The sequence below is a fragment of the Castor canadensis genome, chromosome 6, assembly GCF_047511655.1.
Source record: "Castor canadensis chromosome 6, mCasCan1.hap1v2, whole genome shotgun sequence".
NCBI lineage: Eukaryota > Metazoa > Chordata > Mammalia > Rodentia > Castoridae > Castor > Castor canadensis.
In genome coordinates, this window is record NC_133391.1 from 5,166,737 (window position 1) to 5,238,825 (window position 72,089).

Genomic DNA, 72,089 nt, shown 5'->3' on the forward strand with positions numbered 1-72,089 from the left:
CCATGGGCTACTGAGAAGAATGTATATTGTGTAGAAGTTGGATGACATTTTCTGTAGACATCAATTAGGTCCATTTGATCTATTGTATTTTTTAGATCTTGGATTTCTTTATTGATTTTTTGTTTGGATGACCTGTCTATTGATGATAATGGGGTGTTAAAGTCTCCCACAACCACTGTGTTGGCATTAATATATGCTCTTAGGTGTTTCATGGTATGTTTGATGAAATTGGATGCATTGACATTGGATGCATACAGGTTGATGATTGTTATTTCCTTTTGGTCTATTTCCCCTTTTTATTAGTATGGAATGTCCTTCTTTATCTCATTTGATCAATGTAGGTTTGAAGTCTACTTTGTCAGAGATAAGTATTGCTACTCCTGCCTGTTTTCGGGGGCCATTGGCTTGGTAAATCTTCTTCCAGCCTTACATCCTAAGCCTATGCTTATTCGGTGAGATGGGTCTCCTGTAAGCAACCCATTGTTGGATCTTCCTTTTTATTCCATTTCTTCAAATGGTGCCTTTTGATGGGTGAATTAAGTCCATTAACATTAAGAGTTAGTACTGATAGGTATGTGGTGATTCCTGTCATTTAGTTGTTTTAGTTTTTTGAAGGCTTGATTGTGTGTACCTAAGTTGAGGTTATTCTCTACTTTCTTGCTTTTTCTTTTCCTGTGGTTTGGTGCTGCCTGTCTTTTCATGGTTAAGTTGGGTTTCATTTTCTGTGTGCAGAATCCCTTGAAGAATCTTTTGTAGTGGTGGCTTTGTGGTCACATATTGTTTTAGTTTCTGCTTATCATGGAAGACTTTTATTGCTCCATCTATTTTGAATGATAGTTTTGCTTGGTAGAGTATCCTGGGGTTGAAGTTATTTTCATTCAGTGCCCGGAAGGTCTCACCCCACGCTCTTCTTGCTTTTAATGTTTCTGTTGAGAAGTCTGCTGTGATTTTGTTGGGTTTACCTTTGTCTGTCATTTGTTTTTTCTCTCTTACAGCCTTCAATATTCTTTCCTTAGTTTCTGAACTTGTTGTTTTAATGATGATATGTCGTGGAGTAGTTCTATTTTGATCTGGTCTGTTTGGTGTCCTGGAGGCCTCTTGCATCTGTATGGGAATATCTTTCTCTAGATTTGGGAAATTTTCCATTATTATTTTGTTGAATAGATTACGCATTCCCTTTGCTTGCACCTCTTCTCCTTCTTTGATGCCCATGATTCTCAAGTCTGGTCTTTTGATGGAGCCGGTGAGTTCTTGCATTTTCTTTTCACAGGTCTTGAGTTGTTTAATTAATAGTTCTTTGGTTTTTCTTTTAATTACCCTTTCATCTTCGAGTTCTGAGATTGTGTCTTCTGTTGTTGTATTCTGCTGGATTGGCCTTCCATTTTGTTTTGCAGTTCAGTTTTGTTGTTTTTTTTCTGAGGTTTTCCATATCCTGGCTGGTTTCCTCTTTATTTTTGTCTATTTCTGTCCTGAATTCATTTATCTCTTTATTAATCATGTTCTCTGTTTCACTTTGGTGTTTATACAGTGCTTCTATGGTTTCCTTTATTTCTTCTTTTGCTTTTTCAAATTCTCTATTTTTGTTGTCTTGGAATTTCTTGAGTGTCTCCTGTACATTTTGGTTGACTATATCCAGTATCATCTCTATAAAATTCTCATTGAGTACTTGTAGTATGTCTTCTTTTTTTTCATAGAAATGTTCAGTTTTACTTAAAAATAGTCTCCTAAGTCATGTGTAGTTTTCCCGTCTCTAACGCAAATGTGTGCACAGTGCACATTGGCTCTTTTTAAAATTGTTTTATTATTCATATGTGCATACAAGGCTTGGGTCATTCCTCCCTGTATGTCTTCCTTTAAATTATTCTTGTGTGCTTCATTGGGTTCTCTGGCATAGTTTATCTTCATTTTGTTGGAGTCTGGATCTGAGTACTTGTTTTCTTCATTCCCCTCTGGTTCCTTTACTAATTTTTTTGCTGTGGGGAAACTGGTTTCCCTGTTTTTTCTGTCTTCCTGTCATTGTCCTTGGTGTTTTCACTGTCCATGCACTGTGTGCAATTAAGTATTTTCTAGTTGTAATAATACCAATGGTAGTATTTAGAATGGAAGTGTAAGAGGAGATGGAAAACAAGAAGTTAAAGAAAAGGGAAAAACAAATAAACAGACAAGTAGAAAAAAACAAAACAAGGAATTGAACAAAAGCATTTCAAAGGTATAAACAGGTAGCGGTAGTGTACTAATTGACAGTAAGCTGAACAGGCACTAGAGAGAGAGAGGGGATTGAAAATAAAAAATAAAAGAATAAAGATAAGAATAAAATTAAAAAATAAGTAAATGAATGATATATATATAGTTATATATATATATATATATAACTATATATATATAGTTGTTTCATCAAAGGGGATGCATAAAGTAGAACAAAACTGCACACACAGAAAAAAAACTCCACACAGTGTCCCAAGTTAAAATGCAATACAGTTTCAGCAAGTTTTTCAGCATGCAGGTGTAGTTTGGTTGTTTTCTTATCAAAGGTAGGGAGAGAGAAAAAAAAAAAGAGTCTGGAGACAGTTCTGTGAATGGTATCTGTGGCTGTGGCTTGCCTGCCCGCTGCTGTCAGCCTGCTGTTGCTGGAGGTGTTATTTATGCAGATCTCAGGGGTGAGCTTAACACTCACCTGGCCCCGCAGGCTTTGTTTACTAAGAGTTCTCCTGTGCAGGAGCCACTGCTACAAGCTTTCCCCTTTCCAAGCACACTGGGGAGGTGACACTGCACCCATTTTCTGAGGCCCAGGTGTTTGTTTACAGCTCATGTGGGAAGTGGGTCTTCCCCCCTCTCCTGTGGAGTTTTCCTCCCACCACCACTTTTACAGTTTTTCCGCTCCTGATTACTGGGTGGTGCTGCTGCTCCTGCCAGCCACCGTGTTTGTTTACAGCTCACGTTGGAGGTGGGTCTTCTTCCCTCTCCTGTGGAGTTTTCCTCCCTCTGCCATTCTCACAAGCTTTCCCACTCCTGCCTGCTGGGCATATGCTCCCACTTCCTCCAGAGCCTCTCCAGCCTGGCCCAGATTGTTAATTTACAGTTCCAGGAAGGATTCTCCTCCCCCCATACTTCAGTGCTCAGTGCACCTCACCCTCTTTCCCACGTGCCTTTATTGTTCTTATTGCTTATTACTCAGTTTCTCTTATTTCCCTGGGTGGAAAATAATTTTGTTTTTCTCACTATTACTTCTCTTATCCTCATCCAATATACCTTTCCACTCTTTCCTATCTGTGTCTTCTACATTTTTCCCCCATTCTCTGCTGCTTTTAAAAATTGCTTAATTATTTACACTTTTAATAATAATTTAAAATCTTTAGTGTATCCTATATGTACCTTAGCTCCTTTCTTTTATGTCCTTACTTAGGGGGCATACTTGCTTTTTCCAAGTATATTTTCCAATTCTGAAATATTTGATTTATTTTTGAGTTGTTACTGTGGGCTGCATGCTCTTCTCTGAGTGATAATGTGGAGTGAGAACTCAAAAGAAGACTATTCACTAAAAAGACCCTATGAAAGCTGGGAGAGATACCCATTCTCAAAAGATGCACAAATTGTAATGCAGAAACACAAGATATGAAAAAGCAAGTCACGTGATTCCTCCAAAAGTTCCTAGCTCTTCAATATCCAAATGCAAAGTCAGCAAAATGGCTGAAATACCAGACAAAGAATTCAAAAGCCTACAAATGATCACAAAGAGGAGAAAAATACAGAAGTGAATGAATAAAGGGTCAGGTCAAGACTTGGCTGAAAATATTGTCCAATAAGTAAAGATTCTGAAAAAAGTTCTTGAAATGAAAAGCACAATAAATGAAATAAAAACCCAGTTGAAAGGACCACCAGTAGACTAGGCAAAACAGAAGTAGAATCAGGGATTAAAGATGAGATTGAGAAATTGTTACATTCATTTGGTAATAAAGAAAAAGACATCAGAAGTAGACAACTCTCAGAATAGCTAGGGAAATCCCGAGCAAAAAGAGAAATTCTGGATGTACCACACCTATTTCCAAACTATACCACAAAACCATAGTAACAAAAATGTGCCTGCACAAAAACAAACATGTAAACCATTGGAGAAGAATAGAAATCCCACAAATAAGCCCAAGTGTCTACAGCCATCTGATTCTCAACAAAGTGATCAAAATTATATGTATGAAAAATGGCAGCCTCTTTAACAATAGTTAAAACTGGATCTCCAATGTAGATAACTATCTTTCTCCCTGTGAAAAATTAAGTAAAAATGGATTGAAGACCTTAATGAAACACCTGAAACATTGAAACCAGTAGAGGAAAACAAAGGGGAAACACTTCAAGATTTAGGCATAAGTATTGACTTTCTGGCTAGGACTCCAGTAGCTCAGAATGTCATAGGAGAATAGACAAATGCCTTTGCCTCAAAGAGCTTCTGCACAGTTTGACTAGCATAAGAACCATTAGTGTTAGTTATTTCTGAAGTTTTTCTTCAAGAGGATCAAATCCAACCTGTCCTTGGTTTTCTTTATTGGTGAATATTTTATTAGTACTTCAATCTCATTGATTGCTATTGATCTAGTTAGGTTAATTATATCCTCTTGATCAATATTATTATATCATGTGTCTGTCTAGACATTTCTCTATTTCTTCTAGATTTTTCAATTTTTGCAAATGATTTTTCAAAACTGTCCCTAGCGATACTCTGGATTTTAGTAATATTTGTTGTAATATCCCCTCTTGTCAACTCTAGTTTTATTTGTTGGGTCTTCTCTCTCTTTTTTCAGTTTGGCTAAGCAATTGTCAGTCTTGTTTCTTCCTTCCTTCCTTTCTTTCTTTTTTAAGCACAGATCCTTTGTATTGTTCTTTTACTTTAAACTCTGTTTCATAATTTCTGCTATGACCTTTAGCATTTCTCTCCTTCTTTTGATTTGGGGTTGGTTTTTATTTTTCTATTACCTTGAGATGCCTCTTATGTTTTTTTTTCTTTTATTATTCATATGTGCATACAAGGCTTGGATCATTTCTCCCCCCGCCCCCACCCCCTCCCTTACCACCCACTCTGCCCCCTCCCTCTTCCCCCCCACCCCCTCAATACCCAGCAGAAACTATTTTGCCCTTATCTCTAATTTTGTTGTAGAGAGAGTATAAGCAATAATAGGAAGGAACAAGGGTTTTTGCTGGGTGAGACAAGGCTAGCTATACAGGGCATTGACTCACATTGATTTCCTGTGTGTGTGTTACTTTCTAGGTTAATTCTTTTTGATCTAACCTTTTCTCTAGCTCCTGATCCCCTTTTTCTATTGGCCTCAGTTGCTTTTAAGGTATCTGCTTTACTTTCTCTGCGTTAGGGGCAACAAATGCTAGCTAGTTTTTTAGGTGTCTTACCTATCCTTACCCCTCCCTTGTGTGCTCTCGCTTTTATCATGTGCTCAAAGTCCAATCCCATTGTTGTGTTTGCCCTTGATCTAATGTCCACATATGAGGGAGAACATATGATTGTTGGTCTTTTGGGCCAGGCTAAACTCACTTAGAATGACGTTCTCCAATTCCATCCATTTACCAGCGAATGATAACATTTCATTCTTCTTCATGGCTGCATAAAATTCCATTGTGTATAGATACCACATTTTCTTAATCCATTCGTCAGTGGTGGGGCATCTTGGCTGTTTCCATAACTTGGCTATTGTGAATAGTGCTGCAATAAACATGGGTGTGCAGGTGCCTCTAGAGTAACCTGTGTCACAGTCTTTTGGGTATATCCCCAAGAGTGGTATTGCTGGATCAAATGGTAGATCGATGTCCAGGTTTTTAAGTAGCCTCCAAATTTTTTTCCAGAGTGGTTGTACTAGTCTACATTCCCACCAACAGTGTAAGAGGGTTCCTTTTTCCCCGCATCCTCGCCAACACCTGTTGTTGTTGGTGTTGCTGATGATGGCTATTCTGACAGGGGTGAGGTGGAATCTTAGCGTGGTTTTAATTTGCATTTCCTTTATTGCTAGAGATGGTGAGCATTTTTTCATGTGTTTTTTGGCCATTTGAATTTCTTCTTTTGAGAAAGTTCTGTTTAGTTCACTTGCCCATTTCTTTATTGGTTCATTAGTTTTGGGAGAATTTAGTTTTTTAAGTTCCCTATATATTCTGGTTATCAGTCCTTTGATGTATAGTTGGCAAATATTTTCTCCCACTCTGTGGGTGTTCTCTTCAGTTTAGAGACCATTTCTTTTGATGAACAGAAGCTTTTTAGTTTTATGAGGTCCCATTTATCTATGCTATCTCTTAGTTGCTGTGCTGCTGCAGTTTCCTTGAGAAAGTTCTTACCTATACCTACTAATTCCAGAGTATTTCCTACTCTTTCCTGTATCAACTTTAGAGTTTGTGGTCTGATATTAAGATCCTTGATCCATTTTGAGTTAATCTTGGTATACAGTGATATACATGGATCTAGTTTCAGTTTTTTGCAGACTGTTAACCAGTTTTCCCAGCAGTTTTTGTTGAAGAGGCTGCTATTTCTCCATTGTATATTTTTAGCACCTTTGTCAAAGACAAGTTGCTTATAGTTGTGTGGCTTCATATCTGGGTCCTCTATTCTGTTCCACTGGTCTTCATGTCTGTTTTTGTGCCAGTACCATGCTGTTTTTATTGCTACTGCTTTGTAATATAGTTTGAAGTCAGGTATTGTGATACCTCCTGCATTGTTCTTTTGACTGAGTATTGCCTTGGCTATTTGTGGCTTCCTGTGTTTCCATATAAATTTCACGGTAGATTTTTTGATCTCTTTAATGAATGTCATTGGAATTTTGATGGGAATTGCATTAAACATGTAGATTACTTTTGGGAGTATCGACATTTTCACTATGTTGATTCTACCAATCCATGAGCATGGGAGATCTCTCCACTTTCTATAGTCTTCCTCAATCTCTTTCTTCAGAAGTGTATAGTTTTCCTTGTAGAGGTCTTTCACATCTTTTGTTAGGTTTACACCTACGTATTTGATTTTTTTGAGGCTATTGTAAATGGAATTATTTTCATGTATTCTTTTTCAGTTTGCTCATTATTAGTGTATAGAAATGCTAATGATTTTTCTATGTTGATTTTATATCCTGCTACCTTGCTGTAGCTATTGATGATGTCTAGAAGCTTCTGGGTAGAGTTTTTTGGGTCTTTCAGGTATAGGATCATGTCATCTGCAAATGGGGATATTTTTACAGTTTCTTTACCTATTTGTATTCCTTTTCTTCCTTCTTTTTGTCTAATTGCTCTGGCTAGGAATTCCAGTACTATGTTGAATAGGAGTGGAGATAGTGGGCATCCTTGTGTGGTTCCTGATTTTAGAGGGAATGGTTTCAGTTTTTCTCCATTAAGTATAATGCTGGCTGTAGGTTTGTCATATATAGCTTTTATAATGTTGAGGTACTTTCCTTCTATTCGTAGTTTTCTTAGAGCTTTTATCATGAAATGGTGTTGGAGCCTCTTATGTTTTATGTTTGTTGTCTCTCTGATTTTTTTACTGTAGGCATCCATATCTATAAATACTGTCCTTAGTAGTACTTTCACTGTATCTGGTATTGCTTTTTTGTATCTGGTATGTTGTGTTCATTATTTCATTTGATGCTAGGAATATTTTAGATCAATTTCTTCAGTGAACTATTGTTTATTCAAAAGTATAGTGTTCAATATTTATGCGTTTATATCGTTTGTGTATTTTCTGTTTTTGTTGATCTCTAATTTCATTCCATTTTAAACTGACAGGATACAATAAATTGTTTCATATATTTGTTATAACTTGCTTTGCGGTCTCTAATGTGATCTATTTTGGAAAAAGTTCCACTTAAATGGTTAAATTAAAATACTAAAATATTTTAAAAAGATGATATGCCATGACTAAGTTTTATTTAATCCTGGAACTCAAGGGTGGTTAGCTCAGAAAAATAAACTTTCCATGTATCAGGTTCTTGGGTTGAAAGAGACTCACCTTCTTAGTGGTCTACACCTCACTTCTTGGGTTTCCACCCTGAAATGCTGTGTGATAAAAGACTTGTTATTAAACTTCATTCAGAGAAGTTTAGTTAAATATTAAATGAGATGTTATACCACCTACCACCCTGTAGGCAGTTGTCTGGTATGGAATATGTTCTTTGAACACTCTATTTGAAAATTATAATCTGTTTCAGACTTTAGTAGCAATAAGATATTGGATATTATTCCTCAAAATTAAGAAAATTATAAAAGGAGAAAGAATTTAAAAAATATATAAATATCACTTATGTCGCTGATAGATCAAAGGCATAACTCATATTCTCAATAGCTTTATAGAAGACATTTTATAGTATTTGACTCTTTTTTATAATATAAAAATCTTGAAATGCAAATGACAGGGAATTTCCTTTATCATATAAAATTATCTACCAGAAACTTGAAGAAAACATCATTCTAGTACAATAAAAGCATTATCATCTTATACTACTTTAATATTTTACCATTGGTGCATATGACATGTATAAAGGTGAAAAAAATATATAAAGAAACTTGTATCAACTAACCTATTTCTTTCATTAATGACGCCCATTGTGTGTGTGTGTGTGTGTCTGTGTGTGTGTGTTTTCAGGAATCCAGTTTGTGGATTAAACAAAAGGGTAGTCTGAAAATCCATCAAAAGGCTATTTTTTTTTTACCTTATGAGGCTTCATGAACTGAACTTATCTCAAGGCTTGTAAAGCACTGGGGAAATAGGATGGCCCTGGGTTCATTCACCCTAGCTCCCGTCTGTACACAAGCTGGAGTTTTTGATCATTAATTAGAGCAAGAGCTTCTGTGATAATCAGATGGAAGTGATAAATCATCTTCCCGAAAATAAACAAGCACCCACCCCTTTTGCATGCAGTTGAAAGGGCTCCTGATGGAGGCTTGTCACTATGGAGCCTGCCAACTACAGTTTGTGCAAGGGTTCTGCCCAGCCTAGGTTAGTACACTCCTGGCCTTTTCCTGATTGATCATGTTATCCCCAAAGCCTTAGAGCCTTCCCTACCAGTCAGAATTGGGTCTTCTGTTGGGTCCTGTGATACTGCCATGGGGACAGAACAGTAAGGCACAGTGGGTACAAGAGTATGACAAAGGGACCCATATCTAGAAACAATCATGGGGACTTCACTGCAAGCAGATGCCTACAGAGGTACCAGAATTTTAGGGAAGGCAGCGATAAGACAATCCGGGCTGAAGCATAAGGACAGTAGAGAAAGAGAAGGCATTTCCCAACAGTGAGAGCAGCCTGTGTATACCACCATCATTGCCTTGGTTTGTTTGGTGCTATGTTAACAGTACTTGAGACTGGGAACATACAGAGTTTTAACATGTACAGTTCTGAGAAGTAGGTTGAAGGGTATGACTCTGATGAGGGTCTTCTTGCTACATCAGTTCATGGCATAAAGCAGTCAAACACATTTTCACAAATTAGGAACCCACTTCTGTAATAACACACCATCACAATAGAGGGATTAAATAGTTCATGGTGGTAGAACATTTCAGGAATCACCTCTCAAATGTCCAACCTCCCAATCTTATTGCATGGAGGATTAAGTTTCTAGTACAGGAAGTTTGGGAGATACATTCAAACCATAGAGAGTTTCATTGTTGAATGTGTATGACATTTCCATGTTACAAGTTATAGTGTACACAGTTTAGTTTTAGTTTCTGAAAATCCGGAATTAAACTGGTTCAACTCCAGGCTATGGCTTTCTTGCTTCTGTGGCAAAGGCTCAACCATTTACTAGTAAGCAGAGACTTGAGAATGGGCAAAGCCTCTAGATAAATCACTGGGTTTTCTAATCAGCATAGGAGATGTCTTATATTTGTATAGTGCTAAAACTTGGATGGGGTTGGCACTCCAAGTGTTCACATGTTGCAAGATTAGTGCTTGGTTTGGAAATGTTAAGAAGGGGTGGGAACTTCTGGAGATTTAGTTTAGTGGAAAATGCTTATTACCTTGTCAGTTTCTGGTATCCCGCCTCTCCCTATCATAGCTCCCTCTTGCAAGAACTCCCCTCATGATATCAACTATCATGAGGGAATGTAGTGGCCAAGACAACTGCTATGTTGTTTGGGCTTTCAGTGTTTATAATTCTGAGTTAAGTATCTACCTTCCAGCCTCATGTACTTCATTATAATAGTGAAGAATAGACTAATAGAGAAATTGGTGGGATGAGTGCAATCACTATACCTGAAAATATTGTAGTGATGTTGGAATGGGGTTCTGGGAAGAGGTCTGGAGGAGCATATGGAAAATGCCCATACTGATGACACAATAATAACCAATAAACAGAATCAGCCTAGATGCCCATCAACTGATGAATGGATAATGAGAGTGTGATATATGTACACAGTTGAGAATTATTTAACTCTAAAGAAAGATGAAGTCCTGTCAGTTGTGGATTTGGAGATCCACTCTCAGAAAGACAAATATCACATATTTTTCTGTCATATGCAGACTCTAGGGCTAAAACACACACACACACACACACACACACACACACACACACACACACTACATAAATGTAAATGGGAAACAGTTTTGGGAGTCCAGTAGGAAGAGAAAGGGAGAAAGAAGAAGAAGATGGGGTGAATATGATCCAAGTATATTATATGTATGTGTGAAAATATAATAAGACCCATTAAAATTGTGAAAAATGAAAGAGGAAGGGGAAAAGAGAGTAATAGTGTGAATATGATCAAAGTACATGTGTGCATGGTAATGCCACAATAAAACACAGTGTGAGTGATATAGGTTAATAAAAACAGTTTTTAAAAGAAAATGCCTATAATGCTATAAGTATAGAAGTATGGGTAATTATGATGATGGCTTAGGAAACCAGGAGACTAGAGACTATGCTCAGGTGGAAATGAGGCTCTTCTTGGGAATTAAGAGACAGGTCATCCATGCTACACCTTAGCCATGGACTTGACTGCACTCTGTCCATGTCACATGGCTTTATGGAAGGTCAAAATTAAAAGTGGTGGACTAGTTTATTTGAAAGAGCTGAGCATTGAAGCTGCAGCATAGGTATTACCATGAAACTGAGAGTTGATTGGGATCACCTGGGCAGTTCTTGCTTGGGGTCTCCTATGGGTGCAAACAGGCTAGGGCTGGTATCACCCTAATGGCTGTCTTCACATGGTTCACCCGGAAAGACAGATGATTTATAGGTTATATATGAATAAGTGGGTGGATGGATAGATGTAAAATAGATGACACACAGGTGCTAGATAGATACATACATAGGTATGTAAATGCACAGGCAGATACACAGATAATGAATAGAAACATATAACTACCTTAATATATAATACAGTTCCACAATTTGAAGATTTTGCATCATCACACCAGATTCTGTGAAGTGAACAATTGTTTTTGGTGCTGGGATGGAACCCAGGGCCTTGAGCATACTAGGCAAGCAGTCTGCCACTGAGCTCCATCCCAGCCCACAAAGAAGACAAGTTTTGGCCTAAGAAGTGAGTATGGAACTTGAGACAACTGAGGGTCTTCCAGGCCCATCCACAATGACCCAGAAAAAAGTATCCACAGAAGGTGTCAGCCTACCTGCCACAGGACAGGAAGTGTCCTTGAACTAATGTGCACTTGACCTTGTCCTGGTCCTGCCTGGGTATCTTTGACTTAACAAAGGGATAGGCTGACCTCCGCCTAGCATTTCATGTATCCTGAACACAACACAGCCTGGACACACAGGAAAGACTTTCCATAACTCCAGAAGCAGAAAAGAAAGTTCTCAGGGAGAACAGGAGAGAGCCCAGGTTAACTCAGGTGGAAAGTTTTCCTCCAGACCCTTCACAAATCCTCCAAGTTTTTCCTCCACATAGCTATGATCACAAATGAACTCACTGAGTATAAACATTCATATCGCCCTTTGGGAAAACATCAAAAAGCATCAATGTGACACCAGTGATTTCATATTTAAAACCCCATGAAGAGTTTCTGAAATTTTACTTTCTAAATTTTTTTGGCAGTATTGGGGCTTGAACTCAGGGCCTTCTGCTTGCTAGACAAGTACTGTTCCACTTGAGCCATGTTCTCAACCCTTTTTGCTTTGCTTTATTTTTTAGATACACACTCTCTTTTTGCCTTGGATCATGATCCTCCCCCCTATGCCTTTCATGTAGCTGGGATTACAGATGTGAGCCACAGGCTCAGTAAGAGTAGAGTATTTCTAAGTCTCAATGTCTCTGATGTCTCTTCATGGTTTTGTTCAGAGTTCCCTCACTGACAGGAATATTACAGAAGAGATCCTGTGTTCTTTTGACTTTGTCCTGTGAACAGTTATCCCACTTTTGAGGATATTTTTTCTGCTTCTTGATTCATGGGAGTGTCTGCCAGCTGTGTCCACTATACAGTTACTCTTTGCCCTTTTATAATTAACTCTTATTCTGACAGATGTAACACCAAAACTGTGTAAGTATATTTATCAAGATTAAAGTTTATTTATTTATTTACACACTCGCATATGCTCATGTCTTACTGTTTAATTCAATGGGCTATAATCTTTTATTTCATACATTGTGTGTCATTACGTCAGTGAAGGCCACTTGGTTTCACCTTATTGTCCTTTCTATGTGTTTCTGTCTTTTTTGAGCATTTTAGTGCTTTGGGGCACAACAAAGTATTCCAGGCTCATTTTGGACTTTCCCTGCCCCGGCCCTGGAATCAGTCATTTCTCTAAATATCCTGCTTCTTAGACTAGAGAAATTATTCACAATCCAAGATCTGAGAAATCAGTGTGCACATTGCTGTTAGGATGGCATTATTGCCTAGCCCTGGCAGTGTAGAGAAGCAGGGAATTTATTTATATAGTCACGCATACACATTTACATCTATCTATCTATCTATCTACCTATCATCTCTCTCTCTATCTATCTATGTATCTATTTATCTATCTATCTATGTATCTGTGTATCTATCTATCTATCTATCTATCTATCTATCTATCTATCTATGTATATCTATCATATATCTTCTGTCTATCATCTCTCTCTCTTCTATTACCTCTCTTCTACCTATCTAGCATGTCTATCCTTTCTCTCTCTCTACCTCTCCTCTCCCCCCTCCTCTCCCCTCTCTGTTCCTCTCTTTCTTCCTCTCCTTTCCTTTTCATTCTCTTTTAACACTGCCAGATTCCACCCCAGCCTTATTCCATAGGGTTCTTTCTAGTGTTCTCCCTTTCTGAATAAGTAAGTCGCCTCACAAACAGTGACGAACCTTCCATCACTCTTGTCAAACTCACTCACTTAAGTTTTCCATACTCGTGAGGATAGGTAAGACACCTAAAAAACTAGCTAGCATTTGTTGCCCTTAATGCAGAGAAACTAAAGCAGATACCTTAAAGCAACTGAGGCCAATAGGAAAAGGAGACCAGGAACTAGAGAAAAGGTTAGATTAAAAAGAATTAACCTAGAAGGTAACACCCACGCACAGGAAATCAATGTGAGTCAATGCCCTGTATAGCTATCCTTATCTCAACCAGCAAAACCCCTTGTCCCTTCCTATTATTGCTTATACTCTCTCTACAACAAAATTAGAGATAAGGGCAAAATAGTTTCTGCTGGGTATTGAGGGGGGGAGCGGGAGGGGGTGGAGTGGGTGGTAAGGGAGGGGGTGGGGTCAGGGGGGAGAAATAAACCAAGCCTTGTATGCACATATATACTCTATTTAGTCAATGGTTACTCTTTTCAGGCCATGCATGGCCCCATCTCCCCCTGCCTGTGTTCTACACCCAGGCAAAGTGTGATTTCCTCATCCTGCTTGATCTCTGACTTGAAGCCACCATGACTCCCTTCTCTTCTATAATGTATGTCCACAACCTGTTTTATCCTATGCAATGGCCTTAAGACTAAGTGAGGGAAAGAAAGGAGAAAATAGGGAAGGGAAAGAAAGAGAAAGGGAGGCAATAGGAGGAAAGGGGGATTAAAAGAAGCCAGCTGAAACCAATGAGTAGCTTTCAGAATTGCTTCAGAATCAACTGACAAAGCAATCATTCAATGTTCATTGTGTTAACATAGTTAGAAGTTGAAGATGGAATACAAAGAAATATAAGAAAACATGCTTTCTGTCTTCCAGAATCATCAGGGGAATGCAATAGAGACATTAAATCAAAACTAATAGCACAATAAAATACACTGTCTCAGGACAGTGTTATAAAAATATGTACTTAAAATAGCAGAATTACACTATAAGTACACCTTCCAAGAAATGAGCAAAGTCACAGTGAATTAACTGCCTATTACAATAATCAAATTGGAGTCCTGAAACAGACTGCACATGACCATTGAATGTGATGTTCACAAATTAACTCCTCATTCAGTTTTATAGATCTCCACTCCCCCACAGTGTGCATGAAAGCCTTGGATCATTCTTTTGTAGAGTGGTGTTAACGAATTTCTAAATAAAATACTGATTGTAAAATGCTTCAGATGAAACATTTGATATAAATTTCACTAGTAGAGCCTCCAATAATCCTTATTTTCATTAACAATTGTTGATAAAATAGGTAATAAATGTTTATTCTCTGTTCAGAGGAATTGATGGTGATAACTAGGGTAGATGGAGATAATTCCATGAAAACCAGAGAGACAGAGGCTTTGCAGTAGTCACCTCCTTTCTATAACACAGTAGACAATACCCTACACACACACTGAGCAAGCTCAATGAGTGTCCATAACCTCTAATCACTAATCAAGTGTAGAAGAAGTTCATCTTCATTTGTGAGTTTTTATTATAAAAATAAATTGGTTGACTTCCTTGAAGAATGTAGCAGGAGTCTTTGGAGAAAATCAGGCTCCACTTATAATCCCATCTCTTGGCACAGCCTTTAGAACAATGGGTTTTTCTGCTTGAAGAAATCCTTGCTTGCTTAATTTCATAGGGATCTTCAACAGGTAAACACAATGACAAGCAATCAACAAAGTGCCACCAATCACAGAAACAATGAATAAGAGATATAATAAGGACAGTAATGCTTTATAAGTACATGAAAACTACTTTAAAAATTCATTTATTCACATGTGCATACATTGTTTGGGTCAGAAAACTACTTTTATCATCACCTATCTTGAATTCCTTCTACTCATTTGATAAGCTCTGTCAACACTGGGTAGTAACAGCTTTCATTTGTTCATCGGAAAAATATATTTTATGAGCACTTACTCTATGAAAAAAAATGTCAGCTTGTTTATTCAGACAATTTTAAGTACAAGGATGAATTAAAAAATTTAAACCAGACACTTAGAGACCAAGGCGATCTATTTCAGAAAAGCCATAAAAAGTTAATTTTGTATGTGTCGGAACTTCTTAAAACTGTTGTGCTGGGTGGGGGGTACATTGTGGCATTTATAGAAGTTCTTAGACTATATGAAATATGTCATGCTTGAACTCATCCCCTTCACCACTTTATTTGTAGGCTTTTGCAAGATAACTTTGAGTAAATACTTTACATTTAATTATATGGGCAGGGCTCAACCTGTAAAGAATCCTCTCATCTCTTCCAACTAAACCAATTCAGTTTAATGTAAAGAGAATTTCAGGAAGAATTTTGGTTTATTTCTCCTTTATTTGTGGTACTGGGTTTTGAACTCAGGGCCTACACCTTGAGTCACTCCACCAGCCCTATATTTTTGTGAAGAGTTTTTCAAGATAGGGTCTTGTGAACCATTAACCTGGGCTGGCTTCGAACCGTGATCCTCCTGATCTCTGCTTCCTGAGTAGCTGGGATTACAGGCATGAGTCACCACCATGTAGCTCATGGTCTATTTCTTTTCTTTGCTAACATCTTTAACTGCAAAGGATAGTGGAAATAGGGAATTCCTGAGACTTTCATTAAACCCTTACTTCATATTTAGAGTCATTATTTAGTGGTGGTGAATTCTCTGATTGAGTAATCTTCTGATCTTAGCACAGAGAGGGTGTAGGGAAGGACAAGGAATCTATCATGAGGTTGATAATCTCCAGCCTAGAAAACACCTGGAGCTTGCCGAGGGTGTCTGTCTCATCCCTAAGGCTCCAGAACCCTCCATTATCTCAGAATGAACTCCCTGACTGTACATTTACAGGAGAACTACACAGCTGCCCCACAGCCACAAATAAGGTGGAAATAATTTCTATCTGTCCTTTCTCCAAGGCAGAAAGTCTACAGACATTAAATATGTGAGTCCTGGAAATAAATTACTGTGTTCAGGGAGTTTTTTTATGTTCTCCTAGAGGAGAGCAACACTCAACCTTCATGACGACACAATGCCTGTCCATTACAACTGCCCACAGGGCATCCAAACTCCAGTTGATATGAAGCTGGATTAAACTTTGCTCAAGTTCAAAGACACTGACCATAATCGTGTCATGCTTATTTGTGTGACTATGGATGATCCTTCCATTTTTGGTCATTACAAAGCAAAAGATGTGTCTCCAAAATCAAATGAACTTAAAATCTAATAAATGGAACAAAGAAAGATTTTTTTGGCCCATAGCATAAAGTATTAAAAGATCAACGACTGCATACTTTTAAGTAGCTTCCTCTGTTAGAAAGAACTTCCTTAAAATAGTATTTATTCAGTAATTATACTAACCTGTGTTTCCTTGCAAGGTTTGAAGGTGAAGTTCTGTAGGACTCTGATGAGAGCGACTTTCATGTTCATGAGAGCAAACCTCATTCCAAGGCAGTTCCTGGGTCCATTTCCAAAAGGCATGAATATGTACGGATCAATGCTGTCCTTGTTCTTCTTACTGAACCTGGTGCAGCAGCAGTGGATGAGAACATGTTGGTGAAACAGGAAAATCACAAGAATTACATATTTGAGGTTCCCTGCAGACATCCATAACCAGTAGTAGACAGCATGAGATTCTGGGTTGGTCTTTGAAATGCTGCTGTGGTTTTGCCACAGGAATTGTAAGCTACAGATCCTTTCCATTCCTCTGATCCTTTAAGTTTTGATAGTGGTGATGAGTGGTAGTTAAAAGAAAGTTTATCTTTAGTAAATACTAAAACTCCATTTGTGGTGGAGATGTGTTCATACTTTGAAACATAGGAAATGAGACCAATGGAAGGAAGATATGTTCCTGCCTTAACTTACCCTTCTGTTCATCATTGGATCATTGAGGCAGGAGGAAAAATGCCTCCTACCATTGGAAGTGTTGTTTCTTTTCTTTCCTCTCCATCTTTCCTCTCCTTCCTCTCTTTTCTTCTTTACTTCTCTCCCTCTCCTTCTCTCCATCTTCCTTCTCTATCCTCTTGCTCTTTTTCATCTCCTTCCCCTTATTGTTCTTCATCCCATTCTTACATCACTGAATAGTTTAAGTGAGATAATTTACAAAGGCATATAATGTTTTCTGCTGTAATACCATCATTAATTTCCTTCTCTAGCTGTTTCTTTAGGATATAAATCCTGGGAAGGTAGACCCAAATGTTACACAAATTTAAATTGCCTGCAGTAAGGGGTTTCATCATTTCCTTCTCTATAATTCTTATCTTGTACTTTGATCACATTCACTCCCTCTATTGCTGTATCCTATCTCCCCTCCTACTGAGTGTTTAAGGAAAAAATGATGATTTGGGGAAAGCGAGAATGGCATTGTGGTTGTGTATTTGAAAAACTTTTTTGTATTGTGGAGAACCTTTTGAAATATATACAGGTGACGTGTTTCACAGAAACATGAGAGTCAGGGGGTGGTTGTGGTGGAGTGTGGATGATGTGGGTGGATGGTTGCTGAGGAAGGAGGTGGGCACATGGAGCTGCATTAAAGCTATTCTATAGATTTTTTCCCTATAGGTTATGATTGTATACTTGTCAAACATTCTCTATGATAGATATTTAGTAAAATTTTGGTGATTACAGCTTGGACTAGTCCTTCTACACGATGAACACTTACTGTTTGCTTCATAATTGAATGAATCTAAGAACTACAGTGAGTTGGCTCTGATTTTACACTTGCTTGTATATAGGAAGTAGAAGAGCTGAGCTAGGAAGAAACACTGAAGTCCTCTTGTCCAGAAAATTGAAGATTCTGTCAACCTTGATTTAGTCTTCCTTCAACAAGTCACTATGTGTGGTACCACTAGAGACACCATGGCCAACCAGACACCATCCCTGCCCTCAGGAAATGCCTAGTAAGAGGCCAATAAAAGGGTAGATCAGAGGCTTCCTGTTGTAAAACTTCATTCTCTACTTTGATCACCAATAAAATAATGAGAAAATCTAACTATTTCTAGACCATAAATGTGGCCAAGGACCTGCAAGTTTCTAGAAGAGTTTACCCAAGACACCTTCAATTTCTTAGCTGTCTAGAAAGCAGATGAGTTAGCTGTGGAAGAGTCAGGAAGTAAACTGAGTGTGAAGGAGCTGGCCCAGGACAGCAGCAGAGACAGGACCAGGAGGACCTGAGGTCTCCTCTGTCCTCAGTGAGGCTGCCTAACCATCAGAGAAGAGGCCTCCTCAGTTCTTCAGCCTGCATTTTCACAAGCACACTGGAGGAGCCAGGAAGGAATGTTTAACCAAACACAAGATGGAAACATTTCTTAATGGTGGTGATAAATTTAGAGAGCCAAAAGGAAGAGCACAGAAAAACTGGAAGAAATAAAAAGCCTAAACACCGAAAATAAGAGAGTGTTGAAGAAATTAGGGCAGATGCATACAGTCATCCTAAAAATTTGCGCATGTGTGCGTGCATGTGCACACACACAACAGTGTCTTTGCACTGTGTCTGTTGGAGGATTAGTTCCATGATCTAACCAAAATAAAATCCATGGTACTCAAGTCCTTTATAAGAAATGCAAGAACATTTGGAAAGGACTGAAGTTCATCCTTGAGCACACTTTAAATCATTGTAGAAAGCTCAGAATACTCAGTTTAATGTAAATACTGTACAAATACTTATATTGTGCTATTTAGTGAGGAATGACCAAGGTCTGCACATTCTCAACAGTGCTGCATGTTTTTCATAATAATTTGACCCACCATTGGTTGAAATTACAGATGTAAACCTATAGTTATAGATGGATGACTGCAGATATTAGCATGAGACACTGAAAAGTTTATACCTTGCTGTTACATAAAATAAGAAGCCGTTCGAAATCAATTAAAATTTGGTGCAATTCTATTTTGATGCTGTATTTTTTTGCACTACTGGGGCTTGAATTCAGGGCCTCACACTTGCTAGGCAGGTGCTGTACCACCTAAGCCACTCCACCAACCTGGTACAATTCTATTTTAAAGATTTACATGCACAGAAACATGTTCTTGAGGATATTTGTCACATTATTACCTAATGATTATTTTTGGGTCTGAGACTTAGGATGAAAATTCTTATTTCTAGTTAATTTGTATAATTTTGAAAAAATGTGTCATGTAATATAAAAACCTGCTAGAAATAAAAGTACATTTGTGTAACTAATTGAACAATCACACCTATGTCTTCTGTACTAAGAGATAACAATACACTTGAACCAGCCTTTTTAGTATATGTTCCTTTTCCTGGTTAAGGCAGGCTCCCTTTCCCACAGACCCTATACCTTTCAGGGTGGAACTCCTCAGGCTCTTGCCACAACTTTGGATCTCGGTGAAGAGCATAGGTTGGTACCATCACCACAGTCCCTTTGGGAATGAACGCTCCATTTATTTCAACATCTGTCTTACAGAGCCTCTCAAGTCGGCCAGCAATAGGGTACAATCGGAGCGTTTCATTCACCACCATGTCTAGATACTCCATCTGTACCAGGGCATCATAGGTGGCAGGTGCCTGGAAAGAAAGGAAGATATTTTCATAAAGTTGGGGAGTAACTTTGAACTCAGGCTACGGAATAAATCACGTTGGTAAAGCACCTGGACATTGACAAAGTGTTTAAACTACCATGTCTGTTGACCTGCTTAACGGCAAATGGGAAGTATAAAGGAGTCATGAATTTGAGAGATCTTTAGGAACAATCTCCATCCCAGGGCCTGAAATCCTTAGCATTAATATGTACTGCTTTTGCTTTCTCACTTGAGGAGATGTGACTATGGATTGTGACGATTATGCTAAACCAAGTATGCCAAAGTCAGTGTCACTTTCAAACAGAGAGGTCGTAAGCATTTAGTACATAGTAAAGAGAGAAATCTTGTTCCATTAAGGTGAAATAGCCTGCAAAGCTACTATTTTGAATATATACTATACTATACTATACTATACTATACTATACTATACTATACTATCTAATGCAAGATAACATAATAAAAAACTGTATAAATCATTTGAGGAGAAACTAGTCCCTTCTACACCAAATATGACAAATGAAGGAGACTATCATGACACACAATTTTGGTTCTAGTAAAGGTTCTACAGCAGATAGGAACCCACACACTCAGCCCCAGGACTACTCTCCTGGTTGTTGCTTCAGGGCTTGACTGTAAGTTCTGCAGAAAATGCTTTATGTCCACCTCACGGCCAGACCAGTCGTGCCAGTGCCAGATTCCAGGTAGCTTCACCCCACAGAATCTCAGTTTGGGTGAGTGAAGTGCCTGTCACTTAGTGTTATAGTAGAGAGACCATAATGTAGAGGTTAAGAGTTTGGTGTTGGAGTCAGACAACTAGGCTCCTCTCTTGGCTGCTTCACGTCTTGCTCTATGACTTGAGTGTGAGGATGTGTGGGGCACAGCTGAGTCACCTGCATAGCCCAGCCAAGGTCACCCTTGCTCAGCCCACAGTCAGACCAGAGCACACCTCGCAATGTCAACACAACTAACTCTCTAGACACTTGAGTCATATGTGCTTATACTTTCATGTCACTCGGATTTTGTGGATGTGTCTTTCTTGTATTATGTTGGTGACAGACAATGGATACAGTTGGGTCAACATTCTTTTACAAAGACCTCATATCTCTGTTGCATCCTATACTTAAGTTTTCCCCTTCACTGCTCTCTTCAGATTTTTCCTGAAGTGTTGGTGAAATATTCAATGCTACAACTCTGTGCAAAAATTCCCATAGGAAATTATGAGTTGTCATTCTTATTAATGCTTCACCTTTTCCCTCCCTATCCAGTTATGATGTCATTCGCTCACCTTATTGGGAAAAACCACATCAATCTCCTCCTGCAATTTCTTCTGAACATCAGGGTGAGTAGCCAATAAATATGTAACGAAGGAAAGAGCACTGCTGGTGGTCTCATAGCCAGCAAAGATAAAGATAATTGATTGGGCTACAATCTCCAGGTCAGATAGAGCTAATAGAAGAGAACATACATTTTAGATAAAGACAGTCAATACAGAACATCACTGTTTAGATTAAGAAAAATCCAAATAATGGCTTCAATAGGCTACCCTACATCTGTCTATCTTGTCCTCATTCTGCCATCCTTACCAAGTCACACTAGTTAATGTTAAAAGACAATGTTTCTAACATATACAATGTTATCAGTATACTCCTTAGATCTCTGAGCAATTAATTTGTGTAAGTAAAAATGTATAAGTAAAAAGGAGCATTCTCCTTTTAAAAATTTTAAATTATTCTAGCTAAACCATAGCTTGAAACACTTTGAAAGAATTTGCAACACTAAGGCTTTAGTGTATGGGAAATTAAAGGATCTCTTATGTAAACATGTTTGGAGGAGCTAAGGGAAAAATATTGGGTACAAAAAAACTTGGTACTCAAAGTATGGTTCTGGACCAGCATCATCGGGAACTTCTTGGACATTATTAGACAGACACAAGTTCAAACCCACACTAGACCTATCACCAAGTCAATATGTGAAATTGCATTAATCGTGATGATCAGTGTGCACAAACTAGCTTGGGAATCAGGTGTTAGAAGACCTGGGGTACTGGCCTCTTGTTCAGGGAATGCATTAGGAGGTTTAGTCTGCAGAGCCCTGAAATAATCATGGCACCTACACCAAACATGAAATGGAAATTTAAAAATAATAAGTGAGTGTTTGAAAGTTCTACAGCGTGCACATTGACTGATGATGACTTCAGTGATGTGGTTGTGGGTGGATTCAACAATCAAACTACTTTCTCAATGAGCTTGAACCCCATGAAGCTGAACTGAAATTTACTATGACTTCTGCATTTAGAGCTCGACCATTCACTGTGGTAGCTACATTTCACTTATGGATATTTAAATTTAAATTAATTAAAATTCAATATAATTGAAGGTCCAGTACTGCAGTGGCACTACACAGATATCAAGTGCTTGAGAGCCGCATGTATCTAGGTTATTGTATTGAACCGTGAGACCATAGATTATCTCCTGACCTGCAGAAAGACATATTGAACTAAATGTTTGATAAACAGACAGACACATGACAGAGTGGTAGATGTGTAACTAGATGCACGCATAGACATATTTGCACCAACAAGCTGGAATCAACCATCGCCCTTCTCTAGAGCAAATAAATATTCATTAATTTTGTCAGATGGCTGTGAAAACATAAGTAGCTTTCATAGACAGAGAGAGAGAAAGAGAAAGAGAAAGAGAGAGAGAGAGAGAGAGAGAGAAAGAGAGAGTGACAGAAAGAGAAACAGAGAGAGACAGAGCAGAGAGAGATAGAGAGATAGAGAAGGAGAGAGAGCCTTGGATGCAGTATATAACAATAGAGTGCATATCTTTCTGAAGTTTTGCAAAAATGCTTCTCTTCCTGGAAATTGATTTTGGTTTCCAGAGCAAGCCCCACCCTCTGAGCCTCCGTATCTGTAGACTGTGAAGCATCCTTGGTTACCTTTATGGGACTCTGTGTCTTTGGAATTCTGGGAGTTAATCATCAGCTGAAGGAGATCCACTCGGTGCTGGAAGAGCAAAGAGAAATTTCAGACAGGTCACTCATGAATTCAGAAATAGGTCAGAGTGTTAAACTTCACCTGCCTTCTGAGCATATGGCCCCTTTAAGTCCAAAAGTCTGCCTAGTATTGCTGATTTTTCAGGGAACAAAACAATCCATTTATAAACTTTGGAAAGCAGTCTGTTTCCTGAGAGAAATCAGGCTATGTTCACCAGCTTTTCATCTTTGCTGTTCCTACACCTGATTTTCTCTGGCTCTGAACACAGACTCCTGGCCAGTTGGTGACCACCTTCTCCTGTTACACCTTCTTGCTCAGGAAAAAATCCTAGACTTCACTCTTTAACCTATCTTCATTCTTAATACACAATAACCCCACAGATTAAACTCCATTCTTTTCTAGAGTGAATCAGGAAGTTTGCAGCAAGCATCTTGAAATATTCCACCACTCTGGGATCCTGAAATCTTTTCAGTGACACCTGGGGAAAACTAGTATTGCTTCCTTACCCTGAAGGCATCCTTGTTCTGAGTGTCCAGAGAAGTCCTACAACCACTTCAGGTAATGAGGGGCTGAAAAATTTCAAAATCCATTCTTCCAGCTTTTGGGAATGTATAGTACATGATTGTTATCTATAGCCACTGTACAATGATTAGAGGTAGGAGAACACTTATCTCCTATGTAACTATAACTTGGTACCCATTGAGAAACCTTTGCCCATCTCCCTCCCCTGCTTCTGGTAACCACCATTGTATCTCCACTGCTATGAGGTCATATTTTTAGATTCAAGGCATGTTTCACTTAACATAATGATTGCCTTTCCCAATCATGTTGAACACCACAAAACACAGGATTTTATTCCTTTTAAGAGCTGAATAGTATTCCTATTCTATATACCACCATACACCATCAGTTGGTGGACACTTAACATTGTCGCCATTTTGTGGCAATTACAATTAGTGCTGTGATGATATATTGAAACATCACACCAAGCCCAATTGATGTGAACCTTGACTATGTCAATGAAATGTTTTAAATGGCACTGCAATGAACATGGGAGTTCAGATGTCTCTTAACTATACTGATCCCATTTTATTTGAGTATATACCCAGTAGGAAGGTGGCTGGACTGTGTGGTGCTATTTTTAATTTTTTTGCTGGGGTTATTGTTCAGTGGTGGAATCCTTGCTTATCATGTGTGAGGCCCTGGGCCTGAGCCCCTAAATGGCAGAAATTTAAATTTTTGAGGAACATCTATAGCATTTTACTTAAAGTCTCCACTAATCATTATTCCACCAATCGTGTGCCAGGGTTCCTTTTTTGTGGGATGTGGTAAAGTTCTTATCTCAAAATATTTATGCCATGACATTTTAAACTCTTTCTCTCTGACACATTGTATATTCTTATTCCCCACCGTTACATTCTTCATTCTCCACTAGAATCTGAACACTCCTGCTCTCACCCTAGTGCTCTCCATCTAATTTTACAAAACAGGGAAGAACAGAAATAGTATGTATACTTCCCAATAAATTATTAACCAGTGAACATCCTCATGGAACCACATCACCAGATTACCTTTGTTTTATCCTGGAGGCGGTCTTTTTTCATTCTTTCTACAGAAGATTTAAAAAAATTTGTAACATGTTTTGGAAACATGGAAATATTTAATGCCTCATAAACTGGTATAAGGAATGGAAGCATTACTGTAGGGGAAAGAAAGAAGAAAGGAAACCATGGTGAAAATGCAATATTTACCTGGAACAATTACATTTATTCAAACACTCAGAACAGTAAAAGTCATCAGATTTTCTCTAACAGGAGCCATTCCCTCTGTGATCTTTGGGCTCCAGGCCACTGGCAGAGCAAAGGCATGACACACCCAGGGCCACCACCATAGGAGGGAGGTCATTGACCATTTCTGCATTGTTGCCATAGAAAAATGATTAAATTCCCCTACTTCTCATATATTTTTTACAGACTGGGCTAAAGTCCCTTTGGAACAATGAGGCTTTAGTCCGGGGCTGCATTTCATCATGCTATTGAAACGAGAGTTGTAGAGCAGAAAAAATATAGCTTGTTGTAACAAATCACAATGGAGACAAGCCAGAAAACAATAATTAGATATTGAGAGACTCACAAATATGTGCACACTGATCAATACAGTCCTAAATAACTAATTGGATCAAAGAAGAATCATAAAGCACAATTAGAAATGGTTTAGAACTGGTAAAGTGGCTCAAGTGGTAGAGCACCTGTTTAGTGAGCATAAGTCCCTGAGTTCAAGCCCCAGTACTGCCCCAAACAAAGGAAAACAAAAAGAAATTGTTTTGAAAGGTAAAACTGAGAACACAATATAAACAGTTTGTGAGATGGAGAAAAGGCAGTGTAGCTGATATACTAAGCAAATGGAATTTCAAGGCAAGCAGGAGTTCCTATACTCATATCTAGCAAAGAAGAATCCAAGCCAATATTAGTTGGAGGAGATAAAGAAGGTCACTATCAAAAGGATCAATCATTAAGAAGATATAATGATTATAAACATATATTCACTGAGTTTTTGTGCACCTATTTTATGAAAAGACTGTTTCTGGACATAAAGGGATATGTCACAGGACACAATGATAGTATGTGACTTCAACCCTGCTGTTATCAATAGATCAATTGATAAGATCAATTGAGAGATCAATAGGTCAATTGAAAGAAAAACCAATAAAAAACATCAGAGTTAAGCTGCACCATAGATCAAGTGGACTTAACAGATCTCTACAGAAAATTCCATCCAATAGCTGCACAATACACATTTTTTCTCAGCAGCTCATGGAACTTTCTTTACAACCGATCTCATTTTAGTCCATGAAACTGTGTACACATGTATGAAAATGTTAAAATGATACCTGTTGAAACTATTTCAGGAATGGGGGAAGGAAGCTATAAAGGAGAATGTGGAGGAGGTGAATTGAAGTATGATATATTTGATATATTGTAAGAACTTTAGTGGATGCCACAATGTACCCCCACCCAGTACAACAATAAAAAAAAGAAAAATCCTTATATATAGGTCATTCAAAAGCATCAACTTAAATATTTAAATAGTAATAAGCAATTGCAAATAAATTTCAAAAAAACCCAAACATGTAAAAATAAATAAATAAAAACTGAAATAAATACATATATCATATAACTTATCAGATCATTTGGAATAAAATGAGAAATAAGTACCAGGAAAAAGCATATAAATTCATGGAGAAGGACCAATACACTATTGAATGATCATTGGGTCATCAAAGAAATCAGAGAGGAAATTAAAAAAATTCTAGAATCAAGTGAAAAATGAAAACAGGACTTACTAGAACCTTTGGAACACAGCTATGGCAACTATAAGAAGGACCTTTATAGCTGTGTGCACACGTTAAAGATTAAACATCTCAAATAAGTAACCTACTGATGCACTTTAAGCTATTTGAAAACAAGCACACGACAAACCCCAAATTAGTAGACAGAAATAAATGATAATGATCAGGGATAGAACAGACATAGAGAATCAATGAAGCAAAGATTTGGTTCATCAAAAATATACACAGGGTTGACAAATCCTTTAGCCAAACTAACCAAAATAGAGGGAGAAGATCCAAATTAACAAAAGTAGAGATGAAAAGAGGGGACAGATATTACAACAGCTACCAATGAAATGCAGAGGATCATTACGGGGTACTTTGAAAATTTATGTTCTAATAAATTGGTAAATCTAGAAGAAATGAATAAATTTCTAGACACATGCACCTGTAAAATGGAACCATCTAACTGTCTATAACAACCAGTAAGATTAAAGCAATAACAAACTCTACCAACAAAGAAAAGCCCAGGACTCGATGGATTTGCTGCTGAATTCTACTGAACTTTTAAATAAAGCTAACGTTTAATGCTCCTCAATCTAGCCTATGAAATAAGAAGGAAAGAACATCACTCAACACATTCTACAAAGGCAGTGTTACCATGGCCAGTGTTACCATAATCAGGTAAGGACACAACAAAAAGAAAACTGTAGACCAATATCTTTGATGAACATAGATGCAAAAACCCTCAATAAAACACTTGCAAACAGAATTCAACAACACATTAAAAAGATCATTCATCACCACCAAGTGGGTTTCCTTCCAGGGAAGAAATGATGGTTCAACTTTAATTCAGATCAATAAATATAATACAGCATATAAACAGAATCAAGAACAAAAATCACATGATTTTCTCAGTAGATGTAGAAAAGTCTTTGACAAAATCTAACATCCCTTCATGATAAAAATCTCAAAGAAACTAGGAATATAAGGAACATACTTCAATTTATTAAAGGCTACAGATTACAAACACATAGGCAAAGTTACAGTAAATGGGGAAAAATTAAAGGATCTCCTTTAAAATCATGAATGAGACAAAGATATCCTCTCTTTGCATTCTTATTCAATACAGTGCTTGAATTCTTATCCAAAGAAATAGGCAAGAGAATTAAGTAAGAAGGATGGTAAGAAGGAATAAAGAAGGCAAATTATACCTATTTGCAGACAATGTTAACCCACGCTTAAAAGATCTTAAAGAATCTATCAAAAACATAGATCTGATAAGCACTTGCAGCAAACTAGGAAGATATAAAATTGGTACACAAAAATCAGTAGTTTTGTAAATGTCAATAATGAGTGTGCTGAGAAAGAAGTCAGGGAAAGCAATATCAATCACAGCAGTCTAAAAAATATTTAGTGTAAGGGAAAGACTTCCACAAAGAAAACTGAAGAAATTGAAGACGCTAGAAGACTGGAAAGACTTCCCATGTTCACGCATCAGTGAATTAATATTGTAAAAATGGCTGTGTAATCAGAAGCAATTAACATATTCAATGAAACCCCCATAGAATTTCCAATAACATTCTTCACAGATTAGAAAAAAAATCCTAAAATTATAAGAAAGTACAATGACCTCACAGAACTGAGGTAATCCTGAATAAAGAAAAAACAATGCTGGAGGTATCACAATAACTGATTTCAAATTATACTACAGAGTCAGATAACAAAAATGTCATAGCACTGCCACAAAAACAGACACCAATGGGATAGAACAGAGTACCCGGAGATCAGCACACACAGCTACAGCCACCTGATTCTCAACAAAGGTGGCGAAATTTATGTTGGAAAAAAGACAACCCCTTTTTATAAATGGTGCTGGGAAAACTGGATATCCATATGAAGAAGACTGAAATTAGATCCTTACATATTACTATGTACAAAATCAATTCAAAATGGATAAGACCTTAAAGTTCAACCTGAGACTTTGAAAATATTCCAGGAAGAGCAAAGGAAGACACTTTGAGATGTCAGCACAGGCAATGACTTTCTGAATGAGACTCCAATAGCTCAGGAAATAATAGGAAACAAATTGAAAAACGGAATTGAATCCAATTGTAAAGCTTCTGCACAGCAAAGAAACAATGACCAGAATTAAGTGACAGCCCACACAATGGTCAAAAGTCTTTTCCAGCTACTCATCTGATAAATGATTAATATCCAGAAAATATAAAGAGAGCCAAAATCCTAACACCAAAGAACAAAGGACACAATTAATTAATAGGCAAAAAAATGGGACAGGCTGCAAAAGAAGTACAAATGATATGAAGAAACATCCAAAGTCTTTAGTCATAAAGTAAATGCAAATCAAGCTGCACTGAGATCCCATCTCCACCTCACCCCAGATGGTCAGAATGGCTGTCATCAAGGAAATGAACAATGAATGCTGGCAAGATGTGGAGGAAAAGGAACCCTTGCACACTGTTGGATGGAATGCAAATCAGTGCAGCTCTGGGTGAATGCAATAATGGAAGTTCTTCAAAAAGCCAAAAACAGAACTACCATAGGCCCTGACGATACCACTTCTAGAAATACGTCTGAAGGAATGTAAATCAGCACAGGGTAGAGATAACCTGCACACCCATGTTTATTGGAGAGCTATTCCAAATACCCAACTGATGAAATTAGTGCCCACCAGTGGAGGAATGGATAAAGAAATTGTGGTATACAATCACAATGGAGGATTATTCAGCCACTGAGATGAATGAAATTAATCATTTACATTGCAGATCATCATGTTAAATGAAATAAGCAAGGCTCAGAAAAATGACATGTTTTCTCTCATGCATAAGCTAGATTAAAAACATATAAAAGAGATATAACATAAAAGTGGGACTATTTGTGGAGTAGGGACCAGGAGGAGGAGGATAGGGTATAAGAGAGAATGATGGGGAGTGAATGTAATTGAATTACACTGTAAATACTATGAAATCATGAAGAGGCACAGTATTTTGCACAATAAAAAAGAAAGAAAATGGCCAATGGCATTCACCATCGTTATCATTAGGGATACTCAATTCAGAATCAAAATGTGCTACTCCTCCATGCTAATTAGGACATCTGTAATTAAAACGATGGAAAAAAACAAATGAGAAGTTGAGATGTGGAGAAATTGCAATCTGCATCCCTCATTGGTGAGAATTGAAAATGGTGTGGCCATTACAAAAAATAGTTTAGCACTTATTAGTTAAACAGAACTGTTATACCATCTAGCACTTCCACTTCTGAGTTTATACCCCCAAAGTAATTGAGAACAGATGTTCAAACACAAACTTGTATAAGAATATTCACAGAAATACAATGGTCAAAGGAGGGAAACAATCCAAAATGCCCCCAACTGATGTATGGCTAAATAAAATGTGCTTCATCTATGCAATGGAATATTATTCATCTTTCAAAAGAAATGAGGTAATGATCCATGCTTTAAGGTTCAACTGATGAACCTTAAAAACATAATAATACAGAAGACAGGCACAAAGGCCAGGGATTGTACCATTTCATATATATAATCCATAACTGGCAAATCTATACAGTTGGTAAGTATGTAAGGGATGGCTTAGGCATGAGGGAGGTAGAGGAGGAGCTACTTAAAAGGTACAGGGTTTCTGACCTGAGCAAAATTTCTACTATTGAAATTTTATGTCTACACATATCTTTGAATGTAGTAAAAACATTGAGCTTTATAGGTTAAGTGGGTTACTTATATGTATGTGAATTGTATCTCAGTGGACTGTTATTTATCAAGGGAAAGAGAGTGAAATGGTAGTCCACATACCTACTGAGAAGAGCATTGGGTCAAATAAATCAAATTTTATGAGTTTCTTGATTTTTTCCACAAAGGGGTCCTGTGGGTTGTTCAGAGAATCGATGTTCACTCCAAATGAGGTGCCAGTGATCACATCCATGCTGTAGGCCCCAAAGATGCTGAGTAGAGAGAGACATGGAGAATTAACACCTGCATCTCCTCCCAATTCTTCTGCAACACAGGCAGTGAGAAGAGTGGGGTCATTCACACACCAAGGCAAGACAGACAGGGTGCCAACGGTGTTAGAAATACTTGAAGGATCATCTGACAAATCTATGCTCCTATCACATGCCCCCCGAGGTGTGCATCTGGTACCAGTGATGCAGCTGTTCTTGTCATGGGCGGCAGGGACACTAAGATGAGTTAGACTCATCTCTAAGCTCAAGGAACTCAGTCCCAGAGAGACAGAGACTCATAACCAGACAAACTACAGCAGTGCGAATGGAGGGTGGGTGATAGCAGGTGTGTCATCACTGTGCTTGACAGGACAAAGGTCGAATAAGTGACTCTACCTAGGGGACTCAAAAAAGAGGACCTTTATCTAGGTATAGCCTAAGCACAGAGTGTGTGCCCAGAGCTGGTTCCTCCTTAGCTCATTACAGAGGAGCAACAACCTGTTTTGAGTAGCCAGGAATATCACTCTTTCACCATACGCCTCGCTCAGGTTCCTGGTAAACTTGCTGTTCCCCATCCCAAGAGGAGTGAGGTTGCTATGATGGCAGAATAATTTTCTGCTCAAAATGGACTTGGGTGGACCCCATAGCTAAGTGACCCTATGTCCTCCATATGTGTGCACAGGGCAATAGCAATTTACACCAATGTTTCATGAAAATTGAAAACATTCTAGCTTACACAATAAATGATATGATTTCCCTACCCATAGTATCAAGGAGAAGTGGTTGGAAGATTTAGTTTTTCACTGGTGGTCTCAATAAACCCATTATAGATTTAAATTATTCTAAAGTTCCACATTGTAACTTTCCTGGTCCATATACCATCCCCATACATACTTGGTGTCTTGTCCTCACAATATTTCCTACCCTGTACACTCACAACTTTGGTGAGGTCATTTTTCTTCTTTCTAAACTATCTATTTTGTCTTACAGAATATCAAAAATGGCAGTTAAGGAGATGAAGTAATCACGACTCTTAGACAGAGGGAAGATGACCTTTTCATCCCAGCTTCTCTGCTTTCTCCTGGGAGCTTCCCTTCCTGTCTGCACCACTGCAGCTGTAACACACCTGCTTTTGTCTGATCCCTGGAGAATTCAACAGTGGGAATTTCAGCTCCATGGTGGGCAGCTGAAGGATCTCCTGACAGAGCTCAGAACACCAGAGGCTGCACTGATACTCACTCTTTCATGGTGACAGTATTGTCTTTCTCTGCTTTCATCTTCAAATTTTTTACCAGCACATCTGCATATTGGGTAATGATGGGTAACATCTGAGCACAAAACAAAGTAACACCCATAATTATATGAGGATACTGCAATCCCAAAGGCCACTGCTTTCCCAAAGATGAAGGAGTAAATCTCATTTATGGTGAATCTTAGAATATCTCTTCTGGGATCTAAGGGCGTTCAAATTCAGAGGGCTTAGAAAAAGACTATATTCTAAATTTCTACCAGTCCCCAGATCCATTCTTTTGGTTCCCAATTAAAAGTCCTTTTATCTTATTACCTCCTTGAGTTTCCCACTGGTGAAAGTTGGAGACAGCAATGTTCGTATTCTCTTCCATTCTTCATCCTCAGATATAGAGACAGCTTTTTTCATAAATCCCACTGGACCAAATGGCTAGAGTCCAAAGAAAATTAGAATTTGCCTTCCATAAGTTTTGAGATCTCCATGGCTATAAAAATTTTTTAAACCACTTATTTAAAGAAATATTTACTGACTGCTTAGAGAGTGTCTGGTCCTATGTAAAACACTAAATAAATTTGTTCCCCAAGTGATTAGCCCCCTTGTGAGGGTGAAGGAGGCACTCACCCACCTCATGTGGGTTTAGAATTTAGGTTCAAACCTCCTTTTGGAAAGAAACGTCCCATTTGTTGAGAACCTGTTGCTCCAGGGACATCAACAGAACAAGAGCAAACACAACCATGAGGGCTGTGCCAAATAAAAAGGGATTGGTAACATAATAGGTTACTTTGTCCCACTGTATATTTCCTTATACCAGTTCTGTCTTTTCACATATCTATGTAGTAAGCATCTTGATATGGGGATGTCTTCATATGTTGATTTCAAAAGATAATAATTCTAAAAGGATTAAAATTCTAATTGTTATTCTGAGGAATCAATGTAACTCCTTATTATCTCTTTTCTCCTAATTTTTTTCTCCAAAGACAGATGGAAAAGGAAAGATGGTTTTATTTCTCATCTTCAGACAGATCTGGCACCACCTCCTTGAAAATTGTATCTATTATCTAAAAATAAATTTGCATAAAAATTATACTTGCAATCTTCATTCATAATAAAAACCCAGGAGACTTGGAAGACAGGAAATTTCTTCAACTTGAAGAAGAGGTTATATGCAAAACCAGTCTTCAGTTAGGAACACACTTTCGGGTTAAATTGAGTGCTTTCATTCTATTGGTAGGTAAAATTCATCAATGTCTCCTGAGTTAGACACAGAAAGACAAATAAAATATATACCCTGAAGGCAGAACAGTGATTTCTACAGATGGAGATGGATAGAAGGGAAGGCCAAATAGAGGAAGGCTGAATTTGATTAGTGTAAGATGTATGCATGTGCCGAAATACATTCATATGTATAATTAACACTCATAATACTTTTTTCTTAAAGGTATAGATTGTATGGAAAAATAGAAAACTTATCAGCTAAAATTAGGCTAAGTTGTAGAAGCTCAAAGTTGGCATCTTTGAGAAACAAGTGTCCACTTTCATCAACATTTTCCTGGAAACCTCAGCTACTACAATAAGACAAGAAAATAATAAATGAAAATGAAAAGCATGCAGTTTTAAAGAGAAAGACAATTCCCTATTTTAGGTAAAATATTTTCAAGTTAGGGAATCTGCTGGTGCATACAATAAATCCCTCTGGAATTTGAGTTCAACAAGTTTGTAGGATGCAAGGTCACACACGACAATCAGGCACATTTACAAGATAAATAAGGAATATGTAAAAAGCACCACAGACACACAATCCCTCTCACAATGGTTACAAAGAAAATTAAATGGTTGAAGTATGACTCTAATAAAACATGTGCAAGATCCATGTACTGAAAACTACAAAATGTTGATGAAGGAAATCAAAGAAAACCAAAGGAGTAGAGAGGAGCACAGTGTTCATGGATCACAAGACTGAACACGCTGAGGACACTGTTTTTCTTCAGGCATCAATGAGTTGATTTCAATTTCTATAACAGTATAGGCCAGGCACCAAAAGCTTATTCTGAATCCGTATGAAAGGTGGAATGATTCATTGCAAAGTAAATGAACTGGGAGGAAGAAAGCACTCTACATGACATGATTCAGTCTGTCTCTACAATAGCCAAGACTGTGTGGTATTGCAGCAGGGAAAGTCACAGTGATCAAATGGACATGAAAAACCTATCTGACCACATGGCCCCAACTGCTTCTCTTCTTCCTTTCTTGTTTTGGTGCTCCTTGGGTTTGAACTCTAGACCTTGTGCCATGTCCCTGGACCTTTTTGCTGCAGGTATTTTTCAGATAGGGTCTCACATATTTTTTCTGGTCTGGCCTTGGACTATCCTTGAACTGTGTGATCACACTGCTTATGCTTTCAGCATAGCTGGGACTCCAGACACGAATTACCACACCTGGATTGTTTGTTCAGACGGGGTCTTTCCTGGGCTGGCCTTGAATTATAAGCCTCTTGATTTTCTTTTTCCAGAGTAACTGGGGTTACAGGTGTGAGTCACATACCATCTTTTTCCTTCCTTCCTTTTTTTCCTTCCTTCCTTCCTTCCTTCCTTCTTTCCTTCCTTCCTTCCTTCTTCTCTCTCTCCCTCCTTTCTTCCCTCCCTCCCTCACTTCCTTTCTTCCTCTTTTTCTCAACATATTCACTTAAGTCATTGGTTGAATGAACTGACTGTTTTAATCTGGTATCATTCAATATCAGAACATTTTCCCCAACTGATTTTTTTTGTTGTGCTGGGGGTGCACCGTGGCATTTATGAAAGTTCTTACAACATATCAAATATATCACAGTTGAATTCATCCATTCTTCATCTTCCCTTACTCCCCTCCCCCAAATGATATTTGACAGGAATACCTGAAAGAACTGGAGAGTCAGGGTCAAAAAACTGATGAAAGAAAAGAAGACCCTTGACCTGAACCACAAATATCAAACAATATTTAACACCCTTAGACTTAAATGTAAAGTGCTTAAACTGTATAAATTTTAAGAAAAATAAACAACAGTACAAGAAATGTATGGGACAAATTTTCAGACTTACTGCCAAAAGCACAGTTCAAATATAGGTGGATTGTCCACCTTCAAATAGAAGACTTTCTCTGATAAAAAGACTACCATTAAGAGAAAAAGACAAGCTACATCTGGTGACTCCAAAAGACTAGCAAGGGGGAGCTTTACGGTGAAGAACCAGCTCTATATCATGACTGTACTGGGTATAGCAGACATGTGTACATGGTAAATTTGCAGAGATCTACACACACACACATAACCATATACACACATGCACACACACATGCACACACACATATACACACAAATATACACATACACACATGCACATATACACATATACACACACATACTCACATATAAACACATACATACCCACATGCACACACATACACATAATAGACAAATGAAGGCACAGAAAATTGATGAACAGTGAAGAATGTCTGTATATTGTATCAATTTCCTATTGCTAGAGTAAGAGGAACATACTGTTTTTATAGTTGTGCAAGATAGTATCATTTGGGTAAAGCAGAATAAAAGGTATATGACACCTGCATGTACAGTTTTGGGCAATTTCCTGTGAACTTATATTATTTCATGATAGAAATTGAATAAAGGTTTAAATGTTTACAAAAAGGATGCCTACCCGCCGATTTGTGAAGACAGAATAACATTCTTTCACAAACACCGTTTTGATCATATCTGTGTCTGTGACAGCTAGCACAGGCTGTGGACCATCATACAACCTGTGTTGGAAAAACAGAGTTGATTAAAAAACCTAAAGGAACTGGAACCACACCCAGAAATTCAGATTTTGTTGCTGGTGTTACATCATCCACACCCCAAGTCCACAATACACTGCAAGATTAGCTCCTAGTTCAAGTTAGGGATTCTGAGGATTCTGAGCACAGAAGCCATTGGAGTGTTGACAAAATGAAGGTAATTAAGTAGGGAAAAGACACAAAGTAGCTCTTCATACGGGTTATGACAAGATACCATTGGAACTTCTGTGGTGCATGCCTATGGCATTAGCTATGGTTCTTTGCATGTTCAAAATATTGGATTATCAAAAAGAATATTAGGTCAGTTAAAATCTGAAGACAAGTACTTGATCGAGTGCTCAGAAGTGCTAACTGTTGCAAGAGCAGTTGAGTTAGGAGATGTAAGGCTCTCTCTGTGACTCTGTCACTAAATCACAAGGTCTTCATGAGTCATGTCAACTCGCAGACCCTGTGGTTGGGCCTGTGGATTCTGAGGATTGGTTTGTAAGAGAAGAGAAAGAGATAAGAGGTGGCAAAGCCTCCTCTCACTCGCTCTTAGTGGAAAATGACTACTCCTCTTCCAATGGTCTCACCAAACCTCCCACAGCTCTGAACAGGAAGAGCTGCTTCAATGATCTGAGCCACCATTCAAGATTATAAACTGCATGGAGTCCACAGGGAACACAGCTGTGCAGCTATATCCTACATAACTTCTTAAAGGGCAGTAGAACGAAGCAGAGAAAGAAATCCTACATATAATTCCATTGAAAATTCTTGGCTGAAAAACAAAAATTAAATGAAAGAAAAACTGCACGCATTCAGAGAAAGTACAAAAAGCTTAGCATTAATGATTTTCAATTCTGCTTACTATGTTTCCCAGACTTTCTTTCAGAAGTGAATGCTAAATACATTTTTTTTCTTTTGGTACTGGGGTTTAAACACAAGGCTTCACATTTGATCAGTCTAGATTATGATTCTCTTCACTTCTTGCCACAGCTGTGGTGACAGACATGCAATATAATGTCTAGCTTTTTCCTCTATTAAGGTGGGGTCTCACAAACTTTTTTGCTCAGGCTGGCCTGGAATCATAATTCTCCTGATCTCTGCTTCCCAAATAGCTAGGATTATAAGCACAAGCCACTGGCAGCTGGGTGGTTAAATACAAAATTTAAATACAGTTGCTTGGATTTGAAATAAAAAAGAAACCAATGTAGGCAAAATATAAAGCCAAGCATACAATAAAAAGGTATCAAATGATGCATTTTATGTAATTAAAGTGGAAGGTAAGATGGAGAAGGGAGAATAGCCAGATTCTGGACAAAAAATTAGACTCGTAGTCTCCCCGGTATCAATACTCATGGAAGAGTCATAAGATGCATCAGTCTTAGCCTAATTCTTGACTGTGGACCTTGACACTTGGTGACATGTGGGATCCTTGTAAGGAAAAGTCTCCAGAAACTTCATAATACATGGAGGCTGCATCTGAATTGGTTCTGGGCTGATATTGTTCCAATACAGTGGGTTTCTCATCCTAACAAGTTTACCCAATGGGATTTACCAGAATACTCACCCCCACATTTTTCCATATTTCTTATAACACTCTACGTCAAAATCTGCAAAACCCTGGGAAGAGAAACCACATGACATCCCATTACTATTCTAACGGTACCGATCCCATTTCTAATTGGGCCTCAAATGACTGAAATCCTGTGAGATCAAGATTAGTATTCCTCGCTAGCAGAAGTGATTTCCAACTCAGAGAGTTCAGAGGGGGAAAGAAGACAAAATTCAGGAGATACTTGACAAAGGAATTTGCAATCACTCTTGAGTTTTTTCCAGTATTTCAGTACACAACTCCTTACCCTGATCTATGAATAATAACTGACTCCTTATCTTTCTAAGGTGTGTTTGCTTCTGCTTCTGCTGTCTCTGAAATCCTGGAACCCTCTGAATTATTCCTTCCATTAGCCTACAATGAACCTGAATTTCAGGGATCATTTATTTAATGAGATCTCATGAATTCTGGTGGAATTAGGACATTGAGGTCACCAGTGTCTTCTTTTAGTAATGTAAGTCTCAGGCATGTTAATAAGTGACAAAGTGAGAGAGCAAGAGGAGACAAAGGGGACTTGCCTTCCAGTGCTTCTAGCTCAATGTGGAAAGATGAAGAGATGCCACTTCTACACATAGTCCCTCACAAATTAAATACTCATTCTGAGAATTCACTTCTAAAACTCAAAAAAGATATCCTCCTGGTGTTAAGTTTCAGTGGTGATGTTTTAACTGTGCAGATAAATAGATCCAGAGCTGTGCAATGACTAGAACTTCCTGGAGCCTTCTCCAGTGGGAAAAAAGAAAATCCTCTTAGAAGCTCACAAAGTCTAACTTTGTTACCAACACGAGTGCTGACATGCTAGAGATCTGAGTTCATCAGCTGACGAAACCTGATGCTTCTGGCATTGGAAACAGAGCCCTGCAGCAAACCTGGTTATGCTCTGTCTGGGTGAGGGCCAAGAAGTCTCTGAAAGTCTGAAATCTCAGAACTTCCTCCCAAAGAGCAGCATTTTTACTGAGGGAACTAATTCAATCTTACAACCCTAAGAAGCACAATGGGACACTTACCTTGCGGTAACCAAGAATAGTTCCCAGAAAAGGCAGAGGTTTGGGGCCAGGGATTCCCAACTTCTTAAACAGTCCATGTGAATGGGTCCCATATCTATAAATATGAGAAAATCAAGTCATAGAGATCATCAGTACCCTCTTTCTCTCGTCTCTTTCTCCCTCTGTTCTCCTCTCTTTCCTTCCCAACATCATACAAATGGAGGTTGCTAGTCACTAATACAGGAACTGGGAAGGCTGAGGCAGGTAGGTAACATGTAGTCAATAAATGTGTCTTTTTCTTGGGCTGGCCTCAGACCATGATCCTACTACCTATGCCCCCCATGTGTCTGTAATTAAAGGAATGAACAACAATGCCCAGCTTGTTTATTTAGTTAGTGTTCCACTAAGTTTTTGATCATCCTGATTCTGCATCTAAAGTAGATGGGATTACAGGTGTGAGCCACCATGCCCTTTTTACATGGTTTTGATTCATGCCTCTGTAGTGGAGCTTAGATGCTAAAAATATTTAAAATTCAAATTGCTTTGGGGCCCCTGCATTTGGAGGCTGCCACTAGATTTCATGTTAGAGAAGAAACCAATATCTATGTTGATGTTTAGAGTGGAAGAGAAAAGATGAGAAAAAGAATAAAAATTCAAAACTTCTGCCAGAATTCCTAGCTCTTAAGAGTAATGACTTAATGTTGAATAGTTCTGCACACTATGGGGGAGGAATTCAGTTTTAGGAGGGAGGGGAGCTCTGGGGAAGAATAACAGAACAAAGGGTAGAGTGGGATGTGAAACTACCATAAACTCTGGGTGCACTAGGTACATTGTGTAAATGATGCTGAGGGTGAGAGGGAAGTAGCAGAGTCCAGCTGTGTCCACAGGGTTCAATCCTTCTACACAGGCTTGTGGCGAACAGAACACAGAGATAATGACACCAAAACTCATGAAGACCCCTCTCACCCCCTAGAATCCTGAAATCTTGCTGATGGTACACCCCACTGCACACAGTGACCAGTTGTTTGCAATCTGCCTCTCCTGAACCTTGTTTTATGAATCAAAATTCAAACATCAACTCAATCAGAGATCAGTTCCCAGAACCAAATGATCTCTCTAAATCCTCCTAGATCCAGAAATTGGATGTTTTATGGGAGGTCAATGATTACTAACTCCTTCATGGGATAAGGTTGATAATAAGCCCTTAGATTTTTGTAGCATGCAACTCTTAAGCAATTTCCTGTTCATTCTCTTTTTTGATCTTCCAAATAGATAATAGATAGATCATATTAATTCTCACTCCAAGTCCAAGGTGACAGAGGTCAGGAGCTTAGACTGCTACTTACAGATAGAGGAGCACCAGGCTGGTAGCCAGGAGGACCCAGGTTTCTATGGAAAAGTTTGGGATCAAGTCCATGCTCACTTTCCTGCAGCAATTCTTTCCTATGAGGTTTGCTTTCAGCCGTGGCCTTTGCTCTTTGCAGAGCTGTAACTGTTGAGCTTTCTTTCTGCACCGAGCTGTGACTCTGTGAGCCCAGCCTGCTGTCTTTATGTGCTGAGAAAAGAGGTGGTGGTGAATGTACAGCCAATAGGAAAGCTACCTGTGTGCCACCCACAGTTGCATGAGTCAGATGTCCTCTCCACCTTGCCAATTGGCAAGGACTCCTGGATATTTGTACTCTGATCTTTGAATTCACATTTTATAGACTTATCGATAAGTAATGCAATAATTGTTGTTACTAGGGCCAAAGGTTATGGCTTCTTATAAAAAACTCAAGTGAAGCCACTGGCTTTAAATCTCTAGTCTGTCTTTGTCTCCAGGGCTATTATTATTCCAAAATACATGTAATGCACCCAAACAAGCTACATCTGTAGATAATTGCTGATATAGATTCTTCAGCTTAGAATGTACCCGTGCCCTGATTTTTGGGGGTGGAAGAGAAGACTCCAGGAGCTTGTTTAGAGTCAGGCTAGAAAGAGCTTGACTCCCTATCAGATCCCTCATTGGAGAAATATTGTGACTGGTTCTTTGGAAATTACACTTGTTCATTATCTTAATTCAGACTCATGTTCTATGTCTACTCAGCTTGAAAACATAGAGGATTAGGTGACAAAAATTTCAATGTTCCTACAATGGAAAAGAAACAGAGGACATTTATGTTGTATTTACATATTTCTTTGTTTTTTATTGTCCACCATTCTGTAGAAATTGATACTCAACCTTCATCAACTCTTCCCATACCTCTGTATGTAAATTCCCAGGTTTGCCCAATTATAATAGTTTGGTTATGAAGAGGCCCCTCCCAAAACTCTTTGTTCAGGCTCGATCCTTAGCAGGTAGTGTTGTTGAGAGGTTGTTGAATCATGAAGGCAGTAATTACACCAGTGGATTAACCCTTCGATGAGTTCATAGCGAATGGGGTATTAGGAAGTAGGGTCTTGTTGGAGGAAGTAGTTGGATTCATTCCTTTGAAAGGTATATCTTGTTTCCAGACTCTTTCTTTCTTTCTCCCTCCTTATATCTTCTTCCTCTCTCCATCTCTCTGTCTGTCTCTCTCTCCTTCCTGACCACCTTGAGATGAGCAGCTTTGCTCCATTCCATGCCAAAATGTGTCAGTCTTGCCTCAGGCCCACAATGGAGCCAACTATAATTAAAATCTCTGAACCCATGAGCCAAAAGTCTCTTAGGTTGTTTATCTCTGGTAATTTGTCACAATGATGAAAAAGCCTTGGGTGAAGGCTTTTATCAACAGACAAGCTGCTGTTGTAAAGTGCAAAACATGATCCACCTATTTATTCATGCTTAATTCAGATGTAGGTATCATGATGGATGTGGACTGGGAGCCACACAGTTCTATTTTTCAAGGAAAGCCTACTAGTGGAGTGACAGAGATTCAAGAATGTGTTTGATTGTTGCTTGTGGCACATTTGTATACTTTCTGGGATGAAAGAATGCTACTTGGTGGAATTAAGGAAAGAAATGACAGGAGGCCTGAATATCAACAGAAGACAGACAAAGGAAGCTGGAGACAAAATGCAAGAAACATAGTACTTAAATCCAGGGAATTCTACTGCATTTCTGTCACCTGTCATTCACTTCACTGGGAATTGTCAAATAGGATCATGCTACCAAACCAAATTTATAGATGTATAAACTGAGGATCAGTGACTGCAAATGGTTTTCCAATAGCTGATTTATTTGTTTTTTTATCACAACAAAACATTGTCTATGAAGTTAATCCAAAGGAAGATTGAGAATTTCTCTGGCACACCAATATTCAATACATACAGTAGGAAATAGTCAGGTAAAAGACAGAAGTAGTCAATTTAGTTGAGATTCTGGTTGTTACATCAGATCACTCACCCAGCATTTCCTCCAGGTGTCTTCTAAAACTAAGAGCTATAACATGTCCTCACAGCAGGAAGAATGAGATGCAAGTCATGCCAACATGAAGGCATTGTGTAGGGTCTAAGTTTCTATATTCTCAAGCAGAGAGATGGATAGTATTCATTCAAACAGGGGAAGACTACATTGCTTTAACTATTAGCTCATCCAAACCAAAGCCTTTTTGTACTGTTTAGATATAAAACCCCTGTGTAACGAAAGTTACCTCATTGTCATCCAAAGTGCATATTTGGGTAACATAATGTTTTAACTAGGGCTAATATGGCCTCCTACTTGTCCTATCCACCTCTAAGCCTGGTCTAATCAGTTTGGATTTGTACCAATAAGGATAGGCTGGTCATTCTTTGAGACTAAAACAGAACTAGCACCATTTCCCAATCAATGGAAAAGATCTTGCTCTATAAAGGACCATAAAAGGAGTCATGTTTTGTGAACTTAATTGCTTGAAAGGTATCTAAATACAAAAAATTGTTATGTACATGTGTAGGAAGACACTATGTGCCAGAAGAATATTCCAGTCACCTCTGTTCTGTCATGTGTTCAGACATCTATTGAAGGAGCCATGTGACTTTAAAGGTCTGTTCCAAATCCTTAGTACACAGATGACTAATAGCCATACAATATTATGGTTACAGATGGAGACATAAAAAGTGATAATATAGTATATTCAGGTAAAATTAATCAAAAAGTTATCAGAAACATAGAGTCCATATTAATATCCAGTGGCTTATCTTCTTTTTCAGTCTCCTTAACAATAGGTTAAAGTTCAGTCTCAGATAACATCCAGGGAAGCATTAGGCTCAGGTATCACTATAAGTGGAATGTTGATCCACACAGTCATTGGTGTGAGGATCACAAACAGTCTGATATTTCTGTCCATTTATGTTGTTACCCCAAGTGGCTTCCCTTTGGAAAGCCTGTCCTGACTGCTACTGACTGAATGAATTGCTCTAAAGTGTGTGTGGGAAGCATTGCTTAGGATTGATCTGCATATTAGATTCAAATTTCACAGCTCACGATCTTGAATTATGCAAAGAAAATGTAAGCAAGACTGTTCATCTAACTCAGTCTAAGTGTTCATTCTTCTCATTTGGGTAAAATTTGATCTTGCAAATTTTGGGGATAGCTAGTGATAGCTGGAGGATGGACTTATAGATATTACCACCAAGGGATATTCTGTATAATATATAAACACCTGGTCAGGTATTTAACCTGTGAATTAGTTATTGGTAAATTACACCTCCAGGCCAGGGACAGAAATAGGACAATAACCTAGCTAACAACCAAGACAGTCATAATACAAAATTAAATCAAGGGAAAGCAAGGAAGCAATGAAAACCACCAACTAGCCTATCAAGAACATAGTTGCACAGCATCAAGTGGAGTGATGGGAAGAAGAAGAGATGGAAACCATTCTCCTCAAAAAAAATCCAATTCAATGTTCAGAGGGAAATGAAGAAAATGAATACCCAGTTCCTGATCCTAACAAAACAATGATAAAAAGCATGAAAGAACCCAGCGATTCCTACAGAAACATCCTGAAAGAAGAAATTTTTACAAGAAGTCACCAAGAATTTCATGGAGAAGATACTAAAAACAGTTAACAAAAATGTACAAGATGCACTCAAGAAATTTCAAGACACCAAAAATAAAGAACATGAGAAGACAGAAATAAACAAATGAACTCAGAGGCACCCTAAATAAACACCAAAGTGAAACAGAGGAGACTATAAATATAGAGAGAAATAAATTAAAGATGATAATAAAAAATATTAAAGAGGACATAAACAAAGATATGGAAAAACTCAGAAAAAAGAATCAAACAGAAACACAAAATACAGTGGGAGGCCACTCCAGCAGGCTGAAGTGGAAGATAGAATCTCAGAACTCAAAGATAAAATAGAAATTAAAGGAAAAAAAGAAGAAATCTTTGTCAAAAACCCAAGAGCTGTGAAAGGAATACGCAAGACCTCACTGACACCACAAAAGACCAAACTTGAGAATCATGGGTATTGAAGAAGGAGAAGACATCCAAGCAAAAGTGATTAATAATATAATCAATAAAATAATAACAGAAAATTTCCCAAATCTTGAGAAAGTTTTGCCCATTCAGGTACAGGAAGCCTCCATGACATCAAATAGACTTGACAAAAATAGAACCTCCCCACAGCATATTATCATCAAAACAACAAGTGCAGAGAATAGAAAAGAATACAGAAGGCTTAAAGAGAGAGAAAAATAACATATAAAGGTAAACCCATCAAAATCACAGCAGACTTCTCAATAGAAACATTAATAGCAAGAAGGGCATGGAGTGAGGTATTTCTGGCACTGAATGGAAATAACTTCAACCCTAGGGTACTCTACCCAGCAAAAATATCATTGAAAATAGATGGTGCAATAAAGATCTTCCACAATAAGCAGAAACTAAAACAATATATGACCACCAAGACACCACTACAAAAGATTCTCTAAGGAAGTCTGCACACAGAAGATGAAAGCAAATAAAACCATGAGAGGACAGGGAGTATCAAAACACAGGAGAAGAAAAGAAAAGCAATCAGAGAGTAGCAATGATTCAGCTGCATGCAATCAAACCCTTAATCAACAAAAACAACTAAATGGTAGGAATCATCAAATACCAATCAATATTAACAATGAATGTCAAAGGACTCAAATTCCTCATCAAAAGACACCATTTGGCAAACTGGATTAAAAAGGAAGATCCAACAATCTGTGGTTTACAGGAGACCCATCTCATTGACAGAAACAAACACTGGCTTATGGTGAAAGGCTGGAAGAAGATTTACCAAGCCCATGGCCCCTCCAAACAGGCAGGAGTAACAATACTTATATCTCACAAAGTAGATTTCAAACTTACATTGATTAAGGGAGATAAAGAAAGACACTTCATATTAATAAAAGGGGAAATGCACCAAAAGGAAATAGCAATTATTAACCTATATGCACCCAATGTCAGTGCACTCAATTTCATCAAACATACTTTAGAGGACTTAAAAGTACATATAGACTCTAACACAGTGTTAGTGGGAGACTTTAATACCCACTATTACCAATAGATAGGTTGTCCAAACAAAAAATCAATAAAGAAATTCTAAAAGCACACCATAGATCGAATGGACCTAACTGAAGTCTACAGAATATTTCATCCAACACCTGCACAATATACATTCTTCTCAGCTGCCCAAGGAACTTTTTCCAAAATATCTTTCATTTCTTAGTGCATAAAGGAAGCCTCAGCAAATAAAAGAAAATAGAATCCCCTGCATTCTATCTGATCACAATGCATTAAAAATAGAACTCAACAACAAAAACAACAGAAGAAAATATGCAAACAATTGGAAGCTGAATAACACATTTCTCAATGATCAGAAGGTCATAGATGAAATAAAAGAGGACATTAAAAGGTTCCTGGAAGTTAATGAAAATGAAAACACGACCTACCAGAACCTATAGGACACAGCAAAGGCCATCCTAAGAGGAAAGTTTAACCGCCATGAGTGCATATATTAAATGGACAGAAAGATCTCAAATCAATGACCCAATGCTGCATCTCAAACTCCTAGAAAAGCAAGAACAAGCAAAACCCAAGTAAAGCAGGAGAGAAATAACAAAACTAAGGGCTGAAATTAATGAAATAGAGACAACCCCCCCCACACAAATAATCAACTACACAAAAAACTGGTCCTTTGGAAAAAAAAAAACAAAATTGACAAACCCAAGACAAATCTGACTAAAATGAGGGGGAAAAAGATCCAAAATCAGTAAAATCAGAAATGCAAGATGGGAAATAACAATGAACACCAAGGAAATACAGGAATATTAGAGACTACTTTGAGAGCCTATATTCCATTAAATTTGAAAATCTTGATGAAATGGACAAATTTCTAGATACTTATGACCATACAAAACTAATTAAACACCTAAACAGATCTATAACACAAAATGAAATTGAAGCAGCAATAGTCTCCCAAAAAAGAAAAATAGAGGTCCTGACAGATTCTCTACTGAATTCTATCAGACCATTAAAGAAGAACAAATATCAACGCCCCTTAAACTTTTCCAGGAAATAGAAAGGGATGGAATATTGCCTAACTCATTATGAAGCCAGCATTACACTCATTCCAAAACCAGAAAAAGGCCCACCCAAACAGGAAAACTATAGGTCAATTTCCTTAATGAACATTGATACTAAAATCCTAAATAAAATATTGGCAAACCAAATCCAACAACATATCAGAAAAATCATGCACCATGACCAAGTCGGCTTCATCCCAGTGGTGCAGAGGTGGTTCAACATATGTAAATCTATAAATGTAATACAGCACATCAATAGAAGCAAAGACAAAAACTACTAGATCATCTCAACAGATGCAGAAAAATGCTTTGATAAGATTCAAAACCACTTCATGATAAAAGCTTTAAGAAAACTAGGAATAGAAGGAATGTACCTCAACATTATAAAGGCTTAATATGACAAACCTATAGCCAACATAAACTTAATGGAGATATTTTCCATTACCCCTAAAGTCAAGAACGAGACAAGGGTGCCCACTCTCACCACTCCTGTTCAACATAGTCCTGAATTCCTAACCAGAGCAATAAGGCAAGAAGAAGTAATAAAAGGAATATAACTAAGTAAAGAAACTGTCATAGTATTCCTATTTGCAGATGAAATGACCCTATACTTCAAAGACCCAAAAAACTTTACTCAAAAACTCGTAGACACCATAAACAGATTCAGCAATGTAGCAGGGTACAAAATCAACTTACAAAAATCAATAGCCTTTCTATACCACAACAATGAACAAATTGAGAAAGAATATAGGAAATCAATTCCATTTACAATAGCCTCAAAAAGTTAAATACCAAAGAGTAAACTTAACAAAGGATGTAAATGATCTATACAAAGAGAACTACCGACCTCTGAAGAAAGAGATGAAGAAGACTACAGAAGGTGGAAAGATCTCCTGTGCTCATGAATTAGTAGAATCAGCATAGTAAAAATGGCTATACTACCAAAAGCAATCGACATGTTCAACACAATTCTCATCAAAATCCCAATGACATTCATCACAGAGACTGAAAAATCTACGGTTATCTGCCTGTGAAAACTGAAACTAGATCCATGCCTATCACCATGTACTAGTATCAACTCAAAATGTATTAAGGACCTCAGCATCAGACCCAAAACTCTGAAGTTAGTACAGGAAAGAGCAGGGAATACTCTGGAAGCAACAGGTATAGCCAAAGAATTCCTCAGTAGAACTCCAGAAGCCCAGCAACTAAGAGAAAGGATGGACAAATGGAAATTTAAAAAGCCTCTGCACAAAAAAAGAAATGATCTCTAAACTGAAGAGACCACCCACAGAGTGGGAGAAAATATTTGCCAGCTATGCAACAGACAAAGGACTGATAACCAGAATATACAGGGAGATCAAAAAAATAAACTTCCCCAAAATCAATGAACCAATAAAGAAATGTGCAACTGAACAAAACAGAACTTTTTCAAAGGAAGAAATCCAAATGGTTAAAAACACATGAAAAAATGTTCAACATCCCTGGCCATAAAGGAAATGCAAAGCAAAACTACACTAAGATTCCACCTTACTCCTGTTAGAATAGCTACCATACAAAACACCAACAATGTTGGCAAGGATGTAGTTAAAAAGGAGCCCTCATACACTTCTGGTGGAAACGTAAGCTAGTACAACCACTTTGGAAAACAATGGGGAGGCCTGTTAAAAAACTATACATCTGCCATATGATCCAGCAATCCCACTCCTATGAATATACCCAAAGGAATGTGACTCAGGTTATTCCAAAGGCAACTCCTCACCCATGCTTTTTGCAGTACTACTCACAATAGCCAAGTTATGAAAACAGCTAAGATACTCCACTACCTATGAATGGATTAAGAAAATGTGGTATTTATACCCAATGGAATTTTACTCAGTCACAAAGAAGAATGAAATTTTGTCATTTGCAAGTAAATAGCTGGAACTGGAGAACATCAGCTTAACCGAAGTTAGCCAGGCTCAGAAGGCCAGAAACTGTTTGTTCTTCCTCATGTGCAGACTTTAGACCTAAAACAAATGCAGTAATATTATCGGACATGGTTTCCATACTAAGAGCAGAATGTGCACAAGAGGAATAGGGAAAGGGAAGAACACCAAAAACTTAAGAGTGTTTGATGTGCCCACTGTAGGGGAGTAAATAATGTAATCCTAAACTGACAGAGACCACTATAGGAGGGTGACTGGGAAGTAGTGAAGAGGTCTGGTAGAGATGAACCAATTCAGTTGTAATACATATGTGCGTGGAACCAATGCTAGGAATCTCTGTGTATGCCCATCTTTATCTCAAGCTAGCAAAAATGCTATTTCTTATGTTTCTCCTCAACAAAATTGGAGAAGAGGGCTGAACAGTTTCTGCCTGGAAGTGTGGGTTCTGGGGAGAGGTGCGGGAGGGGGGACAGGGGGAGAGATGGCCCAAACAATGTATACACATATGAATAAATGTATAAATAATTAAAGAAAAACGAGACTGTTAGAGGTCAGGGGAACATAAGATCTATTGAAATTTTGGGTTATAAAAGAAACAAAGGGAAATTTTCCTCAGTTAGATCCTAAAGCTGTTCTGTGCTCTGAGCCCTCCATCCAACTAGATGCAGGAATAGGCAATCACTGAAGAGCTGTGTCCTGGACCACTCCATCCATATACCTCCTTTCCTTCTCCGTGGTGTATTTGTGCCAGACAATACAGTACAAATAGAGCATTGGACTGGTGTTGTAGCTGGGAGATAACAACTATACTGATGAAGCTGGAGCTACTTGGTACCCCTGAGTCCCCCACCCAGGGCAAGCCACAGGCACAGGGTAAGCTGAGCGAGTAGAAAAACTAAGCAGAGGGCTCCACCCATTAGCAGGTAGACTCCACTCCCCCCATCTGCTGAAATGCATGCCTGGATCCACCTCACCCCACCAGAACTGCTGCACTATGTGGGGGCTGCTCCACCCCTGGAGATTTCCCACTCCCTGAAGTTGCTGTTATTTGAAGGATCCAGCCCTTCCCTCCCTCCAGCTGTTGCCCCTAGTTCAGAGTCCTAGGTGACCGTCAACCACTTTACACAGGCTGCAAGCAGAGGGGAATCATGGGCAACCCTGGGCCCAGGAGGGAAACAGGAACAAACACATTGAGAAAGCCATGAACAGAACACTAAGGGTCAAATATTGAAATAAAACACCTGCTGGATGGAGAGAGCACAACTGGTATACACTCTCCTCCTCAGCAAGGAAGAAGTTCTCACTTTTCTGTTTATTATTTTAAAAGTTATTTCATTTAATTTTATTGTTACCTTTTCTATTTTATGACTATACTATCTTTCTACATAATAATTGCTCTTGCATACTATTATTTCTAATATCTTCAGTCCAGATGCCAGTCTCCTCCCCATCTTCCTTCTGTCTTTATCTTTTTCTACCCACCCTTCTTTTTATCACTTAATTTAATTTAATTTATTTTTATCTCTTTTGGTATTTTTCTTTCTTTTTTTTATTCATATGTGCATACAATGTTTGGGTCATTTCTCCCCCCTTTCTCCTGCTCCTTCCCTTACCAACTCCATCCCCTCCATCTCCCCCCCACCCCCTCAATACCTGGCAGAAACTATTTTGCCCTTATCTCTGATTTTGTTGAAGACAGAGTATAGGCAATAATAGGAAGGAACAAGGGTTTTTGCTGGTTGAGATAAGGATAGCTATACAGGGAGTTGACTCACATTGATTTCCTGTGCATGTGTGTTACCTTCTAAATTAATTCTTCTCGAACTAACCTTTTCTCTAGTTCCTGGTCCCCATTCCTATTGGCCTCTGTCACTTAAGTATCTGCATTAGTTTCTCTGCATTGAGAGCAACAAATGCTATCTTGTTTTTTAGGTGTCTTACTTATCCTCATACCTCCCTTGTGTGCTCTCGCTTTATCACGTGATCAAAGTCCAACACCCTTGTTGTGTTTACCCTTGATCTAATGTCTGCATATGAGGGAGAACATATGATTTTTGGTCTTTTGGACCAGGCTAATCTCGATCAGAATGATTTTCTCCAGTTCCATCCATTTACTTGAGAATGATAAGATTTAATTCTTTTTCATGGCTGCATAAAATTCCAGTGTGTATAAATACCACATTTTCTTAATCCATTCATTAGTGGTGGGGCATCTTGGCTGTTTCCATAACTTGGTTATTGTGAATAGTGCCGCAATAAACATGGGTGTGCAGGTGCCTCTGGAGTAACCCATTTCACAGTCTTTTGGGTATATCCCCAAGAGTGGTATTGCTGGATCATATGGTAGATCTATGTTTATATTTTTAAGAAGGCTCCAAATTTTTTTCCAGAGTGGTTGTACTAGTTTGCATTCCCACCAGCAGTGTGAGAGGGTTCCTTTTTCCCGCATCCTTGCCAACACCTGTTGTTAGTGGTGTTGCTAATGATGGCTATTCTAACAGGGGTGAGGTGGAATCTTAGTGTGGTTTTAATTTGCATTTCCTTTATGGTGAGAGATGGTGAGCATTTTTTCATGTGTTTTTTTTTGCCATTTGAATTTCTTCTTTTGAGAAAGTTCTTTTTAGTTCACTTGCTCATTTCCTTATTGGTTCATTAATTTCAGGAGAGTTTAGTTTTTTGAGTTCCCTATATATTCTGGTTATCAGTACTTTGTCTGATGTGTAGCTGGCAAATATTTTCTCCCACTCTGTGGGTGTTCTCTTCAGTTTAGAGACCATTTCTTTTGTTGAGCAGAAGGTTTTTAGTTTTATGAAGTCCCATTTATCTATGCTATGTCTTTGTTGCTGAGTTGCTGGGCTCCCATTGAGAAAGTTCTTTCCTATTCCTATTAATTCCAGAGTATTTCCTACTTTTTCCTGTACCAATTTAGAGTTTGTGGTCTGATACTAAGATCCTTGATCCATTTTGAGTTAATATTGGTATAGGGTGATAAACATGGATCTAGTTTCAGCTTTTAGCAGACGGCTAACCAGTTTTCCCAGCAGTTTTTGTTGAAGAGGCTGCTATTTCTCCATTGTATATTTTTAGCACCTTTGTCAAAGACAAGTTGGTTATAGTTGTGTGGCTTCATATCTGGGTCTTCTATTCTGTTCCACTGGTCTTCATGTCTTTTTTGTGTCAGTACCATGCTGTTTTTATCATTATTGCTTTGTAATATAGTTTGAAGTCAGTATCGTGACACCTCCAGCGTTGTTCTTTTGACTGAGTATTACCTTGGATATTTGTAGTCTCTTGTGTTTCCATATAAATTTCACGGTAGATTTTTCAATCTGTTTGATGAATGTCATTGAGATTTTAATGGGAATTGCATTAAAAATATAGATTTTTTTTGGAGTATAGACATTTTTACTATGTTGATTCTACCAATCCATGAGCATGGGAGATCTCTCCACTTTCTATAGTCTTCCTCAATCTCTTTCTTCAGAAGTGTATAGTTTTCCTTGTAGAGGTCTTTCACATCTTTTGTTAGGTTTACACCTAGGTATTTGATTTTTTTTTGAGGCTATTGTAAATGGAATTGTTTTCATATATTCTTTCTCAGTTTGCTCATTGTTAGTGTATAGAAATGCTAATGATTTTTCTATGTTGATTTTATATCCTGCTACCTTGCTATAGCTATTGATGATGTCTAGAAGCTTCTGAGTAGAGTTTTTTGGGTCTTTAAGGTATAGGATCATGTCGTCTGCAAATAGGGATATTTTGACAGTTTCTTTACCTATTTGTATTCCTTTTATTCCTTCTTCTTGCCTAATTGCTCTGGCTAGGAATTCCAGTACTATGTTGAGTAGGAGTGGAGAAAGTGAACATCCTTGTCTAGTTCCTGATCTTAGAAGGAATGGTTTTAGTTTTTTGCCATTAAGTATAATGCTGGCTGTAGATTTGTCATGCATAGCTTTTATAATGTTGAGGTACTTTCCTTCTATTCCTAGTTTTCTTAGAGCTTTTATCATGAAATGATGTTGGATCTTATCAAAGGCTTTTTCTGCATCTATTGAGATGATCAAGTGGTTTTTGTCTTTGCTTCTGTTATTGTGGTTTATTATGTTTATTGATTTTCGTAGGTTGAACCACCCCTGCATTCCTGGGATGAAGCCTACTTGGTCATGGTGAATGATCTTTTTGATGTGTTGTTGAATTCAGTTTGCCATTATTTTGAGGATTTTTGCATCAGTGTTCATTAAGGAGATTGGCCTATATTTGTCCTTTTTGGAGGTGTCTTTGCTTGGTTTTGGGATAAGTGTAATACTGGCTTCATAAAATGTGTTTGGCAGTTTTCTTTCCCTTTCTATTTCGTGGAACAGTTTAAGGAGGGTTGGTATCAGTTCTTCTTTAAAAGTCTTATAGAATTCAGCAGAGAATCCATCAGGTCCTGGACTTTTCTTTTTAGGGAGACTCTTTTTTTTCATTTATACAAAATTTATTTATTTATTTTTTATTATTCATATGTGCATACAATGCTTGGGTCATTTCTCCCCCCTGCCCCCACCCCCCCCTTACCACCCACTCTGCTCACTCCCTCTGCCCCTCACCCCCTCAATACCTGGCCAAAACTATATTACCCTTATCTCTAATTTTGTTGAAGAGAGAGTATAAGCAATAATAAGAAGGAACAAAGGTTTTTGCTAGTTGAGATAGGGATAGCTATACAGGGAGGTGACTCACATCGATTTTCTGTGCATGTGTGTTACCTTCTAGGTTAATTCTTTTTGCTCTAAACTTTTCTCTAGTTCCTGGTCTCCTTCTCCTAATGGCCTCAGTTGCTTTTAAGGTATCTGCTTTAGTTTCTCTGAGTTGTGGTCAACAAATGCTAGCTGATTTTTTACGTGTTTTACCTATCCTCACCCCTCCCTTGTGTGCTCTTGCTTTTATCTTGTGATCAAAGTTCAATTCCCTTGTTGTGTTTGCTCTTGATCTAATGTCTGCATATGAGGGAGAACATACGATTTTTGGTCTTTTGGGCCAGGCTAACCTCATTCCAAATGATGTTCTTAGGGAGACTCTTGATGGCTGCTTCAATTACATTTTGTGTTATAGATCTATTCAGGTGATTCACATCCTCTTGGTTCAGTTTTGGATGATCATATGTATCTAGAAATCTGTCCATTTCTTTAACATTGTCGAATTTATTTGGATATAGGTTCTTGAAGTAGTCTCTGATGATTTCCTGGACTTCCATGGTGTTTGTTGTTATCTCCCCCTTTGCATTCCTGATTCTACTAATTTGGGTTTTTTCTCTCCTCATTTTAGTCAGGTTTGCCAGGGTTCTGTTGATCTTGTTTATTTTTTCAAAGAACCAACTTTTTGTTTCATTAATTCTTTATATAGTTTTTTTGGTTTCTATTTCATTGATTTCAGATCTTATTTTTACTATTTCTCTCCTGTTTGTTTTGGGATTTGCTTGTTCTTGTTTTTCTAGGAGTTTGAGATGTATCATTAGGTCATTGATTGGAGATCTTTCAGTCTTTTTAATATATGCACTCATGGCTATAAACTTTCCTCTCAGGACTGCCTTAGCTGTGTCCCATAGGTTCTGGTAGGTTGTGTTTTCATTTTCACTGACTTCCAGGAACTTTTTAATTTCCTCTTTTATTTCATCAATGACCCATTGTTCATTAGCAATGAGTTATTCAGTTTCCAGCTGTTTGCATGTTTTTTGTCTTTATTTTTGTTGTTGAGTTCTAGTTTTATTGCATTGTTGTCAGACAGAATGCATAGTATAATTTCTATTTTCTTTTATTTGTTGAGGCTTGCTTTGTGCCCTAGGATATGATCTATTTTGGAGGTGGTTCTGTGGGCTGTTAAGAAGAATGTATATTGTGTAGCAGTTGGATGAAATGTTCTGTAGACATCAACTAGGTTCATTTGACCTGTAGTATATTTTAGATCTAGGATTTCTTTATTGATTTTTTGTTTGGATGATCTAGCTAGTGATGATAATGGGGTGTAAAGTCTCCCGTGACCACTATGTTGGAGTTAATAGATGCTTTTAGTCCTTCAGGGTATGTTTGTTGAAATTGGATGTATTGATATTGGGTGCATATAGGTTGATAATTGTTATTTCCTTTTGGTCTATTTCCCCTTTTATTAGTATGGAATATCCTTCTTTATCTCATTTGATCAATGTAGGTTTGAATCTACTTTGTCAGAGATAAGTACTGTTACTCCTGCCTGTTTTAGGGGGCCATTGGCTTGGTAAATCTTCTTACAGATTTTCATCCTAAGCCTATGCTTATTTCTATCGATTTGATGGATCTCCTGTAAGCAACAAATTGTTGGATCTTCCTTTTTAATCTAGTTTGTCAGACATTGCCTTTGATGGGGGAATTAAATTCATTAACATTAAGTGTTAGTACTGATAGGTATGTGGTGATTCCTGTCATTTTGTTGTGTCAGTTGTTTGATTGTATGTACCTAAATTGAGGTTACGCTCTACTTTCTCGCTTTTTCTTTTCCTGTAGTTTGTTGCTGCCTGCACTTTCATGGTTATGTTGGGTTTCACTTTCTGTTTGCAGAATCCCTTGAAGAATCTTTTGTAATGGTGGCTTTGTGGTGACATATTGTTTTAGTTTCTGCTTATCATGGAAGACTTTTATTGCTCCATCTATTTTGAATGATAGTTTTGCTGGGTAGAGTATCCTAGGGTTGAAGTTATTTTCATTCAGTGCCTGGAAGATCTCACCTCAAGCTCATCTTGCTTTTAATGTTTCTGTTGAGAAGTCTGCTGTGGTTTTGATGGGTTTACCTTTGTATGTTTGTTTTTTCTCTCTTACAGCCTTCAGTATTCTTTCCCTAGTTTCTGTACTTGTTGTTTTAATGATGATATGCCATGGGGTAGTTCTATTTTGATCTGGTCTGTTTGGTGTTCTGGAGGCATCTTGTATCTGTATGGGAATAGATTTCTCTACATTTGGGAAATTTTCTGTTATTATTTTGTTGAATATATTATGCATTCCCTTTGCTTGCACCTCTTCTCCTTCTTCAGTTCCCATGATTCTCAGATTTGGTCTTTTGATGGAGTCAGTGAGTTCTTGCATTTTCTTTTCACTGGTCTTGAGTAGTTTAACTAATAGTTCTTTAGGTTTTCCTTTAATTATCATTTCATCTTTGAGTTCTGAGATTCTGTCTTCTGCTTGTTCTATTCTGCTGGATTAGCCTTCCATTTTGTTTTGCTTTTCTGTTTCATTCTTTTTTCTGAGGTTTCACATATCCTGAGTCACTTCCTCTTTAATGTTGTCTATTTTCATCCTGAGTTCATTTATCTCTTTTTCAATTGTTCTTTGTTTCACTTTGGTGTTTATACAGTGCTTCTATGGTTTCTTTTATTTCTTCTTGTGTCTTCTCAAATTCTCTATTTTTGTTTTCTTGGAATTTCTTGAGTATCTCCTGTACATTTTGGTTCATCATATCCAGTATTATCTCTATAAAATTCTAACTGATTACTTCTTTCAGAGTGTTCTCATGGGCTTCATTGGGTTCTTTGGCATAGTTTATCTTCATTTTGTTGGAGTCTGTATCTGAGTATCTGTTTTATTCATTCCCCTCTGGTTCCTGTACTAATTTTTTGTTGTGGGGAAACTGGTTTCCCTGTTTTTTCTGTCTTCCCATCATTGTCCTTGGCATTGTTACTGTCCATGTACTGTGTGCATTTAAGTATTTTCAAGCTTGTAATAATAACAATGGTGATATTTAGAATGGAAGGGTGAGAGGAGAGGGAAAGCAAAGAAGGTAAAGAAAAAGGGAAATACAAATAAACAAACAAGTAAAAAAAAACCCAAAACAACCAAAAAAGCCAAAATTGTGTCAAAGATATAAACTAGGGAGAAATAGTGTACTCCTCAACACTAAGCTAAACAGGCATTAGAGAGACACAGAGAGGATAAAAATAAAATAAAATAAAAATAAAAAAGCTCCAAGTTCAAATGCAATAAAATTTCAGTAGTAATAATTTAGGTGTTAGGCCCTCAGCCTCCATTCCTGGAGATGGTGTCTCAGAAGTAGTTCTGTCATTGTCTCATGAAAAGGAAAAAAAAAACCAAAAAAGCAAAAAAAAAAAAAAACAAAAAAACAAAACCAAAACACAACAAAGTGTCCCAAGTTCAGATGCAATACAGTTTCAGTAAGTTCTTCAGCATGCAGGTGTAGTTTGGTTGTTATCTCATCAAAGGAAGAGAAAAAAAAAGAGTCTGGAGGGAGACAGGTTTGTGAGCGTCTATCTGAGGCTGTGGTTTACCTGCCTGCTGCTGTCCGCCAGCTGTTGCTGCAGGCTTTATTGATGTCAGATCTCAGGAGTGAGCTTAACACTCACCTAGCCCCTCAGGCTTTGTTTACTTAGAGTTCTCCTGGGAACAACTGCCACTGTCCCCTTTTCAAACACACTGGGGGAGGTGGTGCTACATCAGCATTCTCTGTCTGGCTTGTTTCTTTACAGTTCACGTGGGAAGTGACTGTGGAGTTTTCCTCCCACCGCCACTTTTACAAGCTTTCCTGCTCCTGGTTGGTGGGTGGGTGCCGCCACTCCTGGCTTCTCTGGCCAGCTTGTTTACTTACAGTTCCATGAGGGATTGCCCCTACCCCCCTCTTTGGTGCTCAGGGAGCCCCACCCTCTTTACTATGTGTCTTTTTTATTGTTGTTGTTTATTATTCATTTTTTTCTCTTTCTTCATTGGGTGGGGGTCCGTCTGTCCAGGGGGTTATGCTGATCTGGCCCAGGGTTGTCTGTGGGATTACTGCGTACTGCTTAGCTCACCTGGTGGTCTGCTTCTCCCAAGCAGATTAGGCACTGGCATCTGGTGGCGCGAGAGTCCTCCTGGTTTCTCCATATAGCGTGGAGTGGAGATGCTATGCATAAGCTGGGGTTGTGGTGGTGTTGGAGTTTTACCTCCTCTCGGTTTTTCTTGCAAGGTGTACCTCCAGCATCTCTCCAACATTTTACTTTAGGAAGCATGCTTTCTGCTTTCTCCCTCTAGTCACCATCTTGGAATCCTCCCTTCTCCTTCTATTTGTTTTTGGATTAGCTTGTTCCTGTTTTTCTAGAAGTTTGAGATGTATCATTAGGTCATTGATTTGAGTACTTTCTGTCCTTTTAATATATAAACTCATGGCTATAAACTTTCCTCTCAGGACTGCCTTAGCTGTGTCCCATAGGTTCCAGTAGGTTGTGTTTTCATTTTCATTGACTTCCAGAAACATTTTAATTTCCTCTTTTATTTCATCAGTGACCTATTGTTCATTAAGCAACAAGTTATTCAGTTTCCAGCTGTGTGCATGATTTGTCTTTATTTTTGTTGTTGAGTCCAGGCTTTATTGCATTGTGATCAGATAGAATGCATAGTATAATTTCTATTTTCCTTTACCTGCTGAGGCTCGCTTTGTGCCCTAGGATATGATCTATTTTGGAGATGGTTCCGTGGGCTGCTGAGAAGAATGTATATTGTGTAGAAGTTGGATGAAATGTTCTGTAGACATCAACTAGGTCCATTTTATCTATGGTATGTTTTAGATCTAGGATTTCTTTATTGATTTTTTGTTTGGATGACCTATCTATTGATGATAGTGTGGTGTTAAAGTCTCTCACTACTACTGTGTTGGAGTTAATAGATGATTTTAGGTCATTCATAATATGTTTGATGAAATTGGGTACATTGACATTGGGTGCATATAGGTTCATAATTGTTATTTCCTTTTGGTCTTTTTCCCTTTTATTGGTATGGAATGTCCTTCTTTTTTATTTTATTATTCATATGTGCATACAAGGCTTGGGTCATTTCTCACCCCCTGCCCCCACCCGCCCTTACCACCCACTCCACCCACTCTCTCTCCCCCCTCCTCAATACCCAGCAGAAACTATTTTGCCCTTATTTCTAATTTTGTTGTAGAGAGAGTATAAGCCATAATAGGAAGGAACAAAGGTTTTTGCTGGTTGAGATAAGGACAGCTATACAGGGAGTTGACTCACATTAATTTCCTGTGCGTGGGTGTTACCTTCTAGGTTAATTCTTTTTGATCTCACCTTTTCTCTAGTTCCTGGTCCCCTTTCCCTATTGGCCTCAGTTGCTTTTAAGGTATCTGCTTTAGTTTCTCTGTGTTAAGGGCAACAAATGCTAGCTAATTTTTTAGGTGTCTTACCTATCCTCACCCCTTCCTTGTGTGCTCTCACTTTTATCATGTGCTCATAGTCCAATCCCCTTGTTGTGTTTGCCCTTGATCTAATGTCCACATATGAGGGAGAACATACGATTTTTGGTCTTTTGGGCCAGGCTACCTCACTCAGAATGATGTTCTCCAATTCCATCCATTTACCAGCGAATGATAACATTTCATTCTTCTTCATGGCTGCATAAAATTCCATTGTGTATAGATACCACATTTTCTTAATCCATTTGTCAGTGGTGGGGCATCTTGGCTGTTTCCATAACTTGTCTATTGTGAATAGTGCCACAATAAACATGGATGTGTAGGTGCCTCTGGAGTAACAGTCTTTTGGGTATATCCCCAAGAGTGGTATTGCTGGATCAAATGGTAGATCAATGTCTAGCCTTTTAAGTAGCCTCCAAATTTTTTCCAGAGTGGTTGTACTAGTTTACATTCCCACCAACAGTGTAAGAGGGTTCCTTTTTCCCCCGCATCCTCGCCAACACCTGTTGTTGGTGATGTTGCTAATGATGGCTATTCTAACAGGGGTGAGGTGGAATCTTAGCGTGGTTTTAATTTGCATTTCCTTTATTGCTAGAGATGGTGAGCATTTTTCATGTGTTTTCTGGCCATTTGAATTTCTTCTTTTGAGAAAGTTCTGTTTAGTTCACTTGCCCATTTCTTTATAGGTTCATTAGTTTTGGGAGAATTTAGTTTTTTAAGTTCCCTATATATTCTGGTTATCAGTCCTTTGTCTGATGTGTAGTTGGCAAATATTTTCTCCCACTCTGTGGGTGTTCTCTTCAGTTTAGAGACCATTTCTTTTGAAGAACAGAAGCTTTTTAGTTTTATGAGGTCCCATTTATCTATGCTATCTCTTAGTTGCTGTGCTGCTGGGGTTTCATTGAGAAAGTTCTTACCTATACCTACTAACTCCAGAGTATTTCCTACTCTTTCTTGTATCAACTTAAGAGTTTGGGGTCTGATATTAAGATCCTTGATCCATTTTGAGTTAATGTTGGTGTAGAGTGATATACATGGATCTAGTTTCAGTTTTTTGCAGACTGCTAACCAGTTTTCCCGGCAGTTTTTGAAGAGGCTGCTATTTCTCCATCGTAAATTTTTAGCTCCTTTGTCAAAGACGAGTTGCTTATAGCTGTGTGGCTTCATATCTGGGTCCTCTATTCTGTTCCACTGGTCTTCATGTCTGTTTTTGTGCCAGTATCATGCTGTTTTTATTGTTATTGCTTTGTAATATAGTTTGAAGTCAGGTATCGTGATACCTCCTGCATTGTTCTTTTGACTGAGTATTGCCTTGGCTATTCGTGGCCTCTTGTGTTTCCATATAAATTTAAGAGTAGATTTTTCAATCTCTTTAATGAATGTCATTGGAATTTTGATGGGAATTGCATTAAACATGTAGATTACTTTTGGGAGTATAGACATTTTTACTATGTTGATTCTACCAATCCATGAGCATGGGAGATCTCTCCACTTTCTATAGTCTTCCTCAATCTCTTTCTTCAGAAGTGTATAGTTTTCCTTGTAGAGGTCTTTCACATCTTTTGTTAGGTTTACACCTAGGTATTTGATTTTTCTTGAGGCTATTGTAAATGGAATTGTTTTCATATATTCTTTTTCAGTTTGCTCATTATTAGTGCATAGAAATGCTAATGATTTTTCTATGTTGATTTTATATCCTGCTACCTTGCTATAGCTATTGATGATGTCTAGAAGCTTCTGAGTAGAGTTTTTTGGGTCTTTAAGGTATAGGATCATGTCGTCTGCAAAAAGGGATATTTTGACAGTTTCTTTACCTATTTGTATTCCTTTTATTCCTTCTTCTTGCCTAATTGCTCTGGCTAGGAATTCCAGTACTATGTTGAATAGGAGTGGAGATAGTGGGCATCCTTGTCTGGTTCCTGATTTTAGAGGGAATGGTTTTAGTTTTTCTCCATTAAGTATAATGCTGGCTGTAGGTTTGTCATATATAGCTTTTATAATGTTGAGGAACTTTCCTTCTATTCCTAGTTTTCTTAGAGCTTTTATCATGAAATGATGTTGGATCTTATCAAAGGCTTTTTCTGCATCTATTGAGATGATCAAGTGGTTTTTGTCTTTGCTTCTGTTAATGTGGTTTATTACGTTTATTGATTTTCGTATGTTGAACCACCCCTGCATCCCTGGGATGAAGCCTACTTGGTCGTGGTGAATAATCTTTTTGATGTGTTGCTGAATTCGGTTTGCCATTATTTTGTTGAGGATTTTTGCATCAATGTTCATTAAGGAGATTGGCCTATAGTTCTCCTTTTTGGAGGTGTCTTTGCCTGGTTTTGGGATAAGTGTAATACTGGCTTCATAAAATGTGTTTGGCAGTTTTCCTTCCCTTTCTATTTCGTGGAACAGTTTAAGGAGGGTTGGTATCAGTTCTTCTTTAAAGGTCTGATAGAAATCAGCAGAGAATCCATCACGTCCTGGACTTTTCTTTTTGGGGAGACTCTTGACTGCTGCTTCAATTTCATTTTGTGTTATAGATCTATTCAGGTGATTAATTTCCTCTTGGTTCTGTTTTGGATGATCATATGTATCTAGAAATCTGTCCATTTCTTTAAGATTTTCAAATTTATTTGAATATAGGTTCTCAAAATAGTCACTGATGATTTCCTGGACTTCCATTGTGTTTGTTGTTATCTCCCCTTTTGCATTCCTGATTCTACTAATTTGGGTTTTTTCTCTCCTCATTTTAGTCAGGTTTGCCAAGGTCTATCGATCTTGTTTATTTTTTCAAAGAACCAACTTTTTGTTTCATTAATTCTTTGTATGGTTTTTTTCGTTTCTATTTCGTTGATTTCAGCACTTATTTTTATTATTTCTCTCCTTCTATTTGTTTTGGGATTTGCTTGTTCTTGTTTTTCTAGGAGTTTGAGATGTATCATTAGGTCATTGATTTGGGATCTTTCAGTCTTTTTAATATATGCACTCATGGCTATAAACTTTCCTCTCAGGACTGCCTTAGCTGTGTCCCATAGGTTCTGGTAGGTTGTGTTTTCATTTTCCCTGACTTCCAGGAACTGTTTAATTTCCCTCTTTTATTTCATTGATGATCCATTGTCTATCAAGTAGTGAGTTATTTAGTTTCCAGCTGTTTGCATGTTTTTGTTTTACTTTTGTTGTTGAGTTCTACTTTTACTGCATTCTGATCAGATAGTATGCATGGTATAATTTCTATTGTCTTGTATTTGCTGAGACTTGCTTTGTGCCCTAGGATATCATTTATTTTGGAGAAGGTTCCATGGGCTGCTGAGAAGCATGTATATTGTGTTGAGGTTGGATGAAATGTTCTGTAGACACCAACTTGGTCCATTTGATCTATTGCATAGTTTAGATCTTGGATTTCTTTATTGATTTTTTGTTAGGATGACCTATCTATTGATGATAATGGGGTATTAAAGTCTCCCAGAGCCTGTGTTGGCATTTATATATGCTTTTAGGTCTTTCAAGGTATGTTTGATGAAATTGGGTGTGTTGACATTGGGTGCATACAGGTTGATAATTACTATTTTCTTTTGGTCTATTTCCCTTTTTATTAGTATGGAATGTCCTTCTTTATCTCATTTGATCCATGTAGGTTTGAAGTCTACTTTGTCAGTGATAGGTATTGCTACTCTTGCCTGTTTTCGGGGACAATTGGCTTGGTAAATCTTCTTCCAGCCTTTCATCCTAAGCCTATGCTTATTTCTGTCGGTGAGATGGGTCTCCTGTAAGCAACAGATTGTTGGATCTTCCTTTTTAATTCATTTCGTCAAGCGGTGCCTTTTGATGGGTGAATTAAGTCCGTTAACATTAAGCATTAGTACTGATAGGTATGTGGTGATTCCTGTCATTTAGTTGTCTTAGTTGTTTGAAGGTTTGATTGTGTGTACCTAAGTTGAGGTTACTTTCTACTGTCTTGCTTTTTCTTTTTCTGTGGTTTGGTGCTGCCTGTCTTTTCATGGTTAAGTTGGGTTTCACTTTCTGTGTGCAGAATCCCTTGAAGAATCTTTTGTAGTGGTGGCTTTGTGGTCACATATTGTTTTAGTTTCTGCTTATCATGGAAGACTTTTATTGCTCCATCTATTTTGAATGATAGTTTTGCTGGGTAGAGTATCCTGGGGTTGAAGTTATTTTCATTCAGTGCCCGGAAGATCTCACCCCAAGCTATTCTTACTTTTAATGTTTCTGTTGAGATGTGTGCTGTAATTTTGATGGGTTTACCTTTGTATGTTACTTGTTTTTTCTCTCTTACAGCCTTCAATATTCTTTCCCTAGTTTCTGAACTTGTTGTTTTAATGAAGATATATCGTGGGGTAGTTGTATTTTGAACTGGTCTGTTTGGTGTCCTGGAGGCCTCTTGCATCTGTATGGGAATATCTTTCTCTAGATTTGGGAAATTTTCCGTTATTATTTTGTTAAATATATTACACATTCCCTTCACTCGCACCTCTTCTCCTTCTTCAATGCCCATGATTCTCAAGTTTGGTCTTTTGATGGAGTCGGTGAGTTCTTGTATTTCCTTTTCAGAGGTCTTGAGTTGTTTAATTAATAGATCTTTGGTTTTTCCTTTAAGTACCATTTCATCTTTAAGTTCTGAGATTCTGTGTTCTGTTTGTTCTATTCTGCTGGATTGGCCTTCCGTTTCGTTTTGTAGTTCTGTTTCATTCTTTATTCTGAAGTTTTCCATATGCTGGGTGTTTTTCTCTTTAATGTTGTCTATTTTTGTCCTGAGTTCATTTATCCATTTATTCATCGTGTTCTCTGTTTCACTTTGGTGTTTATACAGTGCTTCTATGGTTTCCTTTATTTTTTCTTTTGCTTTTTCAAATTCTCTATTTTTGCTGTCTTGTAATTTCTTGAGTGTCTGCTGTACATTTTGGTTTACCCTATCCATTATCTCTATAAAATTCTCATTGAGTTCCTGTAGTATGTCTTCTTTTAAATTATTCTTGTGGGCTTCATTGAGTCCTTTGGCACAGTTTATCTTCATTTTGTTGGAGTCTGGATCTGAGTTTCTGTTTTCTTCATTCCCCTCTGGTTCCTGTAGTAATTTTTTGCTGTGGGGAAGCTGGTTTCCCTGTTTTTTCTGTCTTCCCATCATTGTCTTTGTTGTTGTTACTGTCCCTGTACTGTGTGCAATTATTTTCTATCTTGTAATAATTACAATGGTAATATTTAGAATGGAAGGGTGAGCTGAGATGGAAAGCAAGAAGTTAAAGAATGGGGGACAACAAATACACAGACAAGAAGGAGAAAACAGAACAAGGTATCAGAGAAGAAAGTTTCAAAGGTATAAACAGGGAGCATTAGTGTACTAATTGACAGTAAGCTGAACAGACATTAGGGAGACAGAGAGAGGATTGAAAATCAAAAATAAAAAAAATGATAAGAATAAAAATAAACAATAAGTAAACGAAAGAAATATCTCTATATAAAAATGAATTAAAATAAGATGAAAAATAGAAAATTAAAAAAAAAACAAAAAACCAAAAGTCTCCAAGTTCAAATGCAATGAAGTTTCAGTCTTAATAATTTGGGTGTCTGTCTCAGTCTCCAGTCCTGGAGATGGTGCCTCAGATGTTGTTCTGTAGTTGTCTCATCATAGGGAGCACATAAATCTACACACACACACACACACACACACACACACACACACAAAACCCCCAGCAAATGTCCCTGCAATACCATTTCAGTAAGTTTTTCAGCATGCAGGTGTAATTCGGTTGTTCTCTCATCAAGGGTAGGGAGAAAAAGAAAAAAAAGAGTCTGGAGACAGTTCTGAGAATGGTATCTGCAACTGTGGCTTGCCTGCCTGCTGCTGTCAGCCTGCTGTTGCTGGAGGTGTTATTTATGCAGATCTCAGGGGTGAGCTTAGCACTCACCTGGCCCCTCAGGCTTTGTTTGCTCAGAGTTCTCCTGTGTGGGAGCCTTTGCTACAAGCTTTCCCCTTTCCAAGCACTGGGAAAGGTGATACTGCACCTGCGTTGTCAGGCCTGCGTGTTTATTTACAGTTCATGTGGGAGGTGGGTCTTCCCCCCTCTCCTGTGGAGTTTTCCTCCCACCACCACTTTCACAAGCTTTCCTGATCCTGATTACTGGGCGGTGCTGCTGCTCCCACCAGCCGCCATATTTGTTTACAGCTCACGTGGGAAGTGGGTCTTCCCTCCTCTCCTGTGGAGTTTTCCTCCCTCTACCACTCTCACAAGCTTTCCCACTCCTGGTTGCTGGGCGCGTGCCCCCACTCCTGCCAGAGCCTCTCTGGCCCACCTGGCTTGTTTATTTACAGTTTTGGGAAGGATTCCCTTCCCCCAATCTTTGGCGCTCAGTGCACCCCACCCTCTTTCCCATGTGTCTTTATTGTTCTTAATGCTTATTTTCATTTTCTCTTTTTTCCCTGTGTTGGGGTTGGTCTGTCCAGGGGGCTATGCTGCTCTGGCCCAGGCTTGTCTGTGGGAGTACCGTGGTACCATGAAACTCACCTTGTCCACGTCTTCCCAAGCCATCTGGGCACGGGCGACTGGTGGCCCGGGGGCCCTCCTGGTTTCTCCGTTTAACGTGAAGTGGAGATTCTCTTTGGAGAATCTCTTTGGAGATTCCAAACCAAACAAACAAATACACACACACACACACACACACACACACACACACACACTCAAAATAAACAACAGCTAAAGAAATAAACAGGGAGTGAAAGTGTAGTAATCTGTGGTGAGCTAAATAGGCATTAGAGAGACAGAGAACGATTAATAAAAAAAATCTCCAAGTTCAAATGCAATAAAGTTTCTGTCTTAATAGTTTTGGTGTGAGTTCTTCAGCCTCCAGTCCTTGTGCTGATGTCTGAGATGAAGTTCTGTCATTGTCTCATCAAAGGGGAGAAAACAAAAACCAAACTAAACCAAACCAAACCAAAACAAATCCCAAGTTCAAATGCAATACAGTTTCATAGTCCTTCAGCATCCAGTCCTAGTTCTGTTGTTGTCTCATGAAATGATGAGAAAAACAAACAAACAAAGAAAAGAGTCTGGAGGCAGCTTTATGAATGTCTATCTGACTCTACAGCTCACCTGCCACCTAGTGTCAGCCAGATGCTGTTGCAGGCTTTATTTATGCAGATATCCGGAATGAGCTTTACACTCACCTAGCCCTGCAGGCTTTGTTTATTTAGAGTTCTCCTGGATGCAGCCCCTTTTGTTTTCTCCAGTATACATCCCTACCTGCCTGTTGTAATTGCAGTCTTTTTTTATTATTTAGAGTTTGCACGGGGAAGTGCCCCTCCTCTACTCTCCTGTGGAGTGTGCCACACTTCAGTTGCTGTTACAAGCCTTCCCCTCTCCAAGCACACTGGGGGAGGTGGTGCCACTCCTGCCTTCTCTGGCTTTCTTGTTTATTTACACTTCGAGTGGGGAGTGCCCTTCTCCCACTCTCTGGAGCTCAGGGTGCCCTACCCTCTTTGCTACGTGTCTTTTTTTTAGCTGCTTGTTTATTATTCAGTTTGTTTTTTTCTCTTTTTTCCCTGGGTGGGGGTCAATCTGTCCAAGGGGCTATGCTGATTTGGCCCAGGGTTGTCTGTTGGAGTACTGCATGCCACTTAGCTCACCTGGTGGTCTACTTCTCCCAAGCAGGATAGGCATCTGGTATCTGTTAGTACGGGAGCCTTCCTGGTTTCTCCATTTAATATGGAGTGGGGATGCTATGCGCGGGCTGGGGGTGTGGAGGTGTCAGGAGTTTTTCATCTTCTTGGTGGTTTATCCTGCAAGACATATCTCCAGCATCTTTCCAAGATTTTACTTTAGGAAGCACACTTTCTGCTTCCTCCCTCTAGTCACCATCTTGGAATCCCCCAAGTTTTTCTTTTAAAAGTTTTTTGTTTTTGTGCTAGGGGTAAATTGTGGTATTTATAAAAGTTCTTACAGCATATTAAATATGTTATAATTGAATTCACCCCCTCCCCCCACTCCTGGAATAGTTTCAACAAGTCTCACTTTTCCATTTACATACATGTGTACACAGTATTTGCACCAAATTCACCCTCCTTCACCATTTCCCCACCTCCTTCTCCCCTGCCATTGGTACCACCCCCCTCCCAAACAGGACCTGTGCCACCCTCCTCTTCTCTGATTTTGTAAAAGGAAAAAAATACATTTTTTTGTGTTAAGATAGTTATACAGCGAGTTTCCTAGTGACATTTTCAACACATTGGTTATTTGTTATAACCCAAATTGGTTCATCTCCTTTGTTTTTATTCTTTCTACCTTAGTCCCCCTTCTTATGGTATATAGAAAGTACATCAGCCATGTTCACCTTCTTAACTTCCTTCTTTCCTCCTCCTTCTCTCATATGTGACCTCCCCTTGTTGAGGCTTGTTTTTCATAATATTGCTGTATTTGTGATAGGTCTATATTCTGCATATATTATTTAATTTTAAATTCCTATACCTTCAACAATTTAAAAGTTCCTAGTGTACCCAGCACTTCATAGTGTGTCACATATCCTTATTGGTGGTGCAAACTATGTTTCCAGTAGTTTCTTTAAAGTTAAATATCTGGATTTGTTTGGAATTGACAATTCCATTATTTCTGAGCCATGACTCTCAGTTTGGTGGTGAGAAACTGCACATCAAGCCTGCCACAACCCAGTCCTGTTTGAACACTGAGAGTGCTTCAACTGAAAGACTGAAGGTGATTAAAATCTTCAACCAATGACTTGACCTCAGTTGTATAAATCCTGATGGAGAAACACAGGAAATATGAAAAAACAAGGCAACATTTCCATAAAACAGACAAATATTTTTGGTTTGATTAGGGTTTGAAATCAGGGCTCCATGTTTGCAAAGCCTGTGCTCTACTGCTTAAGTCATGTTTCCAGTCCCAAACAGACTAAATTATAGTGAAGTGGATGAAATATTAGACAAATAATTCAAAAGAATGACTATAAAAATGATTCATAAAATTAAAGAGAAAATGAATAAATCCCTGAAATTAATTCCAAGAGAAGAAAGATAAACCGCTAAATGAAAGAAAGAAGACAATTTAGGATATGAAAGAAGAATTCAATAAAGATACAAAAATCTGAGAAATATAAAACTGAATTTCTTGAGATGAAAAGTTCAATAAATCAAACAAAAGAGTTGGGTGAAAATCTCAATAATAAACTGGGTCAAGTTGAACATAGACTACCAGGGCTCAAAAACTAGGTAGACAAATTAGAACATTCAGATAAAGAAACAATAATAAGGCACAAAAGACATCTGGGATGCCATGAATGACAAGGCTATAAATTATGGGCATAAGGAGAAAAGTTGCATCTAAAGGCATGGAAGACATATTCAATAAAATAGCAGAAAATTTCACTAATCTTGAGAAAGAGATGGTAATCCATTTTAGAATTCTTTTAGGAAACCAGACAATATTAGGAAAGAACTTCTACTCATCATATTATAGTTTAAAAAGTTTAGTATACTGAACAAGGAAAGAACATTAACAGCTGCAAGAGGGATGCAGGAAGTCGTATAAAGGCAAAACCATCAGAATAGCAGCAGATTTATCAGCAGAAACTATAAAATCCCAGAGGACATTGGAAAAGGTATTCCAAACCCTGAAAGAAAACAACTGCCAACCTAGATTACTGTATCCAGCAAACTTATCCTTTACAATTAAAAGAGGAATAAAAATCTTCCATGATAAATAAAAGTAAAGGAATTCATGACCACTAAGATAGCACTTTAAAGACACTTAAAGGAATTCTTCATACAGAAGAGGATGGTAAAAACAAGCATGAGAGTATGGGACAGAATACATTTCATAAGACAAATAGAGAAGAAAATGAAGATTAGGAAATAGTCAAACAGTAGAAAACAGAACAACATGGCAGTAATTACTACACAGATTTCAATAATAACCGGATGTTAATGGTCTCAACTTTCCAATCAAAAGACACAGGCTGGTGGATTGGATTAAAAAACAAGACCCAACAATTTGTGGCTTACCAAAAATGTACAGAAATGTACCAAGACAAAGGAGGCATGAAATTAAGTATAAAATGAAAAGATTCCAAGCAAATGGAGGCTGAAGGTAAGCAGAATTGACTATATTCATATATGACAGATCAGGTGTCAAACCAAAACTAGAAAAAAGAGGGTCACTTCATACTGACAAAGGGACTGATGCATCAAGAAGAAATTATTGTAAACATATTCATACCAAACCCAATTTTGATGCCCCTATTTCATAAAAGAAACAATAATAAACATTAAAAACACTTATAGACCCCAACACTGTAGTAGTGGGTAACTTCAATAACTTACTGTCATAAACTGATAGACCATCCAGACAAAAAATGAACAAGGAATTTGCACAATTAAACAACACTAAGATCAAATGGATTTGACAGACATCTACAGAATATTTCTCCAACAGGCATAGAATATACATTCTTCTCAGAAGCTCATGGAACTTTCTCCAAAATAGACCATATTTTAGGATATAAGGCAAATTGATTAGGTAAATTGAAATAACTTCTATAAATTATCTGACCATAATGGAATAAACCTAGAAATTAATAGTAAGATAAATTACTCAAAATACATAAACACATAGAGACTGAATAGTATATTTATATGATCTGTAATGTATGTGACAACTCTATGTCATGAGCTCTATTTTCCACATGAGCAAGCTAACCTCCAGAAAGGTTGACTGACCCACTCAATGTTACACATCTAATCACTAGCAGTGACACGACTCAAATTTAGAACATCTGGGTATTAATCTGTAGTATAGATTTGCCCTTACCAAGGCTACACAGGATGAGTCAAGGAATGGGCACTGAAGCCCAGATCTCTGAATGGGTAGTGACCAGAGTTCTGTGCTCCAGTATAGGTACAAGGTAGGACCCTAGTTGTCCCATTGATGAGGGCTTGAGTAACATGGAGGGTTATCCCTAATACACTGCTTGCCTAGATATAAAATGGGAATTAGTATGGTATTTTCCTATATGCATATATTGTAAGTTGATCATATCCACCTGTGCTTCTTCTACCTTCACCCCCCTCCTTTCCCTCCATACCCTTCTCAGTCCCATTTGTACCCTCAGGTTGGTATGATTTGGATCTGTTATGGCCCCAAATGCTTATGTGTTTAAGGCTTGGTCCCCAGTGCTGCTGGGATCAAAGGCAGGACCTTTAGGAGATAATTGGATCATGAGGGCTCTCACCTCACCAATGGGTTAATTCACTCTTGGTCCTAGCTTAGTTGGCTATTGGGAGGTTGATAGAACCTTTACAAGGTAATGCCTAATTGTATTATTGGAGTCTTTGGCCAGTGGGGTAAGACAATGAGTGGTCCCAACCTACCATGTCTGGCCACTTGCTCCAAACCAAGTGGCAAAAGTAATGGAGAAGTGAATAATTTATTTAGTATAGTCATACTGGAAGGCTCTAGAAGGGCAGGCAAGCATTCTCTGTCCTCTTTGAAGAGCTAACAAGATCTTTGGATTAACATAGGGAAGAAAGAAAAGTAGGGGTTAGAGACATGCATAGTTACGCAATGTTGGCTAAATTGTGGTGTGTTTGACCACCATCTTATGATTTATGGTGGTCTGGAACAGAATGCTATAAAACCTGGTGGTTGACAAGATGTTTAAAATATGTTTTTTACTCTCATCTCCTATCTTAAGCTTAAAGCGGGGAGGATTACTAGTTTTAGGTTAACACTCCCTAAGTGATTAATGTGTATGTGCACAGTTGAACAGAAATCTGACCAGAATTTAAGATGGCAAAGGAAACAGATAGAAAATGAAGACAGAGATGGCAAACATGAATTTACACTGACATTAAATGAGCCTGGGCTGTGGTTCAAGTGGTAGAGCATTTGCTTAGGAAGTTCAAGCCCCTGAGTTCAATCTCTAGGACTGAAAAGAAAGATAGAGAATACACAGTGATAACATTCCACTCCAGGGTTACTCTACTTTTTATTTTCAGAATCAGTGACTTCCTTCACTAACAGTGACAAACCTGGATTCCATTATCCTTGATCTGCTTATCTATTTGATCAGTCTCCCATCATGTAGCCATCCTCCATTGATCCTCAACAGTATACTTCCTCCTGACTTCGCTTGGGTTCTCCACATCCTATTTAAGCAATCGTTGCTTATGCCAGGCCACTCCTTTCTGTGGTCCCCTTTGCTTAGGCTTCCATACCCAGGCCAGACTGCCACACTATATGGATGGTTTCACATCTTGTGATATGGAACCAGTATGACTCCTTGGTCCATCCCAATGTGTGGCCACCATCTTGCTGTGTCCCATCTAATGGCTGAATTATTCAGAAATAAAAAGATCGGGAAGGGCAAGGAAGGAAAATGAAGAACCCCATGAGTTTATGATATCAGTTAAAATTGGTGAGTGCTTTTAGTCTTGGTGTGGATGTAATTGACGAATCAACTCCTTTTTATTCAATGTTCATTGTATTAAAACAGTTCAGAATTGAAGATGGGTACAAAGAGATATAAGAATATGTTTCCTGCCTTTCAGAAACTTCACGGGAGAGGATAGAAACAACAAAAACAACCAATATAATAATAAGTGCCTCAGTAGAATGTTATAAAAATGTGTGCTTCAAAACAGGCAAAATTTATCTGTGAATATCTTTTCCAAGAAACAGGCAAAGTCACAGTGGAATAACCCAGCCTCTCTTTTTTGTGGATCTGGGGTATGACCTCTACACTTAACACTTGAACCAGACTTCCAGTCCTTTTGTTTTAAGCTTGTTTTTCAGATAAAGTCTCATGTTTTACTTCAGGCCAGCCTAGGGCAGTGATCCTTATTCCTTCACTTCCAGAGTAGCTGGGATTACAGGCATGCTCTACCTCACATGGCAATTCTACCTCTCTTAGGTCTTACTTAATCTGGAGTTCTGAAATATGCCCTATATAACTAGTGATTAGAATGATAAAAAGTAGTTTACAGTTCTCACTGATACAGTTGTATAAATTCTCTCTTAATGTGCTAAGGAAACAGGATCATAATTTGGAAAGGGTTGTTTATTACTTTTCTCAATATACTAATTATAGAATATTGCAAATAAAATATTTGACATAAAATTCACTACAAGAGTCACCACAATAATTCTCATTTTCATTAAAATTTAGTAATCATTTTTGATTGTCTTTTCTAGCTGAGGAGGAGTCAATGTTGTTAACTATAGGTAGATGGACATAGTCTCATGAGAGCCAGAGTGGCTGAGTCTTTAGATCAGATACTTGTTTAACACTTCCTATGCATCACACAATAAATAATACTCTACACAGACACTGAGCAATTCAATGAATTTCCAGAAATCCTAATCACTCACCAAGTGCAGTAGGATAATCCCATCTTCCTTTCTGAGTTTTCTTCACAAATCAATTAAGGTCTCTGGCATTCTAAGAGACAGCCTTCTTGAAAAACATGGCAGAAGTCTTTAGAGAAAGTCTGAGACTCCATTTATGATCCCATCTTTAGAACAATGGGGTTTTCCCAGTAGAACAAGTCATTGCTTGTCTAATTTCAAATGGATCTGCAACAGTTGAATGAACGCATTGAGAAATGATCAATGGACACCATCTGCCACAGAAGCAGACTGTAAAAGATACAACAATGCCTTATAAACACATAAAAGTACTTTTAACATCACATATCTTGGAATCCTTATGCTTTTCCTCTAAGCTGTGTCAAGATTGGATGGTGAAAGCATTTATCTATCATTTGTTCAAAAAAATGTTTCAGGGGTGCCTATCTGTACCCAGCCTTAGACAAAATTATCTTGTCTTATACACATCATTGATTAAGTTTTAAATAAAAGCTTAAACATTTCTAAGCAAGTTTCTTCTGAATTATGGCAAATGTTTTTATTGTGTGGATAATCAAACCTAGGGACGTATGAATGCTAAGTATATACTCTAACATTCTACCCCAGATCTGGAAAACTATTTCTGAAAAGTCACGTAAAGTTGTGTTTGTCGAAAATTAGAGATAAGGGCAAAATAGTTTCTGCTGGGTAGTGAGGGGTAAGGGGGGGGTAAGAGAGGGAGTTGGGGGGGTGGAAGGGAGGGGGCTGGGGAAAGGGGGGAGAAATGACCCAAACATTGTACGCACATATGAATAAAATAAAAATTAAAAATAAGTTGTGTTTGTTGAAACTTGTAATGGAACCCTAAGCAAGTATGATACACTTCAACAATATGGCTGGCTGCCCCTTGACTTCTTAAGAGCTAAGTCACTCTTCCCTGCATGGTTACTCTTTTGATTATGTATCTGAAATTGGAGAGACAGATAATATGACATAAATAATAAATACAAATAATTTGGGGAAAAATTAAACTCCCAGACCCTGAATAGATGAATAAAGATTATGATTGTCTGCTACCTGGTCACATGATTTCAGTTCCAGTGAAAATTTCACTGAGAACAGGAACCCTTACTCAGTCCCATCCTTAGTCGCTGGACCAGTGTCCTCCTTGTTGCTTCAGGGTTTGACTGTGAACTCTGAAGAAGATGCTTTGTGACCACCTCATGGTCAGATCATTTGTGCCAGCATCAGAAGCCAGGTAATGTCACACCCCACACCCTTTGAGTTTGGGTAGTGATGTGAAGACATATAGGCAATATGTAGTTATCTTTCAGTATGGCATTA

The 72,089-nt window shown here is 38.1% G+C and overlaps 1 protein-coding gene across 1 annotated transcript; it reads right to left on the reverse strand.

The window, feature by feature from the left end:
* Window positions 1-12,471: 12,471 nt before the first annotated feature.
* On the reverse strand, window positions 12,472-39,292 carry LOC109680778 (cytochrome P450 3A9-like). Its single transcript, XM_074075581.1, has 13 exons — window positions 39,111-39,292; window positions 37,786-37,879; window positions 36,734-36,786; window positions 35,049-35,148; window positions 31,675-31,788; window positions 31,350-31,438; window positions 29,965-30,113; window positions 24,376-24,503; window positions 22,747-22,813; window positions 21,092-21,252; window positions 19,566-19,792; window positions 16,627-16,789; window positions 12,472-14,937 (listed from the first exon to the last, which is right to left on the reverse strand). Exons 1-13 carry the CDS (start codon window positions 39,179-39,181, stop codon window positions 14,842-14,844), a joined length of 1,512 nt encoding a protein of 503 aa, XP_073931682.1. The 5' UTR covers window positions 39,182-39,292; the 3' UTR covers window positions 12,472-14,841.
* Window positions 39,293-72,089: the final 32,797 nt, after the last annotated feature.

Excerpts from the sequence above, each read along its gene's own strand:
- LOC109680778 (XM_074075581.1), bottom strand. The coding sequence starts at position 39,181 with ATGGACTTGATCCCAAACTTTTCCATAGAAACCTGGGTCCTCCTGGCT. Across the intron at positions 36,787-37,785 it reads CTATTCTTGGTTACCGCAAG|GGTTTTGCAGATTTTGACGT; the intron begins GTAAGTGTCCCA and ends TTCTCTTCCCAG. Across the intron at positions 24,504-29,964 it reads CCCAATGCTCTTCTCAGTAG|TAATGCTTCCATTCCTTATA; the intron begins GTATGTGGACTA and ends TTTCCCCTACAG.